The sequence below is a fragment of the Pinus tabuliformis genome, chromosome 5_1 (assembly GCF_031772625.1).
Source record: "Pinus tabuliformis cultivar Carrire ecotype Pingquan chromosome 5_1, CPIR1, whole genome shotgun sequence".
NCBI lineage: Eukaryota > Viridiplantae > Streptophyta > Pinopsida > Pinales > Pinaceae > Pinus > Pinus tabuliformis.
The window spans coordinates 719,012,618-719,084,706 of NC_142305.1; positions in this window are offsets into that span (position 1 = coordinate 719,012,618).

Below are 72,089 nucleotides of genomic sequence, written 5' to 3' on the forward strand. Positions count from 1 at the left end.
GTAACACAGTTTAGAGGAATGTAGCCGCCACATCTCTTCTCAGAGATAAGATACCATCTCCCGAGCTAGTATACTTCCATTCTGTATGTAGGCATCTTTCAATTCTTTGATATTAATGAAATGGAGATTTATTTCTTCTGCATCTCTGTGTTTACATTTATATATGTATTTTGTTTTGTTCTTGCATAAGTTCAAACCAATGGTATCAGAGAGATCTTCTCTTTCTTTCTTTTTCTTTGCATGTCCCCAACGAGGTTGGAGTATAAGGAGTTAGGGCTTGAACTAGTTGAATCTTTGCAAGGTTGGCCTCGCAAACACTAACGGTCTCCCATGGCGGAAGAAAATAAAGATGAGCAAGCAAGAGATCCTTTCAAAATATTGCGTGAAGAATCCCTTGAACGATAAAGGAACATGATGATGGAAAACTTTGCCCAGATCCTTCAACAAATGCCCACAGTCGATGCATCTTCATCTGACAACCACACTAGAGGTGCCACTCGTATCAAGGTACAAGTCAACATTGACATCCCCATATTTGAAGGCCAAATAGTTGCAAACGTCCTAGATATATGGTTAAATTTGTTCCAGTGATATTTTTCGTTTCATGATTTTTCCAGTAGGGAAAATATTACTTTTTCATTTCCCAAAGTTGCCTCCCATGTCAATGATTGGTGGGAAACCTATTGTGAACAGAGGGACGAAGGAGAACCCTCCATTAGAGGAAATTTCTTCCTAAAAGTGCCCGTGAAATTTTCATATAATTTCCATGTCATAATATGTAGACCAATCAAAATATTTTAAATTTAAAAGGAGGTACATGTAAATATTTTGGAGGGAAAAGAAGAAAAACTACTTTTTTTTAATTGTATTTTTGGCTTATCTCCTTATAGTTTCACTCAAACTTAAAGTGTAAACAATTGTTGGATGCATAATTAAATTTTGCATCTAACGAGTACCCATTATGCATACTTTTGAGAAGACCAAAATTGCCAAAAATTGAAGATACATTAAAAAAGCATGTTCAACACATTTTTTAATGTATCTTCAATTTTTAGCAACATGGATCTTCTCAAACATATACATAATGGGTACTCGTTGGATCTGGAATTTAATTCCGCATCCAACGAGTGTCTACACTTGAAATTTGAGTGAAACTATAAGAGATAGACCAAAAATACAATTAAAAAAAAATAGTTTTTTCTTTTCCCTCCAAAATTCATGACTATTATTTTATTATTTTAACTGTTATTTTATTTTTTTCCTTAGGAGGCCACTTTTAGACTGAAATTTCCTCTAATTACTATTTTCAACCACACCTGCTTGGAATTATTGTTGAGACACCATCAACGAACAGTACATACAATGGACTACGCTACGGTAGCAACAGGATCAAGATGTGCATGAGCTGACAAACATTTTCCATTCCTTGCACTCAAAGTTGGGTATCGAATATTCTGAGAAACATCTAGTGTTCAAGTATCGCATATGTTTTCATGAATACATTCAGAAGGAAATGGAGTTCCTAGACATCTCCTCGCTTGGTTCAGCATGCCGATATGCTACCAAGATTAAGCATAAATTCAAGCAGAAGAAGCGATACTTTGGATCTACGAACTCAAAGTAGAGCAAAGGACAGAGTTAGGTCATGACCCCTAGGAAAAATCCTCGAAGCCAAAAGCCAAGAATAATGGAAAGGCGAAGAAACACACCAGCAAGTGTTGTCAGTTCCATAAAACTCCCACTCACAACACAAACGAATGTCATGTGAAGAAGGCGTTGGTGGTCGAGCTAAAAGACTTAGAGATGGATGCATGCTCTAATTTTGAACTAGAACCAACTAGGGAAAGAAGATTATTGACGTTGAACCCACTGCGATGGTAGCCACCACCAAGCTCCAAAAGGAAGAACCTGAGGATCTAGTGGGCAAAGGGTTCACTGGTGTAGTTCATCGTTGATAGCGGGAGCTAGAAAAATCATATCTCGGTCGAGGTCATTAAGAGATTGAAGTTTCCAACAGTGCCGCAAGCACAATCATACACCACCGGGTAGTTCCACCAAGGGCAAGATCTATGTGTTAGCTATCAGTGTCACCTGCCTTATAGCATCAAGCCCTTTGTAGATGAGGTATTATGCGATGTTTCCCTATTGAAGTATGTGGTGTTTTATTATATCAGTCATGCCTATGGAAGCATCATGTTGTATATGAATCTACACCTCAGTCTCTTATTATTACTTTATATCAAAAATTGTACACAATACCAGAGGTAGCGTCACCTACCAACTTGTTATAGACATTTCTGGGCAGTGCAACCCCAATCAAACATGTCCATAAACCAAGGACTCCTAAGTCCCTAAAAGTGTTGTTCCAACCCCTAGAAGAACAAGGTCGGCGGATTACATCATCTCCCAAAAGTTCTCCATGAAAAACTACTCAGAACTGGTCAACACTGGACCATCTCACCTGCTCCATGGTCAAAGTGCGATGCATCCCACCTAAATGCACACGGGAGGTGCGATGCATACTGAAAAGCCCTTCTATGGGGTGTGATGTGTGAGAGTGGACAAATGGCAGAGTCAATTTGTGAGGTGGATGATCATGGAATCTTCTAGAAACTTCTCCTGTGACACTTGCCTCTCTGAATTCACCCAGGGATGAGTAAGAGATCATCAATCTCCAAGTGGAATCAAGAACTATCAGAGAGAGGACACTAATCAAATCTTAGAAGCTAACTCACCTCCCTGCAAACATCTATATATGGATCCCTCATCCCAGAGATCCAGAGGCTGGAATTTTGTATCTTGTAAGGAAGTGCTACTGGTTTCTTGGTGTAACATCATAGTGTTGGGTGATCTAAGCTTTTTATGAGGTGAAGAAGGGCTTTCTTGCTGACAGGATGACGCTGGGTCAGAACAGTTGGTTGTAATCCTCTTTTCTATTCTTGATATTAATAAAGCTATTTAATTTTTCCTCCACATTCTTGTATGATTGATGATATATGCATTTGTGTGGTCAATATATATCTGGTCCTATATTGTTTGTTATGGTAGATCTCTGTTCTTGGATAGTGTTATGCTGCTTTGATTCCACAGGTGCTATTTGAAGTTGGGTAAACTAGGAAGCGAGTGGAAAAGATCTACCAGAAGGGAGAGGAATCAAGCAAGGAACCAAGCGCAAGACAGAGGGCATCATTATGCTGGGGGCATGCGAACTTTTTGAGCATAGTTCCTTGTCTTGTGTCAAGCTCGTTAAAAAATGAAACAAGGGTAGGTTAAGTAGGTAGATTGTAGAGAGTAGTCATGAGCATAGTTCTTTGTCTTGTGTCAAGCTCGTTAAAAAATGAAACAAGGATTTTAGAGCATAGTTCCTTGTCTTGTGTCAAGCTCATTAAAAAATGAATCAAGGTTTTTAGAGCACAGTTCCTTGTCTTGTGTCAAGCTCGTTAAAAAATGAATCAAGGTTTTTTAGAGTATAGTTTTTTGTTACGTAGATTGTAGAAAGTAGTTATGAGCATAGTTCCTCGTCTTGTGTCAAGCTCACTAAAAAATGAAACAACTCCCACGAGTCTTTCCAAGATTTTGAAAGTAAAGCTTCATTCCATCCACCTCATTGAATGCAATTAAGCTTGGGGGGCATGTACCTTGATTTGCATCATTATGCCGGGGGCATGTGAACTTGTAACAAGCATAGTTTTTCGTTTCAAGCTTGTGTAAACATGAAACCGAATCCGAGCATAGTTCTTTTCCTATGTCAAGCTCGTTAAAAAATGAAACAAATCCTCCTCTACTTGAGTTGAGAGTTTGACTAGACCTCATAGATGTTAGGTTGTACGTTTAGGTTAGTTATTTCAGTTTTTGCATAATTTTCTTACAGTTTTAGGTCGAGTCTTTCAAATGATCTCGTTCATGAACCTTCATTTCATCCTTAGTTGAATGAAATGAAGTTGGGGGGAATGCACTCTAACAGTTATGCTTAGGGGGCATCAAGCACAGTTTTATCTCTGTTTCAAACTTGTGTAAAAATGAAACTAATTTGAAGCATAGTTTTTATCTGTTTCAAGCTTTTGTAAAAATGAAACCTATCTCGAGTCAATTTCAGTTATTTTCAAGACTCGTTAAACTCATGAAAATCCCGAGATTATTTTGCTATTTTTCATTCTCGTAAAACAAATGAAAATGCCGAGATCTTTCCGTCTTTTCCTACTCGTAAATTAAATTGAAAGTCGGCCATATGAGTACATTTTTATCATTTTTTCGAACTCGTTAAAACTTACGAAAAAGTGAAAACCATGAGTACATTTTTATCCCTTTTTCGAACTCGTTAAAACTTACGAAAAAGTGAAACCTTGGAGTTCTCTTTTAAGCCCTTTTCAGACTCCTAAAACATGAAAAGATTGCCGAGCGTTTCTTTTACACTCGTTAAAACGGAATTAAAAGACGGTCCCCTTTTAGCTCTTTTCTGACCGCAAAATCAGGAAAAGATTGCCGGGTTTTTGTCGTTTCAAACTCGATAAGGAAATAAAACGACGTGTCCTTGATCGCTTTTTACTTTTCAGGTCAACGACACTATTATGAAAGTACTCCTTGGTCGCAAGATCAAGCGGTTCCCCCAGGTATTATTTTATACTTTTTCGGGCTTGAGGGACACAAATATACGAAAAAGTTCAACGTGGAGTCTCCTTTAGTTTTTTCAGACTCTCTAAAATTGAAAAACGCCGAGTTTCTCCTATACTGGGCTTGTTAAACTTTTACAGTAGAGGACCTGTTCAATTACAAACAGGAACGAACCACTCCTTCCTAGGGTTCGAATTTAAACTAGGTTGGACTCGTCCGAAGGATGAGCTTATAATCAAGCATATGTTATCCTCCTCAAGCTTGTTAAAAATAAAGAGGTACTTGCCAGAAATGGTGGGGGAAAAGAGAGAAGAATGAACCTGTTTGTCACCTTTTGTCTCAAAAGAAACTTTATTACCGCTCTTGAACACGACACTTTTTATTCACCTGGGTTGGGAAATCTTTTACCTCACAGTTGACCAAACCACTTTGAAAGTCTTTAACCGGGTTCCGGGGATTAACTTTGAGTTATTCGTCACCAAGCCATCTGTTGTGTCGTTATGTGTTCAAGAGGTCTGCAAAAACTTTCATCTGCAAAATACTTGTCATCCATTTGACCATCCCTGAGTCAGTCCTTACAGCAACATTTCTTCAACTTGAACAATGATTTCGTGTTGCGGGCTTGCCTGCAACGGGTCGCTTTCTATCGACATCGACACATTATCTAGAAAGATGACTTAGGAATCGACAGCACCTTGAAGTCTGCATGCATCAATGGCAGGTTTCTCGCCTTTGACGTCAGTTTACATCATTGACTTTCGATCAAAGGATTCCGTGAAGTGTTCGACATCAAAACATCTATTCACATTTCACGGGTTGTGCTTGGTACTTTGAGAACCATTGACATTACTGGTGGTTTCTCTCACGCTTGTTAACAGTTTACATCATCGACTGGTAATCAAGTGGTTTCTAACATGTTCGACATCGAATCATTTAATCACATGGCTAGAATCGTACCAATTCGGGAAGTAGAAGTGAAGACCCTGGATCTAGTTTCTACCATCCAGACTGCGAGGAGTTTTGTATTCATTATCTATGTAGACTAATCATAAACAGATGGCTGCGTCCATACTGTGTCTACAAAAGTCTATAAAAATGATGTACTGCAAGATCATTCCTGTATCAGAATAGTTAGTCCATTAGTTAAAGTTTTGAATCTGAGTATGGGAATGCCTACCTCAGTGATGATATAATCTTATCCATGTATTTTGTGTTGAAAATTGCAGGTTCCAACCAGGCCATCCACAAGGCAATCCTTGAAATGATAAAGCACTTCACCCTTCCTAGAATTACAAAACCCTATTCTATTCCAGGCTTCGCACTTTAGGGGGCAATCTGTTACACTAAAAAATGTCACCTTGACTACTTACAGTTAGTATGGCTCAAATCAACAGTCATGCTACCCTCTTAGGCAAGTCTCATGCCTCTGTTATCCATCTCAAACTCAAAGAAGAGAGAAAGTCTTGTAAAAACTATGTTTATCTCTGGGGTCGCAGGTTCTCTCTAGCCTTACCTGCGGGGACGCTGCCCATGTTCACAAAATCTGCGTCCATGGACGCTCTGTATGTTAAGGGACAGGTGCGTCCCTCTGTAAAAGGCAAAATGCGCGAGTTTTATCTTGAAAAAGTTACTTGTGGTTACTTCTAGAACATTCTAGAGGTCGGTTTGATGAAATGGATGCGCCTCCAGTTGGTTCATGTATCTCTATTAAGGGGGAACTTATCCCATCAATAAGGGAGCTATCCCACCCATAGAGGGGGATGATCCCATTGATAGTGGACCTGAATAACCTCTTTACAGCACTATAAATAAAGGCATTGAGCCAGAAGGAGAGGAGGTTGGAGCTATACATTTTCTTTGGGTAAATGCTGCAGGATTTAGGTCTTCCATTAGAGCCTTTGTGAGGAGAGATTGTCTTCACTTGATTCTACTTGGGAGAGGGTGAGCTTTGTCAAAGTAGAGGAAAACCCTTGATGGACCCTGGGAGGAACTTGCACAACACCAAGGCCAGGTTGTAAGAGTTTCTTTGTTTCGTTATTAATACAAACTGGTTTATTTTTCTCAATAGCTTGTGTTAATGAGTTATTTCATGTGTTCCTTGGTCTGCATGTTGAATATATGTTTTATTATATGAAATGCAAGTGCTTGGTAATTGTTTGATTGTTTGTGGTTGCAGGAATTGACTTGAAGGAGGAGCTCATCTGGATCGTCAAGAACGGACTTCAACAACAGCGTTTTGGAATAAGGTAAGCCTAAACACTTGTAGTTTTCATGTTGTAAAAGGTGTATTTAGAGAAAGATCACTCCATTTTGTCTTGTTTGTCATTAGAATGTCTTAGACTTCTAGGAAGGTCAGTCGTGTCCGCACCCTTGACAGATTCCGTGTGACAAATTGGCGACTCCGCTGGGGATTCCATTAATGAGAAAGTCTTTTCCTTTGTGTGAACTTTGCTCTGAGAAAATCATTTTTATTTTCTGGTTTTTGACTGTGAGAATTAGTATTTGGGTGGCTTAGCTTTAGATTTAGTTAGATTTGGTTTTTCTTAACTTTTCCAGAAGGACGCACCCTCTGAGTACTGCACAGTGCGTCTTTGGACGCGCTGGTGCCGTTTGCACAGAGCGGGCCCGCGCCTGTTCTAACGGGTTGCCTGCGTCTTCCTGTAAAAATTTAGGAAAACTCCATTTTTGCTTTAATTGCTTTTAGATTTTGTTTTTTCTTAGTGTTTTCTGCCCAGATCCTTTAGTACCCTGTCAAAGATCTTCACCTAAGCTTGTTCCTGCTCTTAGCTTTCATCAATTGGGTGTTTTGAGTCTCTTTCTTGAGAATTTCTTGATTTGATTTCCTTTGGTCATTACTTGGAGGTTTCTCTCAGTTCTTTCACAATTTTGCATCTTTTTGCTTCTGTTTTTGCAAAAAAAATTCCCCCTCATTCGCCGGGGGGGGCTAAATTGTGTATGAGTGTTAATCGCCTTTGAGTGTTTTTATGTTTTGATCTTTGGAACTCTCACCCAATTTTCTCGACTTGCACTTGATTGGTTCTTAGATTACATTAGAATCATCTTGTGTTTGAGAATTCTCTTGCATAGATCACATTTGCATAATTAGAGTTCTCAGTTTCAGAATATGAATGAAAAATGTGCATAGATTACATTTGCATACTTTTCATGTGAATTGTGCATAGATTACAATTGCATAGTTTACATTCTGAAAAATTTATTGTAGATTTAGATCAGCTTTCTTTGATTTGAATTTACACAAAAAATAAAAATAAAAAAATTGGTTTGGAATTGATTTGCATTAGTTTTTCTTGATGAAATTAGTGCATTAGAGAATTTGTTAAATTTTCTCTTAATGATCAATTTTTTGCATTGTTGGAAGTGAATGGAAACTCTCTCCTTACTTTAGTTAGGATTCATCGAATTGAAAAGATTACATTATCATATTCGATTGCATTCAGTTGAGTCGGGTCATAACACCATTGGTTTCGTATCCATTTACCCATTTGAGTAATAACAGCCTTAATAACACAGCGCTTAATTAAAATTCATCTAGTAATTTTTACATTTCTAGGGCTCTGAAACACCAACATAGCTTAGGCTAGTGTCTTGGAGTAGGTGAGTACTTAACTCTCCAAGACTACAAAACCAAACAAGTAGCTGATCTTGTGATAGAATCAAATCCAATTGTTACATTTACACTCTGGGAAAGCTCCTCTTAAAGGAGAAGCACGAGCTCGTGTCCGAACCAGTGAGGGGATCCATCCTCCCTCATTGGGAACGATGCCACACAGTACGTATTACAAATGGTAAACCTCGGATTAACCATTGTCGAGGAGCCAGGGGTCACTTATCGGTAAACCTTGGATTACTGTCAAGGAGCCGGTAAGGGGATTGAGCTTGCTACTCTGCCCTTGCGTGCTGTCGGAGTTTAGACTGTTCCCCCAGGTGTACTTGTGGCCGTTGGTAACCTTAGTGACCATAATCTTTAGGATTCTACCCAAGGTGACGGTGGAGGGAAGATCCCACTGTACCTGGAGCAGACGTCGGTTATACTCACTTGGATTTTCAGGGGGGTTCACTTCACTCGAGACGGTTAAAGTGGAGGAACTTGGTCCGGTCTATTCATTAAGCAGGTTGCCGGGGTAACTGTTCCACCCACCACTTCTGTACTGAATTCGGCGATGTTGGGCTTCATCACCAACTAGTGTTTTCGGTCCGGAAGGCTACTGTTTGTGTATGGTTTGACTCCTAGATTTGATAGCGCGTGTTAATTTGTTTGTTTTTCTTTTAGAGACCATAGGTGTGAATTGTGAATTTTAATTGTTAGGTGTGAATTGTGAATTGTTAATTTTAGTTTTAAATTGTTAATAAAATTCACTGAAATTGAATATAATGGCAAATGTTCCGGAATTTATCAACCTAGGAACCCCTCCTAATGAGAATCCTAGTACTTTTCCTTACTTTGGAAATGTTGGTCCTCCTTATCTGGCTACTTTGTCATTACCTGGATTTACAATAGGTTTACCGATATGGTTATTTTCAACTTCGTTGGCCCAAAATACTCAAATTGTTCCATCTCAATCGGATGCTTCACCTCAACAGAGTTCACCATCTCAACATCACCAACCTTTTGTTGACCCTTTACCTTCTTCGCCTAATTTTTCTTCCTCCATTTCTTCCTCTTCGCCTGGTAAAAGCCTTGATGTTAGTAACCAGGAGGCTAAGAAGAAGAAGAAAGGGAAGAAGAAGAAGAAGAAGAAGAAGCAAGATAAGAAAGAAGTCAACCAACCAACCATGGCTGTAAGTGTTAGTTGTGTTGAGGAAAATTCCGACATGCACCGTAAACCCAAATACCCTTGCAGGCTTTGTAAGGGTGACCACTTCCTTGTCAATTGTCCTGGTATTCCAAAGGTCTTGGAAGTATGGTCAGAAAAATCTCATCAACTTTCCGTTGATCCATCAACCAGTGATAGTCAGGTTCCTGGGAAAAAGGGTAAAGTTAGGTTTCCTTGTAAGTTATGCAAAGGGAGTCATCAAACTCACATTTGCCCTCACATGGATGAAGCCTCAACATTGTTGGAAAACCTTACTGTTCCACAGCAAGAATTTCCAACTGGTTACCGTAAACTTTCTCCCAACCTACCGTCAACTGACGGAGTGATTGATCTAAATTCAAGTACAGTCGATCACACTCTCCCATTGGAGAGTGAAACTCATGTCACTCAGGTTGATGATCCATTAGTTGATCAAGTGGTCGATTCAATTTCACATTCAGTCGATCACACTCTCCCTTTCGAGAGTAGACTTCATACCGCTCAAGTTCTTCTTGTTACATCGGATTCTTCTATGCCGGGGGGCATTTCACCTGTTTCTACAGAACCCCCTCCAAGTACTGAGGTCTTTTCCTTTGATTGGAATAGACTGACAGAACCTCGTCTTCCTTCCTCCATCCCTTTCCAAATCATTGTCAAGGCTGGTGGTAGGGACATACATCGTACTCAGGTAGATGAAGGTGCTTCTGTTAGTATTTTATCCTCAGCTGTTTGGAAAGCTTTGGGTTCCCCTCAGCTTGCGCCTATTACGCAGAATCTGAAAGCTTTTAACAGAACCATTAGTGAACCTTTAGGGATCCTTCCTAAGTTCTCTATTACCTTGGAAGGTAAAACTGTCTGTATTGATCTTATGGTAGTTCGAGGTCCCTTGGATTTCAATTTACTCCTTGGGCGAGACTATGTTTATGCAATGAAAGCTGTCGTATCGACACTCTTTCGCGTGATGTCTTTCCCTCACAATGGAAGTATTGTGACTGTAGACCAGCTTTCGTTCCCTAGTCTTGTCTCAACTACCAATAATATGACAACCCTAAATGTTCTTGATTCTCAAGTGGTATCTACCCCGCCACGGGTTAATTATGTGGCAACTGGTCCCATGTTTTCAGCTACCGATGTAAGTGAGCCTCCCGTTGTTTGCTCATCTTCCTTTGATTTAGATCCGGTAATTGACATGGAAAACTCTATGGGATTATTTGAACACGATGTTCTTATCCCTTTTGAGTCCCTTGACGTGTCTTCCTTCCAAAAGACTATTCTTCCTTCTGATGAAGACCTCTTGGAAGCCATGATCAAGGTGTGTCCATTGACATGTCTTTCTTCCAGTTGGAAGCCATGATCAGTGAACACGAGGATAGTTTGTTCCTCTCTCAACCTCGTTAAAAAATGAAATTGGATGTTATGAGGAAAGTTCCTGTTACTGAGTCAACCTCATTAAAAAATGAATCAGGTAGATAGTAGGTTATATAGGAAAGTAGGATTAGCGAGGAAAGTTCCTTTTACTGTGTCAACCTCGTTAAAAAATGAATCAGTGTGTTCGAGGACAGTTCCTTTTCCTGTGCCAACCTCGTTAAAAAATGAAACAGGCTAGTATGAGGATAGTTCTTTTACTGAGTCAACCTCATTAAAAAATGAATCAGCTAGATTTTAGGCTATGTAGATTGTAGAAAGTAGGATTTTGAGGACAGTTCCTGTTACTGAGTCAACCTCATTAAAAAATGAATCAGGTATGAGGATAGTTCTTTTCTTGTGTCAACCTCCTTAAAAATGAAACAACTCCCTTTTCAAGTTAAATATTGAAAGTAAACCTTCATTTCATCCAGCCGGTTGAATGCAATTAAGCCTGGGGGGCATGTACCTCATTTCGCATCATTATGCTGGGGGCATGCGAACTTTTTGAGCATAGTTCCTTGTCTTGTGTCAAGCTCGTTAAAAAATGAAACAAGGGTAGGTTAAGTAGGTAGATTGTAGAGAGTAGTCATGAGCATAGTTCTTTGTCTTGTGTCAAGCTCGTTAAAAAATGAAACAAGGATTTTAGAGCATAGTTCCTTGTCTTGTGTCAAGCTCATTAAAAAATGAATCAAGGTTTTTAGAGCACAGTTCCTTGTCTTGTGTCAAGCTCGTTAAAAAATGAATCAAGGTTTTTTAGAGTATAGTTTTTTGTTACGTAGATTGTAGAAAGTAGTTATGAGCATAGTTCCTCGTCTTGTGTCAAGCTCACTAAAAAATGAAACAACTCCCACGAGTCTTTCCAAGATTTTGAAAGTAAAGCTTCATTCCATCCACCTCATTGAATGCAATTAAGCTTGGGGGGCATGTACCTTGATTTGCATCATTATGCCGGGGGCATGTGAACTTGTAACAAGCATAGTTTTTCGTTTCAAGCTTGTGTAAACATGAAACCGAATCCGAGCATAGTTCTTTTCCTATGTCAAGCTCGTTAAAAAATGAAACAAATCCTCCTCTACTTGAGTCGAGAGTTTGACTAGACCTCATAGATGTTAGGTTGTACGTTTAGGTTAGTTATTTCAGTTTTTGCATAATTTTCTTACAGTTTTAGGTCGAGTCTTTCAAATGATCTCGTTCATGAACCTTCATTTCATCCTTAGTTGAATGAAATGAAGCTGGGGGGCATGCGCTCTAACAGTTATGCTTAGGGGGCATCAAGCACAGTTTTATCTCTGTTTCAAACTTGTGTAAAAATGAAACTAATTTGAAGCATAGTTTTTATCTGTTTCAAGCTTTTGTAAAAATGAAACCTATCTCGAGTCAATTTCAGTTATTTTCAAGACTCGTTAAACTCATGAAAATCCCGAGATTATTTTGCTATTTTTCATTCTCGTAAAACAAATGAAAATGCCGAGATCTTTCCGTCTTTTCCTACTCGTAAATTAAATTGAAAGTCGGCCATATGAGTACATTTTTATCATTTTTTCGAACTCGTTAAAACTTACGAAAAAGTGAAAACCATGAGTACATTTTTATCCCTTTTTCGAACTCGTTAAAACTTACGAAAAAGTGAAACCTTGGAGTTCTCTTTTAAGCCCTTTTCAGACTCCTAAAACATGAAAAGATTGCCGAGCGTTTCTTTTACACTCGTTAAAACGGAATTAAAAGACGGTCCCCTTTTAGCTCTTTTCTGACCGCAAAATCAGGAAAAGATTGCCGGGTTTTTGTCGTTTCAAACTCGATAAGGAAATAAAACGACGTGTCCTTGATCGCTTTTTACTTTTCAGGTCAACGACACTATTATGAAAGTACTCCTTGGTCGCAAGATCAAGCGGTTCCCCCAGGTATTATTTTATACTTTTTCGGGCTTGAGGGACACAAATATACGAAAAAGTTCAACGTGGAGTCTCCTTTAGTTTTTTCAGACTCTCTAAAATTGAAAAACGCCGAGTTTCTCCTATACTGGGCTTGTTAAACTTTTACAGTAGAGGACCTGTTCAATTACAAACAGGAACGAACCACTCCTTCCTAGGGTTCGAATTTAAACTAGGTTGGACTCGTCCGAAGGATGAGCTTATAATCAAGCATATGTTATCCTCCTCAAGCTTGTTAAAAATAAAGAGGTACTTGCCAGAAATGGTGGGGGAAAAGAGAGAAGAATGAACCTGTTTGTCACCTTTTGTCTCAAAAGAAACTTTATTACCGCTCTTGAACACGACACTTTTTATTCACCTGGGTTGGGAAATCTTTTACCTCACAGTTGACCAAACCACTTTGAAAGTCTTTAACCGGGTTCCGGGGATTAACTTTGAGTTATTCGTCACCAAGCCATCTGTTGTGTCGTTATGTGTTCAAGAGGTCTGCAAAAACTTTCATCTGCAAAATACTTGTCATCCATTTGACCATCCCTGAGTCAGTCCTTACAGCAACATTTCTTCAACTTGAACAATGATTTCGTGTTGCGGGCTTGCCTGCAACGGGTCGCTTTCTATCGACATCGACACATTATCTAGAAAGATGACTTAGGAATCGACAGCACCTTGAAGTCTGCATGCATCAATGGCAGGTTTCTCGCCTTTGACGTCAGTTTACATCATTGACTTTCGATCAAAGGATTCCGTGAAGTGTTCGACATCAAAACATCTATTCACATTTCACGGGTTGTGCTTGGTACTTTGAGAACCATTGACATTACTGGTGGTTTCTCTCACGCTTGTTAACAGTTTACATCATCGACTGGTAATCAAGTGGTTTCTAACATGTTCGACATCGAATCATTTAATCACATGGCTAGAATCGTACCAATTCGGGAAGTAGAAGTGAAGACCCTGGATCTAGTTTCTACCATCCAGGCTGCGAGGAGTTTTGTATTCATTATCTATGTAGACTAATCATAAACAGATGGCTGCGTCCATACTGTGTCTACAAAAGTCTATAAAAATGATGTACTGCAAGATCATTCCTGTATCAGAATAGTTAGTCCATTAGTTAAAGTTTTGAATCTGAGTATGGGAATGCCTACCTCAGTGATGATATAATCTTATCCATGTATTTTGTGTTGAAAATTGCAGGTTCCAACCAGGCCATCCACAAGGCAATCCTTGAAATGATAAAGCGCTTCACCCTTCCTAGAATTACAAAACCCTATTCTATTCCAGGCTTCGCACTTTAGGGGGCAATCTGTTACACTAAAAAATGTCACCTTGACTACTTACAGTTAGTATGGCTCAAATCAACAGTCATGCTACCCTCTTAGGCAAGTCTCATGCCTCTGTTATCCATCTCAAACTCAAAGAAGAGAGAAAGTCTTGTAAAAACTATGTTTATCTCTGGGGTCGCAGGTTCTCTCTAGCCTTACCTGCGGGGACGCTGCCCATGTTCACAAAATCTGCGTCCATGGACGCTCTGTATGTTAAGGGACAGGTGCGTCCCTCTGTAAAAGGAAAAATGCGCGAGTTTTATCTTGAAAAAGTTACTTGTGGTTACTTCTAGAACATTCTAGAGGTCGGTTTGATGAAATGGATGCGCCTCAAGTTGGTTCATGTATCTCTATTAAGGGGGAACTTATCCCATCAATAAGGGAGCTATCCCACCCATAGAGGGGGATGATCCCATTGATAGTGGACCTGAATAACCTCTTTACAGCACTATAAATAAAGGCATTGAGCCAGAAGGAGAGGAGGTTGGAGCTATACATTTTCTTTGGGTAAATGCTGCAGGATTTAGGTCTTCCATTAGAGCCTTTGTGAGGAGAGATTGTCTTCACTTGATTCTACTTGGGAGAGGGTGAGCTTTGTCAAAGTAGAGGAAAACCCTTGATGGACCCTGGGAGGAACTTGCACAACACCAAGGCCAGGTTGTAAGAGTTTCTTTGTTTCGTTATTAATACAAACTGGTTTATTTTTCTCAATAGCTTGTGTTAATGAGTTATTTCATGTGTTCCTTGGTCTGCATGTTGAATATATGTTTTATTATATGAAATGCAAGTGCTTGGTAATTGTTTGATTGTTTGTGGTTGCAGGAATTGACTTGAAGGAGGAGCTCATCCGGATCGTCAAGAACGGACTTCAACAACAGCGTTTTGGAATAAGGTAAGCCTAAACACTTGTAGTTTTCATGTTGTAAAAGGTGTATTTAGAGAAAGATCACTCCATTTTGTCTTGTTTGTCATTAGAATGTCTTAGACTTCTAGGAAGGTCAGTCGTGTCCGCACCCTTGACCAATTCCGTGTGATGTACCTTGATTTGCATCATTATGCCAGGGGCATGTGAACTTGTAACAAGCATAGTTTTTCATTTCAAGCTTGTGTAAACATGAAACCGAATCCGAGCATAGTTCTTTTCCTGTGTCAAGCTCATTAAAAAATGAAACAAATCCTCCTCTACTTGAGTCGAGAGTTTGACTAGACCTCATAGATGTTAGGTTGTACGTTTAGGTTAGTTATTTCAGTTTTTGCATAATTTTCTTACAGTTTTAGGTCGAGTCTTTCAAATGATCTCGTTCATGAACCTTCATTTCATCCTTAGTTGAATGAAATGAAGCTGGGGGGCATGCGCTCTAACAGTTATGCTTAGGGGGCATCAAGCACAGTTTTATCTCTGTTTCAAACTTGTGTAAAAATGAAACTAATTTGAAGCATAGTTTTTATCTGTTTCAAGCTTTTGTAAAAATGAAACCTATCTCGAGTCAATTTCAGTTATTTTCAAGACTCGTTAAACTCATGAAAATCCCGAGATTATTTTGCTATTTTTCATTCTCGTAAAACAAATGAAAATGCCGAGATCTTTCCGTCTTTTCCTACTCGTAAATTAAATTGAAAGTCGGCCATATGAGTACATTTTTATCATTTTTTCGAACTCGTTAAAACTTACGAAAAAGTGAAAACCATGAGTACATTTTTATCCCTTTTTCGAACTCGTTAAAACTTACGAAAAAGTGAAACCTTGGAGTTCTCTTTTAAGCCCTTTTCAGACTCCTAAAACATGAAAAGATTGCCGAGCGTTTCTTTTACACTCGTTAAAACGGAATTAAAAGACGGTCCCCTTTTAGCTCTTTTCTGACCGCAGAATCAGGAAAAGATTGCCGGGTTTTTGTCGTTTCAAACTCGATAAGGAAATAAAACGATGTGTCCTTGATCGCTTTTTACTTTTCAGGTCAACGACACTATTATGAAAGTACTCCTTGGTCGCAAGATCAAGCGGTTCCCCCAGGTATTATTTTATACTTTTTCGGGCTTGAGGGACACAAATATACGAAAAAGTTCAACGTGGAGTCTCCTTTAGTTTTTTCAGACTCTCTAAAATTGAAAAACGCCGAGTTTCTCCTATACTGGGCTTGTTAAACTTTTACAGTAGAGGACCTGTTCAATTACAAACAGGAACGAACCACTCCTTCCTAGGGTTCGAATTTAAACTAGGTTGGACTCGTCCGAAGGATGAGCTTATAATCAAGCATATGTTATCCTCCTCAAGCTTGTTAAAAATAAAGAGGTACTTGCCAGAAATGGTGGGGGAAAAGAGAGAAGAATGAACCTGTTTGTCACCTTTTGTCTCAAAAGAAACTTTATTACCGCTCTTGAACACGACACTTTTTATTCACCTGGGTTGGGAAATCTTTTACCTCACAGTTGACCAAACCACTTTGAAAGTCTTTAACCGGGTTCCGGGGATTAACTTTGAGTTATTCGTCACCAAGCCATCTGTTGTGTCGTTATGTGTTCAAGAGGTCTGCAAAAACTTTCATCTGCAAAATACTTGTCATCCATTTGACCATCCCTGAGTCAGTCCTTACAGCAACATTTCTTCAACTTGAACAATGATTTCGTGTTGCGGGCTTGCCTGCAACGGGTCGCTTTCTATCGACATCGACACATTATCTAGAAAGATGACTTAGGAATCGACAGCACCTTGAAGTCTGCATGCATCAATGGCAGGTTTCTCGCCTTTGACGTCAGTTTACATCATTGACTTTCGATCAAAGGATTCCGTGAAGTGTTCGACATCAAAACATCTATTCACATTTCACGGGTTGTGCTTGGTACTTTGAGAACCATTGACATTACTGGTGGTTTCTCTCACGCTTGTTAACAGTTTACATCATCGACTGGTAATCAAGTGGTTTCTAACATGTTCGACATCGAATCATTTAATCACATGGCTAGAATCGTACCAATTCGGGAAGTAGAAGTGAAAACCCTGGATCTAGTTTCTACCATCCAGGCTGCGAGGAGTTTTGTATTCATTATCTATGTAGACTAATCATAAACAGATGGCTGCGTCCATACTGTGTCTACAAAAGTCTATAAAAATGATGTACTGCAAGATCATTCCTGTATCAGAATAGTTAGTCCATTAGTTAAAGTTTTGAATCTGAGTATGGGAATGCCTACCTCAGTGATGATATAATCTTATCCATGTATTTTGTGTTGAAAATTGCAGGTTCCAACCAGGCCATCCACAAGGCAATCCTTGAAATGATAAAGCGCTTCACCCTTCCTAGAATTACAAAACCCTATTCTATTCCAGGCTTCGCACTTTAGGGGCAATCTGTTACACTAAAAAATGTCACCTTGACTACTTACAGTTAGTATGGCTCAAATCAACAGTCATGCTACCCTCTTAGGCAAGTCTCATGCCTCTGTTATCCATCTCAAACTCAAAGAAGAGAGAAAGTCTTGTAAAAACTATGTTTATCTCTGGGGTCGCAGGTTCTCTCTAGCCTTACCTGCGGGGACGCTGCCCATGTTCACAAAATCTGCGTCCATGGACGCTCTGTATGTTAAGGGACAGGTGCGTCCCTCTGTAAAAGGCAAAATGCGCGAGTTTTATCTTGAAAAAGTTACTTGTGGTTACTTCTAGAACATTCTAGAGGTCGGTTTGATGAAATGGATGCGCCTCAAGTTGGTTCATGTATCTCTATTAAGGGGGAACTTATCCCATCAATAAGGGAGCTATCCCACCCATAGAGGGGGATGATCCCATTGATAGTGGACCTGAATAACCTCTTTACAGCACTATAAATAAAGGCATTGAGCCAGAAGGAGAGGAGGTTGGAGCTATACATTTTCTTTGGGTAAATGCTGCAGGATTTAGGTCTTCCATTAGAGCCTTTGTGAGGAGAGATTGTCTTCACTTGATTCTACTTGGGAGAGGGTGAGCTTTGTCAAAGTAGAGGAAAACCCTTGATGGACCCTGGGAGGAACTTGCACAACACCAAGGCCAGGTTGTAAGAGTTTCTTTGTTTCGTTATTAATACAAACTGGTTTATTTTTCTCAATAGCTTGTGTTAATGAGTTATTTCATGTGTTCCTTGGTCTGCATGTTGAATATATGTTTTATTATATGAAATGCAAGTGCTTGGTAATTGTTTGATTGTTTGTGGTTGCAGGAATTGACTTGAAGGAGGAGCTCATCCGGATCGTCAAGAACGGACTTCAACAACAGCGTTTTGGAATAAGGTAAGCCTAAACACTTGTAGTTTTCATGTTGTAAAAGGTGTATTTAGAGAAAGATCACTCCATTTTGTCTTGTTTGTCATTAGAATGTCTTAGACTTCTAGGAAGGTCAGTCGTGTCCGCACCCTTGACAGATTCCGTGTGACAAATTGATGTACCTTGATTTGCATCATTATGCCGGGGGCATGTGAACTTGTAACAAGCATAGTTTTTCGTTTCAAGCTTGTGTAAACATGAAACCGAATCCGAGCATAGTTCTTTTCCTATGTCAAGCTCGTTAAAAAATGAAACAAATCCTCCTCTACTTGAGTCGAGAGTTTGACTAGACCTCATAGATGTTAGGTTGTACGTTTAGGTTAGTTATTTCAGTTTTTGCATAATTTTCTTACAGTTTTAGGTCGAGTCTTTCAAATGATCTCGTTCATGAACCTTCATTTCATCCTTAGTTGAATGAAATGAAGCTGGGGGGCATGCGCTCTAACAGTTATGCTTAGGGGCATCAAGCACAGTTTTATCTCTGTTTCAAACTTGTGTAAAAATGAAACTAATTTGAAGCATAGTTTTTATCTGTTTCAAGCTTTTGTAAAAATGAAACCTATCTCGAGTCAATTTCAGTTATTTTCAAGACTCGTTAAACTCATGAAAATCCCGAGATTATTTTGCTATTTTTCATTCTCGTAAAACAAATGAAAATGCCGAGATCTTTCCGTCTTTTCCTACTCGTAAATTAAATTGAAAGTCGGCCATATGAGTACATTTTTATCATTTTTTCGAACTCGTTAAAACTTACGAAAAAGTGAAAACCATGAGTACATTTTTATCCCTTTTTCGAACTCGTTAAAACTTACGAAAAAGTGAAACCTTGGAGTTCTCTTTTAAGCCCTTTTCAGACTCCTAAAACATGAAAAGATTGCCGAGCGTTTCTTTTACACTCGTTAAAACGGAATTAAAAGACGGTCCCCTTTTAGCTCTTTTCTGACCGCAAAATCAGGAAAAGATTGCCGGGTTTTTGTCGTTTCAAACTCGATAAGGAAATAAAACGACGTGTCCTTGATCGCTTTTTACTTTTCAGGTCAACGACACTATTATGAAAGTACTCCTTGGTCGCAAGATCAAGCGGTTCCCCCAGGTATTATTTTATACTTTTTCGGGCTTGAGGGACACAAATATACGAAAAAGTTCAACGTGGAGTCTCCTTTAGTTTTTTCAGACTCTCTAAAATTGAAAAACGCCGAGTTTCTCCTATACTGGGCTTGTTAAACTTTTACAGTAGAGGACCTGTTCAATTACAAACAGGAACGAACCACTCCTTCCTAGGGTTCGAATTTAAACTAGGTTGGACTCGTCCGAAGGATGAGCTTATAATCAAGCATATGTTATCCTCCTCAAGCTTGTTAAAAATAAAGAGGTACTTGCCAGAAATGGTGGGGGAAAAGAGAGAAGAATGAACCTGTTTGTCACCTTTTGTCTCAAAAGAAACTTTATTACCGCTCTTGAACACGACACTTTTTATTCACCTGGGTTGGGAAATCTTTTACCTCACAGTTGACCAAACCACTTTGAAAGTCTTTAACCGGGTTCCGGGGATTAACTTTGAGTTATTCGTCACCAAGCCATCTGTTGTGTCGTTATGTGTTCAAGAGGTCTGCAAAAACTTTCATCTGCAAAATACTTGTCATCCATTTGACCATCCCTGAGTCAGTCCTTACAGCAACATTTCTTCAACTTGAACAATGATTTCGTGTTGCGGGCTTGCCTGCAACGGGTCGCTTTCTATCGACATCGACACATTATCTAGAAAGATGACTTAGGAATCGACAGCACCTTGAAGTCTGCATGCATCAATGGCAGGTTTCTCGCCTTTGACGTCAGTTTACATCATTGACTTTCGATCAAAGGATTCCGTGAAGTGTTCGACATCAAAACATCTATTCACATTTCACGGGTTGTGCTTGGTACTTTGAGAACCATTGACATTACTGGTGGTTTCTCTCACGCTTGTTAATAGTTTACATCATCGACTGGTAATCAAGTGGTTTCTAACATGTTCGACATCGAATCATTTAATCACATGGCTAGAATCGTACCAATTCGGGAAGTAGAAGTGAAGACCCTGGATCTAGTTTCTACCATCCAGGCTGCGAGGAGTTTTGTATTCATTATCTATGTAGACTAATCATAAACAGATGGCTGCGTCCATACTGTGTCTACAAAAGTCTATAAAAATGATGTACTGCAAGATCATTCCTGTATCAGAATAGTTAGTCCATTAGTTAAAGTTTTGAATCTGAGTATGGGAATGCCTACCTCAGTGATGATATAATCTTATCCATGTATTTTGTGTTGAAAATTGCAGGTTCCAACCAGGCCATCCACAAGGCAATCCTTGAAATGATAAAGCGCTTCACCCTTCCTAGAATTACAAAACCCTATTCTATTCCAGGCTTCGCACTTTAGGGGGCAATCTGTTACACTAAAAAATGTCACCTTGACTACTTACAGTTAGTATGGCTCAAATCAACAGTCATGCTACCCTCTTAGGCAAGTCTCATGCCTCTGTTATCCATCTCAAACTCAAAGAAGAGAGAAAGTCTTGTAAAAACTATGTTTATCTCTGGGGTCGCAGGTTCTCTCTAGCCTTACCTGCGGGGACGCTGCCCATGTTCACAAAATCTGCGTCCATGGACGCTCTGTATGTTAAGGGACAGGTGCGTCCCTCTGTAAAAGGCAAAATGCGCGAGTTTTATCTTGAAAAAGTTACTTGTGGTTACTTCTAGAACATTCTAGAGGTCGGTTTGATGAAATGGATGCGCCTCCAGTTGGTTCATGTATCTCTATTAAGGGGGAACTTATCCCATCAATAAGGGAGCTATCCCACCCATAGAGGGGGATGATCCCATTGATAGTGGACCTGAATAACCTCTTTACAGCACTATAAATAAAGGCATTGAGCCAGAAGGAGAGGAGGTTGGAGCTATACATTTTCTTTAGGTAAATGCTGCAGGATTTAGGTCTTCCATTAGAGCCTTTGTGAGGAGAGATTGTCTTCACTTGATTCTACTTGGGAGAGGGTGAGCTTTGTCAAAGTAGAGGAAAACCCTTGATGGACCCTGGGAGGAACTTGCACAACACCAAGGCCAGGTTGTAAGAGTTTCTTTGTTTCGTTATTAATACAAACTGGTTTATTTTTCTCAATAGCTTGTGTTAATGAGTTATTTCATGTGTTCCTTGGTCTGCATGTTGAATATATGTTTTATTATATGAAATGCAAGTGCTTGGTAATTGTTTGATTGTTTGTGGTTGCAGGAATTGACTTGAAGGAGGAGCTCATCCGGATCGTCAAGAACGGACTTCAACAACAGCGTTTTGGAATAAGGTAAGCCTAAACACTTGTAGTTTTCATGTTGTAAAAGGTGTATTTAGAGAAAGATCACTCCATTTTGTCTTGTTTGTCATTAGAATGTCTTAGACTTCTAGGAAGGTCAGTCGTGTCCGCACCCTTGACAGATTCCGTGTGACAAATTGATGTACCTTGATTTGCATCATTATGCCGGGGGCATGTGAACTTGTAACAAGCATAGTTTTTCGTTTCAAGCTTGTGTAAACATGAAACCGAATCCGAGCATAGTTCTTTTCCTATGTCAAGCTCGTTAAAAAATGAAACAAATCCTCCTCTACTTGAGTCGAGAGTTTGACTAGACCTCATAGATGTTAGGTTGTACGTTTAGGTTAGTTATTTCAGTTTTTGCATAATTTTCTTACAGTTTTAGGTCGAGTCTTTCAAATGATCTCGTTCATGAACCTTCATTTCATCCTTAGTTGAATGAAATGAAGCTGGGGGGCATGCGCTCTAACAGTTATGCTTAGGGGGCATCAAGCACAGTTTTATCTCTGTTTCAAACTTGTGTAAAAATGAAACTAATTTGAAGCATAGTTTTTATCTGTTTCAAGCTTTTGTAAAAATGAAACCTATCTCGAGTCAATTTCAGTTATTTTCAAGACTCGTTAAACTCATGAAAATCCCGAGATTATTTTGCTATTTTTCATTCTCGTAAAACAAATGAAAATGCCGAGATCTTTCCGTCTTTTCCTACTCGTAAATTAAATTGAAAGTCGGCCATATGAGTACATTTTTATCATTTTTTCGAACTCGTTAAAACTTACGAAAAAGTGAAAACCATGAGTACATTTTTATCCCTTTTTCGAACTCGTTAAAACTTACGAAAAAGTGAAACCTTGGAGTTCTCTTTTAAGCCCTTTTCAGACTCCTAAAACATGAAAAGATTGCCGAGCGTTTCTTTTACACTCGTTAAAACGGAATTAAAAGACGGTCCCCTTTTAGCTCTTTTCTGACCGCAAAATCAGGAAAAGATTGCCGGGTTTTTGTCGTTTCAAACTCGATAAGGAAATAAAACGACGTGTCCTTGATCGCTTTTTACTTTTCAGGTCAACGACACTATTATGAAAGTACTCCTTGGTCGCAAGATCAAGCGGTTCCCCCAGGTATTATTTTATACTTTTTCGGGCTTGAGGGACACAAATATACGAAAAAGTTCAACGTGGAGTCTCCTTTAGTTTTTTCAGACTCTCTAAAATTGAAAAACGCCGAGTTTCTCCTATACTGGGCTTGTTAAACTTTTACAGTAGAGGACCTGTTCAATTACAAACAGGAACGAACCACTCCTTCCTAGGGTTCGAATTTAAACTAGGTTGGACTCGTCCGAAGGATGAGCTTATAATCAAGCATATGTTATCCTCCTCAAGCTTGTTAAAAATAAAGAGGTACTTGCCAGAAATGGTGGGGGAAAAGAGAGAAGAATGAACCTGTTTGTCACCTTTTGTCTCAAAAGAAACTTTATTACCGCTCTTGAACACGACACTTTTTATTCACCTGGGTTGGGAAATCTTTTACCTCACAGTTGACCAAACCACTTTGAAAGTCTTTAACCGGGTTCCGGGGATTAACTTTGAGTTATTCGTCACCAAGCCATCTGTTGTGTCGTTATGTGTTCAAGAGGTCTGCAAAAACTTTCATCTGCAAAATACTTGTCATCCATTTGACCATCCCTGAGTCAGTCCTTACAGCAACATTTCTTCAACTTGAACAATGATTTCGTGTTGCGGGCTTGCCTGCAACGGGTCGCTTTCTATCGACATCGACACATTATCTAGAAAGATGACTTAGGAATCGACAGCACCTTGAAGTCTGCATGCATCAATGGCAGGTTTCTCGCCTTTGACGTCAGTTTACATCATTGACTTTCGATCAAAGGATTCCGTGAAGTGTTCGACATCAAAACATCTATTCACATTTCACGGGTTGTGCTTGGTACTTTGAGAACCATTGACATTACTGGTGGTTTCTCTCACGCTTGTTAACAGTTTACATCATCGACTGGTAATCAAGTGGTTTCTAACATGTTCGACATCGAATCATTTAATCACATGGCTAGAATCGTACCAATTCGGGAAGTAGAAGTGAAGACCCTGGATCTAGTTTCTACCATCCAGGCTGCGAGGAGTTTTGTATTCATTATCTATGTAGACTAATCATAAACAGATGGCTGCGTCCATACTGTGTCTACAAAAGTCTATAAAAATGATGTACTGCAAGATCATTCCTGTATCAGAATAGTTAGTCCATTAGTTAAAGTTTTGAATCTGAGTATGGGAATGCCTACCTCAGTGATGATATAATCTTATCCATGTATTTTGTGTTGAAAATTGCAGGTTCCAACCAGGCCATCCACAAGGCAATCCTTGAAATGATAAAGCGCTTCACCCTTCCTAGAATTACAAAACCCTATTCTATTCCAGGCTTCGCACTTTAGGGGGCAATCTGTTACACTAAAAAATGTCACCTTGACTACTTACAGTTAGTATGGCTCAAATCAACAGTCATGCTACCCTCTTAGGCAAGTCTCATGCCTCTGTTATCCATCTCAAACTCAAAGAAGAGAGAAAGTCTTGTAAAAACTATGTTTATCTCTGGGGTCGCAGGTTCTCTCTAGCCTTACCTGCGGGGACGCTGCCCATGTTCACAAAATCTGCGTCCATGGACGCTCTGTATGTTAAGGGACAGGTGCGTCCCTCTGTAAAAGGCAAAATGCGCGAGTTTTATCTTGAAAAAGTTACTTGTGGTTACTTCTAGAACATTCTAGAGGTCGGTTTGATGAAATGGATGCGCCTCCAGTTGGTTCATGTATCTCTATTAAGGGGGAACTTATCCCATCAATAAGGGAGCTATCCCACCCATAGAGGGGGATGATCCCATTGATAGTGGACCTGAATAACCTCTTTACAGCACTATAAATAAAGGCATTGAGCCAGAAGGAGAGGAGGTTGGAGCTATACATTTTCTTTGGGTAAATGCTGCAGGATTTAGGTCTTCCATTAGAGCCTTTGTGAGGAGAGATTGTCTTCACTTGATTCTACTTGGGAGAGGGTGAGCTTTGTCAAAGTAGAGGAAAACCCTTGATGGACCCTGGGAGGAACTTGCACAACACCAAGGCCAGGTTGTAAGAGTTTCTTTGTTTCGTTATTAATACAAACTGGTTTATTTTTCTCAATAGCTTGTGTTAATGAGTTATTTCATGTGTTCCTTGGTCTGCATGTTGAATATATGTTTTATTATATGAAATGCAAGTGCTTGGTAATTGTTTGATTGTTTGTGGTTGCAGGAATTGACTTGAAGGAGGAGCTCATCCGGATCGTCAAGAACGGACTTCAACAACAGCGTTTTGGAATAAGGTAAGCCTAAACACTTGTAGTTTTCATGTTGTAAAAGGTGTATTTAGAGAAAGATCACTCCATTTTGTCTTGTTTGTCATTAGAATGTCTTAGACTTCTAGGAAGGTCAGTCGTGTCCGCACCCTTGACAGATTCCGTGTGACAAATTGATGTACCTTGATTTGCATCATTATGCCGGGGGCATGTGAACTTGTAACAAGCATAGTTTTTCGTTTCAAGCTTGTGTAAACATGAAACCGAATCCGAGCATAGTTCTTTTCCTATGTCAAGCTCGTTAAAAAATGAAACAAATCCTCCTCTACTTGAGTCGAGAGTTTGACTAGACCTCATAGATGTTAGGTTGTACGTTTAGGTTAGTTATTTCAGTTTTTGCATAATTTTCTTACAGTTTTAGGTCGAGTCTTTCAAATGATCTCGTTCATGAACCTTCATTTCATCCTTAGTTGAATGAAATGAAGCTGGGGGGCATGCGCTCTAACAGTTATGCTTAGGGGGCATCAAGCACAGTTTTATCTCTGTTTCAAACTTGTGTAAAAATGAAACTAATTTGAAGCATAGTTTTTATCTGTTTCAAGCTTTTGTAAAAATGAAACCTATCTCGAGTCAATTTCAGTTATTTTCAAGACTCGTTAAACTCATGAAAATCCCGAGATTATTTTGCTATTTTTCATTCTCGTAAAACAAATGAAAATGCCGAGATCTTTCCGTCTTTTCCTACTCGTAAATTAAATTGAAAGTCGGCCATATGAGTACATTTTTATCATTTTTTCGAACTCGTTAAAACTTACGAAAAAGTGAAAACCATGAGTACATTTTTATCCCTTTTTCGAACTCGTTAAAACTTACGAAAAAGTGAAACCTTGGAGTTCTCTTTTAAGCCCTTTTCAGACTCCTAAAACATGAAAAGATTGCCGAGCGTTTCTTTTACACTCGTTAAAACGGAATTAAAAGACGGTCCCCTTTTAGCTCTTTTCTGACCGCAAAATCAGGAAAAGATTGCCGGGTTTTTGTCGTTTCAAACTCGATAAGGAAATAAAACGACGTGTCCTTGATCGCTTTTTACTTTTCAGGTCAACGACACTATTATGAAAGTACTCCTTGGTCGCAAGATCAAGCGGTTCCCCCAGGTATTATTTTATACTTTTTCGGGCTTGAGGGACACAAATATACGAAAAAGTTCAACGTGGAGTCTCCTTTAGTTTTTTCAGACTCTCTAAAATTGAAAAACGCCGAGTTTCTCCTATACTGGGCTTGTTAAACTTTTACAGTAGAGGACCTGTTCAATTACAAACAGGAACGAACCACTCCTTCCTAGGGTTCGAATTTAAACTAGGTTGGACTCGTCCGAAGGATGAGCTTATAATCAAGCATATGTTATCCTCCTCAAGCTTGTTAAAAATAAAGAGGTACTTGCCAGAAATGGTGGGGGAAAAGAGAGAAGAATGAACCTGTTTGTCACCTTTTGTCTCAAAAGAAACTTTATTACCGCTCTTGAACACGACACTTTTTATTCACCTGGGTTGGGAAATCTTTTACCTCACAGTTGACCAAACCACTTTGAAAGTCTTTAACCGGGTTCTGGGGATTAACTTTGAGTTATTCGTCACCAAGCCATCTGTTGTGTCGTTATGTGTTCAAGAGGTCTGCAAAAACTTTCATCTGCAAAATACTTGTCATCCATTTGACCATCCCTGAGTCAGTCCTTACAGCAACATTTCTTCAACTTGAACAATGATTTCGTGTTGCGGGCTTGCCTGCAACGGGTCGCTTTCTATCGACATCGACACATTATCTAGAAAGATGACTTAGGAATCGACAGCACCTTGAAGTCTGCATGCATCAATGGCAGGTTTCTCGCCTTTGACGTCAGTTTACATCATTGACTTTCGATCAAAGGATTCCGTGAAGTGTTCGACATCAAAACATCTATTCACATTTCACGGGTTGTGCTTGGTACTTTGAGAACCATTGACATTACTGGTGGTTTCTCTCACGCTTGTTAACAGTTTACATCATCGACTGGTAATCAAGTGGTTTCTAACATGTTCGACATCGAATCATTTAATCACATGGCTAGAATCGTACCAATTCGGGAAGTAGAAGTGAAGACCCTGGATCTAGTTTCTACCATCCAGGCTGCGAGGAGTTTTGTATTCATTATCTATGTAGACTAATCATAAACAGATGGCTGCGTCCATACTGTGTCTACAAAAGTCTATAAAAATGATGTACTGCAAGATCATTCCTGTATCAGAATAGTTAGTCCATTAGTTAAAGTTTTGAATCTGAGTATGGGAATGCCTACCTCAGTGATGATATAATCTTATCCATGTATTTTGTGTTGAAAATTGCAGGTTCCAACCAGGCCATCCACAAGGCAATCCTTGAAATGATAAAGCGCTTCACCCTTCCTAGAATTACAAAACCCTATTCTATTCCAGGCTTCGCACTTTAGGGGGCAATCTGTTACACTAAAAAATGTCACCTTGACTACTTACAGTTAGTATGGCTCAAATCAACAGTCATGCTACCCTCTTAGGCAAGTCTCATGCCTCTGTTATCCATCTCAAACTCAAAGAAGAGAGAAAGTCTTGTAAAAACTATGTTTATCTCTGGGGTCGCAGGTTCTCTCTAGCCTTACCTGCGGGGACGCTGCCCATGTTCACAAAATCTGCGTCCATGGACGCTCTGTATGTTAAGGGACAGGTGCGTCCCTCTGTAAAAGGCAAAATGCGCGAGTTTTATCTTGAAAAAGTTACTTGTGGTTACTTCTAGAACATTCTAGAGGTCGGTTTGATGAAATGGATGCGCCTCCAGTTGGTTCATGTATCTCTATTAAGGGGGAACTTATCCCATCAATAAGGGAGCTATCCCACCCATAGAGGGGGATGATCCCATTGATAGTGGACCTGAATAACCTCTTTACAGCACTATAAATAAAGGCATTGAGCCAGAAGGAGAGGAGGTTGGAGCTATACATTTTCTTTGGGTAAATGCTGCAGGATTTAGGTCTTCCATTAGAGCCTTTGTGAGGAGAGATTGTCTTCACTTGATTCTACTTGGGAGAGGGTGAGCTTTGTCAAAGTAGAGGAAAACCCTTGATGGACCCTGGGAGGAACTTGCACAACACCAAGGCCAGGTTGTAAGAGTTTCTTTGTTTCGTTATTAATACAAACTGGTTTATTTTTCTCAATAGCTTGTGTTAATGAGTTATTTCATGTGTTCCTTGGTCTGCATGTTGAATATATGTTTTATTATATGAAATGCAAGTGCTTGGTAATTGTTTGATTGTTTGTGGTTGCAGGAATTGACTTGAAGGAGGAGCTCATCCGGATCGTCAAGAACGGACTTCAACAACAGCGTTTTGGAATAAGGTAAGCCTAAACACTTGTAGTTTTCATGTTGTAAAAGGTGTATTTAGAGAAAGATCACTCCATTTTGTCTTGTTTGTCATTAGAATGTCTTAGACTTCTAGGAAGGTCAGTCGTGTCCGCACCCTTGACAGATTCCGTGTGACAAATTGATGTACCTTGATTTGCATCATTATGCCGGGGGCATGTGAACTTGTAACAAGCATAGTTTTTCGTTTCAAGCTTGTGTAAACATGAAACCGAATCCGAGCATAGTTCTTTTCCTATGTCAAGCTCGTTAAAAAATGAAACAAATCCTCCTCTACTTGAGTCGAGAGTTTGACTAGACCTCATAGATGTTAGGTTGTACGTTTAGGTTAGTTATTTCAGTTTTTGCATAATTTTCTTACAATTTTAGGTCGAGTCTTTCAAATGATCTCGTTCATGAACCTTCATTTCATCCTTAGTTGAATGAAATGAAGCTGGGGGGCATGCGCTCTAACAGTTATGCTTAGGGGGCATCAAGCACAGTTTTATCTCTGTTTCAAACTTGTGTAAAAATGAAACTAATTTGAAGCATAGTTTTTATCTGTTTCAAGCTTTTGTAAAAATGAAACCTATCTCGAGTCAATTTCAGTTATTTTCAAGACTCGTTAAACTCATGAAAATCCCGAGATTATTTTGCTATTTTTCATTCTCGTAAAACAAATGAAAATGCCGAGATCTTTCCGTCTTTTCCTACTCATAAATTAAATTGAAAGTCGGCCATATGAGTACATTTTTATCATTTTTTCGAACTCGTTAAAACTTACGAAAAAGTGAAAACCATGAGTACATTTTTATCCCTTTTTCGAACTCGTTAAAACTTACGAAAAAGTGAAACCTTGGAGTTCTCTTTTAAGCCCTTTTCAGACTCCTAAAACATGAAAAGATTGCCGAGCGTTTCTTTTACACTCGTTAAAACGGAATTAAAAGACGGTCCCCTTTTAGCTCTTTTCTGACCGCAAAATCAGGAAAAGATTGCCGGGTTTTTGTCGTTTCAAACTCGATAAGGAAATAAAACGACGTGTCCTTGATCGCTTTTTACTTTTCAGGTCAACGACACTATTATGAAAGTACTCCTTGGTCGCAAGATCAAGCGGTTCCCCCAGGTATTATTTTATACTTTTTCGGGCTTGAGGGACACAAATATACGAAAAAGTTCAACGTGGAGTCTCCTTTAGTTTTTTCAGACTCTCTAAAATTGAAAAACGCCGAGTTTCTCCTATACTGGGCTTGTTAAACTTTTACAGTAGAGGACCTGTTCAATTACAAACAGGAACGAACCACTCCTTCCTAGGGTTCGAATTTAAACTAGGTTGGACTCGTCCGAAGGATGAGCTTATAATCAAGCATATGTTATCCTCCTCAAGCTTGTTAAAAATAAAGAGGTACTTGCCAGAAATGGTGGGGGAAAAGAGAGAAGAATGAACCTGTTTGTCACCTTTTGTCTCAAAAGAAACTTTATTACCGCTCTTGAACACGACACTTTTTATTCACCTGGGTTGGGAAATCTTTTACCTCACAGTTGACCAAACCACTTTGAAAGTCTTTAACCGGGTTCCGGGGATTAACTTTGAGTTATTCGTCACCAAGCCATCTGTTGTGTCGTTATGTGTTCAAGAGGTCTGCAAAAACTTTCATCTGCAAAATACTTGTCATCCATTTGACCATCCCTGAGTCAGTCCTTACAGCAACATTTCTTCAACTTGAACAATGATTTCGTGTTGCGGGCTTGCCTGCAACGGGTCGCTTTCTATCGACATCGACACATTATCTAGAAAGATGACTTAGGAATCGACAGCACCTTGAAGTCTGCATGCATCAATGGCAGGTTTCTCGCCTTTGACGTCAGTTTACATCATTGACTTTCGATCAAAGGATTCCGTGAAGTGTTCGACATCAAAACATCTATTCACATTTCACGGGTTGTGCTTGGTACTTTGAGAACCATTGACATTACTGGTGGTTTCTCTCACGCTTGTTAACAGTTTACATCATCGACTGGTAATCAAGTGGTTTCTAACATGTTCGACATCGAATCATTTAATCACATGGCTAGAATCGTACCAATTCGGGAAGTAGAAGTGAAGACCCTGGATCTAGTTTCTACCATCCAGGCTGCGAGGAGTTTTGTATTCATTATCTATGTAGACTAATCATAAACAGATGGCTGCGTCCATACTGTGTCTACAAAAGTCTATAAAAATGATGTACTGCAAGATCATTCCTGTATCAGAATAGTTAGTCCATTAGTTAAAGTTTTGAATCTGAGTATGGGAATGCCTACCTCAGTGATGATATAATCTTATCCATGTATTTTGTGTTGAAAATTGCAGGTTCCAACCAGGCCATCCACAAGGCAATCCTTGAAATGATAAAGCGCTTCACCCTTCCTAGAATTACAAAACCCTATTCTATTCCAGGCTTCGCACTTTAGGGGGCAATCTGTTACACTAAAAAATGTCACCTTGACTACTTACAGTTAGTATGGCTCAAATCAACAGTCATGCTACCCTCTTAGGCAAGTCTCATGCCTCTGTTATCCATCTCAAACTCAAAGAAGAGAGAAAGTCTTGTAAAAACTATGTTTATCTCTGGGGTCGCAGGTTCTCTCTAGCCTTACCTGCGGGGACGCTGCCCATGTTCACAAAATCTGCGTCCATGGACGCTCTGTATGTTAAGGGACAGGTGCGTCCCTCTGTAAAAGGCAAAATGCGCGAGTTTTATCTTGAAAAAGTTACTTGTGGTTACTTCTAGAACATTCTAGAGGTCGGTTTGATGAAATGGATGCGCCTCCAGTTGGTTCATGTATCTCTATTAAGGGGGAACTTATCCCATCAATAAGGGAGCTATCCCACCCATAGAGGGGGATGATCCCATTGATAGTGGACCTGAATAACCTCTTTACAGCACTATAAATAAAGGCATTGAGCCAGAAGGAGAGGAGGTTGGAGCTATACATTTTCTTTGGGTAAATGCTGCAGGATTTAGGTCTTCCATTAGAGCCTTTGTGAGGAGAGATTGTCTTCACTTGATTCTACTTGGGAGAGGGTGAGCTTTGTCAAAGTAGAGGAAAACCCTTGATGGACCCTGGGAGGAACTTGCACAACACCAAGGCCAGGTTGTAAGAGTTTCTTTGTTTCGTTATTAATACAAACTGGTTTATTTTTCTCAATAGCTTGTGTTAATGAGTTATTTCATGTGTTCCTTGGTCTGCATGTTGAATATATGTTTTATTATATGAAATGCAAGTGCTTGGTAATTGTTTGATTGTTTGTGGTTGCAGGAATTGACTTGAAGGAGGAGCTCATCCGGATCGTCAAGAACGGACTTCAACAACAGCGTTTTGGAATAAGGTAAGCCTAAACACTTGTAGTTTTCATGTTGTAAAAGGTGTATTTAGAGAAAGATCACTCCATTTTGTCTTGTTTGTCATTAGAATGTCTTAGACTTCTAGGAAGGTCAGTCGTGTCCGCACCCTTGACAGATTCCGTGTGACAGCCCTGGCTGTATGGCTCTTCTCGACCTCTGTCATTCAGAACACCGTGATTCCTAAGCAATCAAGTAAGCAACTAGACGATACCAAAGCTACCCCTCAACCTTATACTTCGTCCGATTCTCCCTCTCCTCCTTCCTCTTCGCTTGATGAAGCTGGTAAAGCCAAAAATCAAGTAACTAAGAAGGAGAAGAAGGGGAAGGAGAAGAAAGAGGAGAAGAAGAAGGAGCCAAAGGCGAAAAGGGGCAACCGGCCATCATCTAGTGAAAATCCACACACTGCACTGTCAAAGCCTAAATCTCCATTTGTCATTTGCAAAGGAGATGACTATCATCGAGATTGTCCCTGCATCCCTCAGATCTTAAGGCACTGGTCTCTTCGTTTGCACAATCCGGTGTCAACAACCTCTGATGATCATGTTGAAAGTACATCGTCAACTAGTGAAAGCGAAACGTCGGGACAGAAAAGGAAAAGTAAATTCCCTTGTAAACTGTGTGAAGGCAATCACGCCGTCCACCATTGTCCCTTCCTAGACGAGGCTAAAAGAGTTTTGGACGAGCGTCTGGTTTCACCGTTACAGCTTCCTCCTGGATATAAGAAACTCTTGCCAAGTCCATCACTAGTTGAAAATCCAACTGACATGCCATTGTGGTCGGTCGAAGTGTCTATCATTGAAGATAAACCATCTGAATCCACACCAGATGAAAGTCAAAAGGTTGAGGCGGCAGTTGACCCGGTCTTGCCTTCAGAAGGTCCATCTTTAGATGATACAGTCACCTGAGAGAACAAGAACAACACTGTTCAAATTCTCTTCATAAACACAGACTCCGATGAACATGGGGGCAGTCTACCCGTTCCTTTACCGCAGGAAGGAAGTTCGTCAGAGTCATATCTGGCCGTCTATTTGGTCCCACCTCCAAGAAACCTAGTTGTTTCCTTCGATTGGAATCTACTAGGCAGACCCCGTTTACCGGATAGTGTATCATTTCAAATCATTGCACAAATATATTGAATGGTCACGGCCGGTACCATCATAGATGAAGGGGCTTCTGTGAGTATCCTTTCCTCAACTGCTTGGAAAGCACATGGTTCGCCATCGCTTTTGCCTGAGATGAGAAATCTAACAGGCTTTGACAAAGGAACCAGTCGACCGTTAGGGATCCTTCCCAATGTGCCGATAACATTGAGAAGGAAAATCGTTCACATGAACGTAATGGTAGTCCAAGGACCCCTAGATTATAATCTACTCTTTGGACGCGACTATATTTATTGCATGGGAGCCATTGTCTCCTCGCTCTTTAGAGTAATGTGTTTTCCGCATGAAGGAATAGTGGTCAAGCTCATAGACCAGCTTTCATTCCCTGGCTCACACATAGCAAATAGTCAAATACCATCCCTGAATGGTCTTTTCACGCAAGGAATGTCTCATCAATCCCCAGTCTATCCACCTGATGAGTGCGAGTGATTCGGGAGGACATGACTGAAACCTAGGGGGCATGCACCCTGGTCTGTTTCGGTAGGAAAACCTTGGGCATAGGGTAGGTTCCTGCGAAGGATATATGACTGGTTTGATATGGGATTAGACCGGAATAAGATACCTCTGTCAGAAGGTAGGCCTTTCCCGATAGAACAAATGTTTTGTCTGCAAATTGAGGGGTAACCTGGAAAAGGTAGGCCTTTCCCGATAAAACAAATGTTTTGTCTGCAAATTGAGGGGTAACCTGGGAAACTCTACTTCACTATACCTGAGGGCATGCAAACCTTTTGGCATGCAAGCGAAGAGCGACCATTTATTTTTTAAATTTGTAGGTCCTCTAACCCTTTAAACTCGTAGGATTGGTCGTTTCCTAACTTGCATAAAGAAAGGATGCGGGGCAAAGCTTTGTAAGGTGCAAGCTCCATAAAAAATGGCATCTTAGATGAGACATCCTTATTATACGACTGGATCGAGCAATTTTTATGTGGATTTCAAGCTCGTTAAAAATTAAACATAAGTAGTGAGAAAATCTTTCCCCCAGAGTTTAAGCTCATTCATTAAAAAACGAACCAATTTCCGGTAAATAACCATCGTGAATGCATTATCATCAAACTTTGAGCCTTGGTCGTGTTCTCATCATCACCTCCACCCTGTTTTGGCCGATCATTCACCTCCATTTGATTGTTTACCCTTTTTTAGGAACAGCTACGAAGAGTGATCTTGTTAGCCATCCTTGTGACACTGTCGTGATCAAAAAATTCCAAACCTTACCTGGAATCAGCTACTACCCGAATTTATCACTCGTTCCTCGAAAAACGAGTCTCCTTTAAGCTCTTTTCATCTGACTCGTAAAATATGAAAAGATTGCCGAGCGATTAGCCTCTCTAGCTCGTTAAAGTGACCGGAAGTGCTATCCCTCCTCTAGATTTTAATCTTTTTGGACCTGAGGGATTATTACACAAAAAGATCAAGCACTTTTTTTTTTCGGCTCGTTAAAATTACCGAAAATTCATCCCTTTCGTATTATTTTATACTTTTTTGGACCTAAGGGATTATATGACAAAAAATAATTATTGGAGTTTTCTTTACGTCCCTTTCAGACTCTCTAAAATTGAAAAATGACCGAGTTATCTTTGTCGTTAAACTCGTTAAAATCGAATAGCGACAAACTTGTCCATACAGACAAGAACGAGTTTCACTATCGCTAGGCTCGTTAAAACATAGCGATGGGTTTGCCAGAAGGGAAAATTATAGAACAAGCATATGTTATCCTCCTCAAGCTTGACAAAAATAAAGAGGTACTGGTCAGCAATGACTGGGGAAAAATTGGGAAGAAAACTTGAAGAAACTTTATTGGTAGCAAGTTGCTCTTGAACATGAAACTTTCACTCCGCATCCGAGTCGGGTTGGGTTGTTCCATTCACTGGTCATATCACCATTGGTCCATCACACCATCCACATTTGGGGTTAACGCTACCAATCCATCATGTCAGTGTCGCCGGTATGTTCAAGAGAAGTCGCTCAAAGAATTCACCTGTGTCTCATCCACTGCAATACATTTACGCTCCATTCTTTCATGACCGCCACACTAAACCTTATATAATAAAATCATTTTCACCTCCATTAAAATCATTTGCTCTGTTCCGTGTTGTAGATGTGGGATTCATTAAGGCCCTCCTATGATGGATCGCTTCTTGTCAACATCAGCTCATTATCCAGGAAGTCGATCTAGGAACAACCCTTTCAGTACTTTGAAGCTTGCTTCCCTCAATGGCAAGTTTCTCACTTCCGGCGACAGGTTTACATCAATGGCCTTCGACCGAAAGATTTTGCGTGGTGTTTGACGCCAATTCCCTGTTAATAGCTTACATCACTGGCTAGTAATCAGGCGATGTCTTTCCATGTTCCACTCCAGAACATCTCTCACATGGATCGACTTGTACTTTGAGTGAAGATCGAACAAGATTGAAGACCCCAGATCTAGTTTCATCCATCCAGGCTGCAATATATATTCAAGAAAATAAAGACATCAAATGTACATCATTGCTGCACAGATAATCATCCAATCTAAGGGATGATGGCTCTACCAGAATCATTAGTCTGCACACAGATGATTGTCTGTCCTATGTACATGAAAATGAATTTATAAAGCTGAGCATGGGAATGCCCGCCTCAGCTAGATCATGAAAGTATTATGAATATAATGTATTGTATTGTATCTTATTACAAGTCGCCTTCCAGCTCGAAAAAATTTTGGATCCTCATGATAAAGCATTTCACCCGACATCAAAAGATTAACGATCTCATGCTTTAGGGGGCAACTGTTATAGACATTTTTGGGCAGTGCAACCCCAATCAAACATGTCCATAAACCAAGGACTCCTAAGTCCCTAAAAGTGTTTTTCCAACCCCTAAAAGAACAAGTTCAGCTGATTACATCATCTCCCAGAATTTCTCCATGAAAAACTACTAAGAACTGGTCAAAACTGGACCATCTCACCTGCTCCATGGTCAAAGTGCGATGCATCCCACCTAAATGCACACGAGAGGTGCGATGCATACTGAAAAGCCCTTCTATGGGGTGCGATGGGCGAGAGTGGACAAATGGCAGAGTCAATTTGCGAGGTGGATGATCATGGAATCTTCCAGAAACTTCTCCTGTGACACTTGCCTCTCTGAATTCGCCCAGGGATGAGTAAGAGATCATAAATCTCCAAGTGGAATCAAGAACTATCAGAGAGAGGACACTAATCAAATCTCAGAAGCTGACTCACCTCCCTGCAAACATCTATATATGGATCCCTCATCCCAGAGATCCAGAGGCTGGAATTTTGTATCTTGTAAGGAAGTGCTGCTAGTTTCTTGGTGTAACATCATAGTGTTGGGTGATCTAAGCTTTTCATGAGGTGAAGAAGTGCTTTCTTGCTGAGAGGATGACGCTGGGTTAGAACAATTGGTTGTAATCCTCTTTGCTATTCTTGATATTAATAAATCTATTTAAGTTTTCCTCCACATTCTTGTAAGATTGATGATATATGCATTTGTGTGGTCAATATGTATCTGGTCCTATATTGTTTGTGATAGTAAATCTCTGTTCTTGGATAGTGTTATGTTTCCTTGATTCCACAGGTGCTCTTTGAAGCTGGGTAAATGAGGAAGCGAGTGGCAAAGAACTACCAAAAGGGAGAGGAATCAAGCAAGGAACCAAGCGCAAGACAGAGGTTGGTCTCCTTTGTTCCCCTCTTATCTACTTCTCATAAAGGAAAAAGAAAGTAGTTTTAGTTTGTTTGTTTCTAAGATAGCTACCAATCTTAGTGGGACTAGTAGCTCTGCATAGACACTAGATTTCCCGATAACACAACTTGTCTTTGATCTCTGCTAAACAATGCAGTAAGATCGTTCCCGAGACCGTGAAATTTTTCTTCCTTATGATTCTCCCTCATAGCAAGAGGAAGATTGTGGCCACATCCACAGCCTCTGTATAGGCCTCCTCCACATGGCAAAAGCAAATGAACAAAGTTGTGGAGGAGTACAGGGACATCTTCACCTCACCCACAGGGATACCTCTATACTGTCAGGTCAAGCACTCCATCCATCTAACCCCAGGCATGTCACTACCCAATGAACTAATCTACCAATGCTCTATTCTAGAGAATAATAAAATCAAGAGGCGATTTAGGAGTTGTTACAGAAAGGGCACATCAATCCAAGTTCATCACCTTGTGGGAGCTCGATCATGTTGGTACAGAAGAAGGACAGAACCTAGAAGCTCTGTATTGACTATCAAGTGTTCAATAAGATCATTGTCTAGAATAGGTATCTAATCCCAAAGATTGATGACCTTCTGGACTAACTCGAAGGGGGGGTGGGGGGATATTTCAGCAAGATTAACTTGAAGTCCGATTATCACTAGGTACCAATTGAACACTCTTATGTGTGGAAGATTGCCTTCAAATACAAGGAGGGCCTTTTCGAATGGCTAGTCATCCTTTTCAGTTGACGAATGCCTCCACAACCTTCATGTGGTTGATGGATGAAAAATTATGTCCTTTCACCAATTAATTCGTGGTATTGTAGTTGGGAAACATCCTTATCTTCAGCCAGAGTTGGGAAGAGCACATACACCATATTCGGCAGGTCCTCCAAACCCCGCGACAACACAAATTTTGTGCCAATTTGGAGAAATCACTTTTCGTATGAGCCAAGTTGAATATCTGGGATACATCATTGTTGAGCAGGGTATGCATGTGGACCCATCCATGATACAAGTTATTCAATATTGGCCAACCCAAACCACTCTAACAGAGCTCCACGGCTTTCTAGTTCTTGCCAATTTCAATCCCATGTTCGTGTTGGGATTCTCTCATATCACTTGGCCTTTGATTCAAGTCACCAAAGGTGGAGCGAAAGAAAAATTATTTTGCTCTGAATCCCAACAGAAGGTGTTTTTTGAGTTGAAGCATCACCTCTAATTTGCACCAATGCTCACATTACCAAACCTATAGCAACCATTTGAAATTGAGACATATGTCTTGAACTATGTTGTTGGTGCAGTTCTTACCCAACAGGGGAATCTGATGGAGTATTACAATGAGACACTTTCATATATAGTCTGAAAGTATCCCACCTATGACAAAGAGATGTATTCCATTGTGCAGGCCTGCCAAAAATGGAAGCATTACATTATGGGGAAGGAAATTATCATCCACATGGACCACCGACCCCTACAATTCATACAGACACAAGGAAAGTTGCAGAACAATCGCCATTAGAAATGGTCCACATATATGAAACTGTGATATTTGAACATTAAGTACAAGAAGGGCAACACCAATAATGTTGTAGACTACCTTAGCTGACCATCAGTTATGGCACTAACCACTGTGATCAACTCTTGTGGGCACGAGACTTTGGGATGGATGCATCTTTACAAGAGTGAACCAGAGTTTAGCACCACATACCAAATTCTATTGGAAGTTAAGCAAGTTCCAAACTTTCACATACAATATGCACTATTATGCCACCTAGGGAACCTTTGTGTTCCTTCAAGCGAGTGTGCCAAGATTATTTGGGTGGCGCACTGCAATATGGTCGCTAAAAATTTTGGCATAGAAAAGATAGTGGCAATGTCGCAGAATTATTTTTATTGGCCAACCCTTCAACAATATGTTGGGAAATACATAAGATCCTTCACTGCCTGTGCCACTTTCAAACCCACAATCAAGAATCAAGGCTTGTATACTCCTTTGACTACTCTTATTCAGCCCTGGGAATCCATCTATATGGATTACATGTTGGACCTTCCTTCTACCATGCATGGAAATGACTGTGTTTTCATGGTTGTCAACAGATTCTCTAAGGTGGCCATTCTAGCGACTCGCAAGAAGAGTATCACAGTAGAAGCCACTACCAAACTCTTCTTTGAACAAGTATGGGTACACTTTTGGATCCCACAGTCCATTATCTCAGATTGGGATAGAAGTTTCCTAAGTACATTTTGGTCAAGCCTTTGGTCCTTGTTGGATACCAAACTGACTAAGTCCACAGTCTTCCACCCCTAAATTGATGGCCAAATAGAGTTAGTCAATAGGAGAATCATGCACATTCTGCGCATGTACAACTCGAAGCATCCACGCACAAGGGATGATATCCTTCCCATCAATGTATCCATACCACTTGTAGCTACTGAGGCAAATTCGGCTCATGTCCAGTCTGAAGCTAATAAAGCTATTAGCTTCATTGAACGCATTCATCACACCATTCAGTAGGTCCATGACATAATGGACAAATAAAATGCTAAGTACAAACACTGTCATGATCAACATAGGGTTCCACACAAGTTCCAGATGGGCGACAAAGTTTGGTTACATTTGCAGAAGGAGTGCTTCTCTAGGGCCCACCACAAGCTTTTCCCACTCTGATATGGACCTCACACCATCACTAAGGTTTTCAGAGGAAATTATTTCGAGCTCAACATTCCCCCATTCCTTAGCCTACACCCAATGTTCAATGTGGACCGTCTTCGTCCATACTTTCCACCATTACAGGACACATCAGAATTGTAGAACAACTCACACCAACAGAGCTAAACCTAGACTGCATGGAATAGGCCACAACTGATCAGATCATGGACATGAGGATCAAGAACACTTGCCAACAGAATATACAATTGTATCAGGTTGTCAAATTTGGCCAAATCCTGCACCAAGGTATGTGGTTTATCAGGGACCAAGTTCAGCAGAAGTTTCCCCATCTCATGGAGGCACTAAATGCAATGGGGAGAATTTCTTCCTAATGGGGGAGGACTGGTCCACGTGGATATTGGTGGCCACCCATCTATTCCACTTGGACCCCCAACATTGTACCATTATTTATTTTCAGTTTCCATAATTGTAGCATTGTTTACTATTTTTGGCTTTTTGGGACTTGAACTTTTGGAACCGTTTTGAGGCCCTAAACGATGTTTTTTTCCTTTTTTTAAACGATAAAATGTGCGCTTTTGACTCACATTTTGTAATCGAAAGTTTTATTCCTTGACATATATTTCTATCTAGGTATCGTGCGCATCAAACGGAGATCGTATGCCAAAGTTACAACCCTGTGAAGTTGACGTACCAATTTACCCCAACGGGGCCCACAATTTTGGCGCTTCATCTCCTAGGGTTAGGTTTTTGGATGTTTAGAGTTTTCCATTGTTTCTCAATAATAAATAGATCTTTGAGCCTCATTGTAACATTGTTCAGAGGCATGTAGCCGCCACATATCTTCTAAGAGATAAGCTACCAACATCTGAGCTAGTTTAGTTCCATTTTGTATGCAAGCATCATTTAGTTCTTTGATATTAATGAAATGAAAATTTATTTCTATTGCATCCTTGTGCTTACATTTAGATCTGTATTTTATTTTGTTCTTGCATAAGTCTGGATCAACTCCATAAATGCACATTTTCTCAACATTGAATATGGAAAATCTAAAACTCTATGAGCCTTCTATGTTCAATCAAGAAACTAATAAGTGTTGTATAACATAAAGGAATTCGTAATAGAATCTCATATAGAACTCATAAAGATATGATCTTGCATAAGAAGTCCAAAACAACCAAATGGGTGCAACATGAACTCCAATAAGTTGGGTTGAAAGGGAAGAGTCAAATATTGGAGCTCTATGAAAGGGAGGGTTCTCCTCCTCATTGTATTGTTTATTGTTCCATGCTCAAGCAGAGCATCTAGGAGTGGGATATTGAAGTCGAACATAGGAAATGGAAAATTATAATATCCATACAGGCCACAATGTCCATGAAATCTCCATTGTGAATGTGCTTTCTTTGTATTTTTATTTCATAATTGACGAGAAAATATCAAGTCAAGGCCTCAATGTCTACTTGGTCTTTTATCATATTGGTTTTTCCGAGACTACATTGTATTCATTGCATGGATAACATGTTATTTGATTCACTTCTTTCATTGTAGTTACAATTTAATTTAGTATCATGTGCCAAGCTAATAATATTAAATTTGAAATATAAGTAAAATATTGCATAATACGAGATTGTGGGATATTGTAAGATTTATTGTGATGAACCATTCCAGTGAAATATCCATAATAATTTACATATCAAAGTAAATTTTTATTTATTTCTAATAGTTCAAACTTCTTTTCTACAATCATTTGTATACTATATTTTTATTTACAATGATAGTTATTTTGTTTTGTTTTTAAATATGCTACATCTTGCAACTTTGGGCTATTGAGAATGAAAATTACTCTTCTAGCAACACGTCCAAGCATAGAGCCTTATTCAATTCTCACATGGAGTTATATCTATGTTAAATATTCTTCTTTTTTAATGTTACTTTCAATATTCTTTGACATTAAATTTTATATTGACATCATTATCTTTCTCTCCTAAATTTATAGTATGTAATAAATTCACACCACTTGATGGAAGTATAAAAGTATAAAAGATGTAATATAGCACTACTAAATTAGGCCACACAAAATAATAAAGTAACATTAGCATAGTGTGCCCAAGTTTAAGAATCCAATCAAAGTCAACTAGGATTTGAACATTGTGTCCATACAAACTTGATGTGGTTAAACATGGAACTTTCAATATGCATCTAAGGCTTGAAATCAATTTATTGTTAAGCCATAAGCTTTTGTTCCTTGACGTTGTTTTTTATTACTTAATTTCCCTTTTTTCAGGGTTCACTAGCATCCTATTAATCATGCAAACAAATGAAGGTGTATGAAGACATTAATAATTTAATAGCTTATTCATGTCATGTTTGTAACAGCCCCGAGTTAAAATTTCATGTAATAAAAGTTAATAAAAGAAAAATTAGACCAAGGTAAAGGAACGCTGAACGTTGGGCAAGAAATCCAAGTGTGGGCGTTCATTTAGTTTATTATGGCTATGGAAATTGGCAAAGGAAATGGCAAAGTATTTGAAAAGGAAAAGAGGCATTAATTGGCATATTATTTATGAAAATAAAGGAAATTAGGAGAGAAGGGAGGTGAAAGGTAATAGGTTGCATGTGATGAGGAAAATGAAGGAAAATAAGGGGAAATGAAGAAATTAGAGGCATCAAGAATAAAAAGACAGCAGAGCATCAGTTGGTAGCTTTTGGTCAGTGGATTTTCATAATTGATTTCAAAGAGGAGAAGAGCACTAAGAGGAGAAGGAAAGAAAGCAAGCAAAGGAAGGACAAGGAAGGACAAGGAAAGAAAAGGAAAGCAAGGATCAAGCAACGAAATGTTGGATTAGGTAGACTCATCAGGAATAATTGCAGGTAACAGATTGCATGTATGGTTTCCTAGTTAGTTTTGGCATGCATGGAATATGCATGTGTGTATTTTGGTTTCTTTGTTGTCAATGGCATGGATATTGTTGAGTTTTGATAGTGGTTTTGTTCTTTCCTTACCATTTATGGATATCCATGGCATGATGGGATTCCTTCTCAGTTGAGCTATGTATTTCTGGAAGGTTTTAGATCCGGGTGAGGTAGTCTCAGGAAAATCCCAAGGGTTAGGGTGGAAATGGTTTTCTCTAGGAATCCCTCAACAGGTGGGTGGAGACAGGAAAATTCCTCAAGGGATGGTGAAGTAATTCTTAGGCATCCAAGCTCGTTTTGGTTTTGCGAGCTCGGGACCAGTTTAGGTGAGATCACGGTATGGTGAGGGTGTAGGTGGCTTAACCTATGGATCCCCTTGGTTGTTTATGGATTGGTTTATTCCATGAGATCCCACATTCATGCTTGGAATATTGCATGGGGGTGATTGGATAAAAGAAAATTTTGGTTCATCCCAATCTATGGTCGGGTGGTATGTGGAATTCCCTAACTTTGTTGGATTTTTTATATGGTTAATAAGAGTTAATTCCATCTTGTTTTTATGAGTAAATGCACTTGTTATTATGTGGCTTAAATGGTTTTTCTATAATTGTTATTTATCTGGTTATATGTTGCCTATAAGCATGGTTAATTGACAGATCTAAGTATGGAACTTATAACATTTCATTCAATGAATGTATGGTTAATGAATGTATGACCTAACTGGTGTTATGAATGTATGGTCGAGTGGTATGTGGAATTCCTTAACTTTGTTGGATTTTTTATATGGTTAATAAGAGTTAATTCCATCTTGTTTTTATGAGTAAATGCACTTGTTATTATGTGGCTTAAATGGTTGTTCTATAGTTGTTATTTATCTGGTTATATGTTGGTTATAAGCATGCTTAATTAACAGATCTAAGTAAGGAACTTATAACATTTCATTCAATGAATGTATGGTTAATGAATGTATGACCTAACTAGTGTTATGATAGCTATTGTGAGAAGGCATAAGCCCTTAATGTTAAATCTCAAATAATTTTTCAGATCCTTATGTTCATATATGCATTCATGACCTGAAGGTTTCATGTTTATCATGTGTTTGACAGAATGTCAGTCCCGGTTGGGAGGGGTCAGGTCAAGTCCTGATTCAAGTTTTGGTTTATAAGCTTTTTTTTTATGTCACTTATCATTACTAAAAAATTTCATTGAGTTCTCGGCAGAAGTCTGAGTCCTAGCCTTGAAAAAGTGGCTCAAATTTTGGGTTCACTAGCATAGAATGGACTAGAAAATTCCACAGTCACATGGAGGCATACTTATCAATGCGACTGGAGGGCTACAATCACTTGTATGCCTTGGAAAGGGAGAAACTAAGGGTCTAGGTCAATGAAAAAGAGATTTATCTCAGAGGCTAGACACCTGGAGGGGTTGGGTTGTCGTAGAGGTTCTGTAGCACCTAAGGGAAGTTAGTAAGGGCTTAAGTTGTCAACTCCATTTCCTTAAGTTCATATAGGAGGTTGAATCTTATCATAGTGACCCTCAACTCATGTTTACCCTGAGGAAACCGATGCAGGTGGGTAAATGTGGGAGGAGGTGAGTTACAGGGTGGTATCAGAGTGAGGTTATGCTCTCTTTAGGTACAGTCTAATGTTTTAATGATTATGGTTGTCCTGCATGAGGTCATGGTGTACAATTGGTATGGTCATGCATGATGTTTTCATATTGATATGATTATAATAATATATGTATCACACTAATATGGATTGATCTTGCAGATGAGATAAGCCTCCCCTAAACATCAATAAAGTATGGTTTTTATTTTGATATCTATTTGGTTTATTTTTATAGATTAATTTGGAAACAAGGAGGAGAGTATTCTCCTAGTATAGCAGATACATTGAGAAGTTTAAGGGCAGATATCAGAAGTTTCAAAACGGACAATGACAGGTTGGTTGAGAATTGTGAAAGACTTGCAAGGGCTCTGGAAAAGCGGGTATAGGTCAATGCAGTGATTCTTCAAAGCTTGTCAAATTTGCAGAGACACTGACAATTGAGGATTAGTCAAGAGTGGGAAGAGAAAACTAATGGAGCCTATGATAGCAAGTCTTGGTTCGAATATAGATTGGATAAAGGGGATACAGTCAGAGGTGGAAAATCACTAGATACATTTGACAGGAGGCCTAGTATGTATGGGAATAATTATAGTTCCTCATCAAGAAGACATCATCACAATCAGCATTTTCATCATCCTTATAGGAGGGGTGAGTACTTGCCTGAGGAGTTCAAAAAAGTTGAGCCGCATACATTCGATGGAGAGATGAAGAAGCCAGAAGATGTAGAGCCATGGTTTCTTAGTATGAATAAATTCTTCAGATTACATAGCTATTTAGAGAACATGAAAGACAAGATAGCCACCTTCAGCCTCAAATGGAAAGCATGTTTTAAGTGGGAAGGTGTGAAGAAAGTTAAAGGCATTCGGGAAGAAGAGTTTTTATTTGGGATGAGTTAGAGAGACTCTTCAAGAAGAAGTACTTGTCTGAGAGGTACTATGATGACAAAGCTAAGGCATTTTATGAGTTACAGATGAGTTCCATGACAGATGATGAGTATACTAGCAAGTTCTTGGAGTTTTTGAGGTATCTGCCTTATCTCAAGGATGAGAAGGCTAATATCCAGAGATTCATTAGTGGGATGCCAGTAGCATATAGATACTGGATTGAGTTTTATGAGCCCAGATCATTGGAGGAGGCCATGAGGAAGCTAAAGCATTGTTATGAGTAGTCAAAGCTCAAATATGAGCCTAAGTGTCACTTGAAAGGAAATGAGAAAATTAAATGGAAGTGCCCACCGAAGTGGGGAAGACCTCAAGATGCAGGTGAGAAAGAAAATGTGGTTCCTTACAAGAAGTTCAATGCATTTGAGAAGGGACATGGGGCCCAGACTGAAGAGAGGCAACCTTAAAGGTGATGGTAAGGGATCATTGTCGTGTTGGATATTTGGCAAAGAACATCACAAGAAGGATTGTCCATTGTATCAGGGTGGTAGGCCTCAAAACTACAATGCTCAGGAGGAGCAAACAGTTGGGGATGTTGGGCATAGCATTTTTCAAATTTATGTAGTTGTGGGAAACAAGTAGGAATATCATCAGGCATCCATTATTGAGATGAAAGGTAAGCTTTGTGGTTGAGTTGTTTCTATTTTGGTTGAACGTGGATCTAATTATAGTTATGTTAATTTTGACCTGGTGGATAAGTGTGGTGTTATCCCTAGCCTTAATATATTTCAAAAGTTGGTAATAAGGCTATGTAAATTGATTTCAAAGGAGGAACAACGCCCAAAGGAAAAGTTTCAAGACCAATCCATGCTTAAAATAATTTACAGCAAGGCAAGTTATGCTAACGGGGGTCCATGTCAAAATTGTAGCTAAACCGACCAAGTGACCATACAGGTAACATTAAGGGAATTTTGAGGTCTAAAAAGGACCTCCTAAGAAAAATGTACAACCAAAATAAACTTTATAAGAACCAATAGGATTCAAGATGATGATGACAACCATGGGGGATGATTCACCATTTTTGGAGTACAAAAGTAAAAATATTAAAAAAATAATAAAATAGTAAAACTATTTTTTCAACTCATATTTTCAACTTATCTCCTTAAGGTTTTACTCAAATTTCAAGCAGGAGTACTTGTTAGATGTAAAATTTGATTCCTCATCCAAGGAGTAGCCATGTTGCATACTTTCAAAGGACCCTGCTACACGAAAAATGAGAAATACATGAAAAAACGTGTTTGCAATCATGTTTTTCATGTATTTCTCATTTTTCATGTAGTAGGGTCCATCAAAAGTATGCAACATGGGTACTCCTTGGATGAGGAATCAAATTTAATATCCAATGAGTGTTTTTTCTTAAAATCCAAGTAAACCCATAGGGAGATAAGTTGAAAATACAAGTTGAAAAACTAGTGTTTTCTTTTTTCCCTCTAAAATTTGATGATGTAATCTAAGTATTATTTTATTATTTTCACTATTATTTTATAATTTCCTTAGGAGGCGCATTTTAGACCTCAAAATTACCCTAATGAGACAATTCTTCTTCCGCGGCGATCATGGTTCCTTGTAGACCAACGGCGCTTGGGAACCAGTTTCGTGAACGCAAATTGCATGGAGGTTAAATGCAGGGTTGCCCCAGGGTTGAAAAGTTAGTTGTCAATCTGACGGCTCAAATTAATTCCAAGGATGAGGAGATGATTTTGTCTGCCTATGGGCCTAACCACCAAGGTACAATGGGGCCCACCTGCTAGGTGGACTACGCCCATTGGCCCCTTATGACCAATGTTCACAGCACTAAAGGTAAAGGTGTTTTATAATCCCCCCACTTCCGCTCTTCGGTTCTCCTTTCCAGACCAATCCTCAGCCACCACATCCCCATCCTCTTACCATTGATGTCATCACTTCGTTGTGTGTTCCCTCCTTACTATAAAGTAGTTTTTCCCCAAATTCCCTTTTCCCGATAGCTACTCTACATTTTCCTAATAAGAATATCTCAGTTTGGTCACCTCTGCCATCCTCTTACCATTGACGTCATCACTTCGTTGTGTGTTCCCTCCTTACTATAAAGTAGTTTGTCCCCAAATTCCCTTTTCCCGATAGCTACTCTACATCTTCCTAATAAGAATATCTCAGTTTGGTCACCTGTGCAAGACCTCCCACTCAAAGTACTTGGACCACCTAAGGATCTACTCCCAACGTTGCTTTCAGTTGCTCCTACGGGCTCCAGGTAACCCGTCACCCAACTGCCTGTGTTTTCTATTTTGTTCACTCTATAAAGTGAAACAAACGATGCCTGAAACCCTTAAAACCTGTGAGGTTAAGTCTTCTTCTAACCTTGAACCCTAATAGATTGCGAGAGCCAAATTGCAGACCCTTCTTGCTCTTACTAGCTTGTCAAGCTTCGCTTTGACCTATTTGTCAGCCATGTGAGGGGAGAATATTCCTTTCAAGTTGTCAAATCCGACTTATATTTCAAAATCGAGCTCTCAATCCATCACTTCCCAAAATTTATATCATGGCTCATTATGGCATACCTAGATGAAAATAATTATTTTTTCTCCCCTTTAGGAACCAAAATACTAGAGGTAACCCCTGATTTGACTTAGAAGGCCCTAATTTTCCCTTCCTCTCCTACAATGTAGTAGTTTACTGATGCTACCCTAGCTCACCACTTCACTACTCTTCCTCTTCATGAGCAGCAGTCCTTCTTGGACCAAACCCTTGCCCAAGGAGTCAAATCCCTACCCCTGGATGAGTCTTTCCCAATTTCCCTCTTTAGAGAGTCTGTTCAACCTATTATGTCTGCAATAGCATGCTTATTTAGGGAAGACAATTCCCACAAGATCAATAAGTCCATCTTGGGATGTCTACATAAAATGAAGCAACCCAATTTTCTGCTCAACATTCCACTCTATCTAACTATGGCCATATGCTTTCAACTTCATTTCTTCCCTGCCTCTTCTTACTTTCGCTACTACTCCCTGATGTTATACATGTTTAGGTATACCCACATCAAAGAGTTCAAATGTATGGGTATTAATGTAATGTCTCCTAATAAACAATGGAATTTCGTCTTTGACAAGAATATATTTGTGAGAAGAAGACCCAGCCTTGGCAGGTACTCTCAATTCATTTCAACCTTCATGGTCATCGTGTACAATATTATCCATGCAGCCTCGCCACCAAGAATTTTCCCTGAGAAAAAATAGCTCCTCCAACTTAGAAAAGAGGTTATGGTATGAGATCGGTACCTCTATGAGGATTACACAGACATTAGAGTTTATGGGTACAAGATTTGCGTTGGCATTATGGCACAGGTTTGGAGCTATGGCATAGGTGTTGTCCTTGATGGCAACTCTCTTTGATAACAGATCTCAGTTCAGGCTTTCAGAATGAAGGAAAAGACATATACGCAGGTTCATCTAGACGAAGATGCATATACACGCGGGTTAGACGTTACAAAGGCGCGTATGTGTATACACGCACTTTCATGCAAAGAAAAGCGTGTATATGTTGGAAAACTTACCTTTGGTCCGTGGTAGTTAGTCCTTGGTACTTGAACCTATGGTTTTGGACCATGGTATCTCGTCAGAAGTGTTGATCCCAAGTATTGGGCCCATGGTATTGTGTTATTATGGTTTTGGACCGTGGTATTGAGAAAGGCCTAAGACTATAAAAGAGGAAGGAGATCATTTGGCAAAGCATCTTTGGAATCAATTGAATATCTAACATGTGCTAGATTTGAAACTTTTGTGATTGGGGTTATGGTGCAGATCTGGATCTGAATGAAGGAGGAACCTAAGCGCATAAAGAAGGATAAGATCTATTGATGGGTCATAATCTTTAAAGCTTGAATGATAGTATCTTTGTATGATTTTGATCTGTTCTGTGAGGCGCACACTTGATCTATAAATCTGATAATCTGGGTTATTTAGCATTTGACTGTTTGAAAGAGTAAATTCTCCTTTATAGATCTGTACGCAGGTTCAGTGAAGCGAAGGCGTGTATACACGCAGGTTCAGAAAAGGAAAACTGTGTATACACAGGAGCGTATGCACACAGGTTTCAGGTTGTTTAAGTAGCGTATACATATTTTATTGTGATCTAGCTGCCTCTGTTTGTCGCTGCAGTGTTCTAGGTTCAGAATTTGGTATATGGTTACTGTTGCTACGTTCTGGGTACAGCTGTCAAAAAAGTGTTTATTGTGAATCAGTTTTGTTCGGTGGAAAGGAGATTGGTTGAAGCAGAAATCTTGATGATTGATTGATGTTCATGGATCCAGTCTGAAAATTTATGAAACGTGGTCCCTAGAAGAAAGAGAAGGTTGTAGCCTTCAGTATGCCAGCACCTACGTACTAGTATCTTGGCTAGTACAAGAGCTAAGGGGGTTGTAGCTCCCTTCTAGGATAAGCTGGAAAGCGAGAGAGGTTTGTAGCTTTCTGCAGGTTGTAGCCTGCGTACTGGTAAAGGAATGCACCAGTACATTGTAAAAGGAAGTTTCTAATTAAATAAAGATAGATACGAATTGCAGCAGGTGGTTTTCACCCACATAGGGTTTCCACCTTATATCTTGTGTTCTTGTGTGTGACTGTCTTTTGTTCTGTTTTACTGGTCTGGTTACTGTTTATTTCACTCAGATACACATATTAATAATCAACATCTGAAAGATAAAGTAAATCATAAGTTTGCATTGTATACGCGGGTTTCCTTCTACATAGTTGCGTATATACGCGGGTTTTACTAACTGAAGTAGTGTATATCCTCTTATTTTTAAAAGGAAATATTTGGCTTGATAATACTGATTCACCCCCCCTCTCAGTATTATTGCCAACACTTTGTCCCTATCAGTTACCAGTGTTCATGCCTATGAGCATATTTTCCCCTGAATTCATTCGACATAACCTCAGTGTAGACCTACTTCCCCTAGTGTCTGCAAAGAAAGGTTAGATTTTTAAAATGGGACAGCATGTGGTTCCTTTCAATGTGAACACAAGACAAGCTTTTAGAATAGTTGATGCTTTACTTGAATCCATGGATTTTGAAAAAGGAGACACTTGGCACTATGATCCCCAAGGCATCATTGCCCGAAGAAAATAAAAGATAAAAGAATCAACTTACGTACATAAGCCCGGACCCAAAATTGAATGGAAAACTAATTTTGATTCACGGCCTTTTAATACAGAAATGGAGACCGAATCCCCAGAAATTACGGGCAGAGTGTCAAAGAGGATCGTTAACCACGTTGGGGATACCTATATGGAAGAAGCTCATATAAATAAAAAGGTTAGGAGTCAAGGCTCAAAAGAAGAAGAAGAGGTTGTGATACATCTAGTGGAAACATAACCAGATCAGCCCAATTTTCATATTATTTTAGAGGGTTCACCTCCAGTTACAACTCCATCCATTATGAAAGTGACCATCCCAGACCCTGAGGACAGTTTTGTTGCCACCAGATCTAGCTGGCCTATTGGAAAGGCCATTGAAGAGAAAAATAAAAATGTCAGGGAAGGAATGCAATGAATGATGGCTTCCAAATTAGCATCTCACCAAACACAGTTATTGGCTGCTATGGACCTGGAACGTGATCAAATGAGGATTTCATTACAAATCCATGAGCACAATCATTACCTTTAGGACCTCAGTTTAAAACCTTGGATGTCTCTTTGAACTTAGAAAGTGTCACTTTACTAGATAAAATAAACCTTCATAAGCAGGTGGGGGATATGTTTTACAACGATCTTGGAAAAAATGGCATGACCATTAGAAAATATAAGACGTTATTAGAAAAAGTCTCAAATAAGGTGAAAATGGAGAAGGGAAATTCCAAAGCTTTGTATCTTCAGAAGGAAAGCTACAAGGAGTTGATAGTCAAGTGGGGGGTGAACCCAAAAGACAAGACAGCAATAGAAACTGTTCTTCAACAATATCAGAAAGATATCCAAGGATTAAGACACAAGTTAAAGATGCCAAGCAGTGAACATGTTTAGTCTAAGTAGTTGGCTCAGGCCGAGATGGAAAAGGAAAAACTGATGAAAGAGTTGGTGGACAGAAGTGATGAGGTTTTGGCTCTTAAACAAATAGTGGCAAAACTGCAAGAAAAGATTAAATCTCATGTGTGTGGTGACAGTGACCGAGGATCCACAAAACCTGATTGAGCAGCTCACCAAAGCCTTGATTGAAGTGCAGCTCTTGGAAAGTGAGTTTAAGAATGTACAAAGGGATCTAGATTCTACAAATGCAAGGCTAGATTAGCAAGAAAAACAGTTTTAGATCGCGGTAACAATTTTTGAACTTGCCAAAAAAACCTACAATCCACAACACAAGAGATTACAGAGCTTAAGACAAATTTCAAGGGGAATATGTCTATCTTGGAAGCCAGACAAATGGTATGGAACAAGATCATCGAGGAAATGAATCTCAACTAGGAACATGTGACACTAATACATGAGAAAAAATTTGCAAGCAGGGATTACAAGCAGTCCATCATGAATGTTAAAGAGGAAGTCAAAAATAATTTCCAAGAGATTCGTTCACTTTGTGAACGAGAGGACAACTGAGGAGTTAAGACCCATCGATGTGGCAAATAGGTTCAGTGCTATAATGGAGATATCAAAAGTTATTTTGAAAGAGGAAGTTAGGGTTAGAGCTTAATAGTGCCTCGGGGTAGTGCAAAAGGAAGTGACCTCTTATAATGCTAAATTCGACAGAGTATTGCAAGTTGGGTTTCCTAACTATTAGGGACTTTGTGGGGAGTTTCTCTCTCATGAAAAATACAATCAGAGGCTAGTAGAAGCTAAAAGTAAGGAGGTTTGTCCCACTAGAAGACCGCCAATCTCAAAGGTTAAATAGTAGTGAACTTATTGAAGAAGGAATTCCAATTACTAGGGATGGTTAGAAGTCTCTTTCATCGCAGGTTGGATTATTCTGGTATAATTGATTTAAAGGTCAATTATCAACAGTTCAACTCCGCTCCTCAGCCACCTCTCTTCTTATGGCAACGATGTGAACAATTTGTTAATCCACTAATTATCTGAGTCATCAATCATCAGGCACAACGCACTCCACAACGTGCTACTTTGTCCCTCCGTCCTTGAAGAATCTCTCTTGTCATGTCAATCTTTACATTTTATTTACATACTTTATGTTATTCGCATTTTGTGTTTTATTTTGTTCTGTTAAATGGCTACGTTTTGATTAATTACAGCTGTGTAGTCAGACGTGCTGAAGTTTTGAGGTGCTTATTCATCATGAACTAAATCAAGAAAGAATATTATGTAACAACCTCTCTCTTTAACAAAAGGCCTATATGAACCATTTTGAAAGAAGAAAGCAGGGTTCAAAATTTTTGGAAAGAACTCTTGGAAAGGACTATTTTCTGGTTTCATGAAGATAATGTTATGTATCTCAACATATGTATGTTTCTTAGAAAATTAATGCGAGATTTTTGGTGATTCCAACATATTTGATTGTAATGCGTTCACCGCCCTTTGTGTTTCTGATATATGTTGAATATTCTTCTCAGATTTCATGTCACGTAGCTGCCAAATATATTTCTCATAAGATGAATATTCATTTAGATCAATTTTTTGATGGATAATGTCTGTATGAATATGGAAATCAAGTCTTTAAAAGCACTCCATGTATCTTAGCATTCCATGAACATTTCCTTTCTCTCATTTCTCTCTAAATCCATATATATGGAATTCTTAAGGTTTAAGCTTTGTATGATGGATTTCTCCTCTACTTTCTTCTACAATTATCTATGTCTTAACAATTCATTTGTTGCAAGCTCTCAATCTGGATTGGCCACCACTGAACGATGATTGTATTCCTGTGTATTCTTGTGTATGTGACGGTTCATACATTGTATCTTTATGAATGGTTATGAATCAATTTTATATGAATTACATGAAAAAAACTATGGTGCTACAAGTCCTTAAGGAAAATTTGATAACACTAATTCGGATGTCCTAGGCACTGGTCTCCTATCAACCCAGAGACTGTCTCTAGGAGTGAAAACATCTTCTGGCGTTGTTTTTGGGGAATAGATTAGAGAATTTTTCTCCTGGGTATGACATGTTATCACCTAGATTTGCCTCAAGCTGAAGAAGGCAAGCTTCCATGGTAACCACAAACCACTTAACCTCGTAGCTAGCCCTACAAGGTCGGGAGAGGGCTCTCTCCTTTAGGATCTCAGTCAAGGTGACTGGATCAGATAGGGATTTTAGGCTAGGTATAGTAGCTCGAAAGGTTTTGATTGAATTTGTTGGTGTTTGCTGGATCAGATGGAGTTGGGCAGTTTAGGTCTGGGAAATTAGGTCAAAATGCAGGGTGTTCTATGGGGCAAGGTAGGTATAGGATTTAGCACTTGAAATTAAGTGAGGTGAGGTTTCTAAGACTGGTGAGGAGCTGAGGAGGGCATGTGGAAATCATGGATCCTTCTCAAACAGTAGAAAACATAGAATACTGAATGATTTCCCAAGGTAGAGCACTACAAATAATGGATTCTACCTATCTATCTTGATATCATTCAATTACAAGCAGTGAAATAGATGATGGCATAAATAAAATATGTAAACAACTAATAAAAAAAGAAGAAACTATGCTAAAACACCATACCACAGGGATCCCATAAAAATAGCTACAATTCCTATTAATTTCCTTGCCAAACTGCTTACAATGGTGTACAATCAAGCTCATAGCATCCAAGTGAGTCCAACCTCTCTTAATGACAAAGAAAATACGTGATATAGACATAAAAACCACTTATCCTGACCATCAAGGTTCAAATCCATGAGAAGAGGGGTTGTTTCAACCATTTCCCAACTAAGAACTGGAATATAGGTAGTCAAACAAACTGCCTCTAAAACGGTGGAAACAGATTCATTTGCCTCAAAACCACCTCTAACTAATGAATCTACCCTCTAACACTATTTTACTATTACATTTACATGCCATGTCATCAATTACATAAGTGAAATCATCCATGAGAAGAGAGAAATCCAATTTACAATCAAAACAGGTAAATTTTGGTTTTCTGAGCAAAAAGTCCATAAGCGCAGCGCCACTGGTCCTAAGCGTGGCGCAAATTTCCACCTGCTTTTGGAGGCCTTCCCCTTAGCCAAATTGACTCCATGATAGCTCATTGGAAACGTCTTCAAGTCTAGTTTCTGGAACACCTAGAATTTTTGAATTTGGAGGTCATTTTACCCATAAAAACTTGAATCTCCCAAGACTGCTTTTGTCTGTCCAAAAAGAGGCAGAAAGGTCATTTTTTGGTAGTTTTTGGACCTTTTGGTGAACCAGATCTGCTCCAAAACTTCTAAAAATTTGTAGGGTGCATGTCCTCATCATTCTGAATCAAAAAATGTCAACCTTTCCTCCAATGGATTCCTCAGGGAAAAGCGCAGCGCCAGTGGCGCTGCGCTTCTAGGCAAATTTTATGTTTTAAAATTTTCAAAATTTCAAAAATGCAAAAACTCCTCAAAATTTGCCCAAATTTGGCATGGAGCACCACCATCAAGTACTTTGGTTGGACAAGGAGGCTTCAGCCAACATCTTCAACCTATCTTGCTCTCTCTTGCCCTCTAAAGCTCTCCTTAACTTATCTTTTAGCTTCCTGATCATTCCATGAGGACCTGTTTATGACTTGGTTGTTTGTTTTCTTGCTCCAAGGTAAGTGATGACAAATTTAGCTCTCTCTAAGTTGTCCGTCAAAGCTTGTATTTGGGCTTCTTTCTCTTGAATAATGACATCTTTGACATTTTCCCTCTCTTGAGCCTCTAGATAAATTATCTCAATGTCATGCTTCTCAGGCTCATCATCATGCTCAAAATCACTTCCTCTGTCCATGATTTAGCTGACTCTCCTAGTTTGCAGTTTTGACAATGTATGGGATGGGTGTTATGTGCAATGGCTATGGAGGAATGGATGTGAGTGAAGCTATGGGAAAAACATGAGAGGGAGAGGGTTTAGGGAGTAATGAATGGATGGTAGAAGGTGATAATAGTGATGAGGATTAAGGGTTTAGTTTATAAGGTGAGTGATAGGGAGAATCAAAGAACTAGGGTTTTATAGTGGGAACTAGGGTTTTGTAGTGGAGATTAGGGTTTCATATTTGAGAGTGAAAACCATGAAATTCTTCACAAATGCAAACTAAAAAACAAGGGAGGCAATGATACTTACTTGCCAAGTAGTGAAGAGGAGGAAATTTGGCACAAATCGGAAGCTAGGAGCATTTTTTGGCTTGGCTGGCCTAAGCGCAGCGCCACCACCCAAGAGCACAGCGTCGGTTTGTAATCGCAGCGCCAGTTATAATTTACACTATGAAATTTTTCCAGGAACGCAGCGCCACTTCAGGATGATGTTTGACTACCTTCCCGATGTCCAAATTGGGCATGTGATAGCTCGTTGGAAATATTTTCGAGTAAAATTTCTAGAAAATATTGAATTTTTCAATTTGGAGTTCATTTTCCCTGTCAAAAGCTCAATCTCCCAAGACTGGTCAAAATGTGCAGAATGAGGCTGCCAAAATGCATAGTGTTGTTGCAGTCAACTTTTGAAGGTCTTCCTCAACTCCAAATTAAGCTCATGACAGCTCATTGGAAAACTATTTGTTTCTACTTATCAATTGACTTATCAAGAAAGTCATATGGTCATTCCATCTAGGAGAAAAATTGAATTTTACCAAGGTCACTCTAGAGGTTCATTAACCCTCCTGAGGCAAATGATGTTTTTGAGATTTCCCCCAAACCATGAAACCTGTGTAAAAACTGAAAGATTTTTTTCTTCTTGGGTCAATGATGGACAAAAACCTCTCTCACTTTTGTTAAATTCATCTTTTCTTGCTCAGAAACACAGTTTGAAGAAAAACCATTCGTTATGTGTGGTGAATGGCTTGTTCCTTCGAATGACTTCTTGACAAATAATGGAGACCTGATGTTTGATGATATGAAATGGCCTCATACCTTCTAATATATCTCATGCCTCCTCTGCTCAGATATCTCTGCTCCCATAGCCAACCCTAGCTCAATGGGAGAGGAATTTAGGGTTTTAGTGCTTGTTTCTCTTTTGCTTTTGCAGGTGAATTGGTGCTCATGATGACTTGATTTTTGTAGTGGCAGGTGCTTGGCAACATCATTAGATGCTTAGGAGCAGCTGGGAACCAATATTACATATGGAAACATAAAATTACATAAGAAATGAAGATAAAAACAAAATACTTTGTTTTCACCTCAAAACAAGTTTTGAGGTGAGAACTACATTAGGCTTTCAAAATGACAAATTATGGCTTTGATAATCATTATTGGCCTCCTCATGTCCTTGTTGATCATTATTGGCATGTAATTATTGGATTTGACCATGGTGGGACCCTAAAACCTAATGAGATGAATTGCAAATTGAACATGAGCCATGACTAAAATATATGAAAGAGGATCAGCAAGTACAGATCATGAGGGAAAAATTTAAAGAAAACCCTACCATCAATGAATCCATGACCTAATGGAATGCAAACTCATCAGCATGGAACTCCTACTATGAAATGAAAAAGAGAAGATTTTGATCACTGATGTAGTGTGAAGACACTAACACTAACATTGGCTCCAATGGAGATGGTAGCTCCTTGGAGGTGCCAAGAAAACCGTAGACCTAGTAGCCTTATCCATTGGGCATGGAGTTAGAAAAACTCAATCTAAAATACATGACTAAATACTGATGACTCAAAGACACCAACTGACTTGAACTCAACTAAAAACTAACTTGATACTAAAACACAACTAACAAACTAGAAAAGATGCTCAAAATGGATCTTATTCAATAAAACCTACTTTAACTGTTTCCATTCATCACCTAGTCAAGTGAAATAAAAAAACCAATGCAACCAAGTAAGCATTATGGTTGTTGTTTGAATTCTCCACAAGTTCCTGTCTATGAGAAAGAAGAGACAACTACTGAAATGAAACTCTCATGAAAACTTGTAAACAGATCCAAATTTTCCCAGATTGAATAATATGAATTCTCTATCCGACTCCAAAAATACTGCATAAGGATCTTGAAATTCATGTGCACTGGGACCTAGCCCATCCAATGGATTACTTTACTTCTCCTCATACCATGAATGCAAACTTTCATCTAAGCTTTGTGACAAGACTCCTGCTAAAAATGACAAAGAAACCAGCTGTCGAATCAAATTTGTATCAATACTTTTTTCAAGCTCACAGTTAGCTAATGGAGAAGGACTTTGACTACATACATAATCCAACACATCAGCTATTGGATCGTGAAAAACTTGAAAATACTGTTGCAACCCATTTTATATTGGTTCCAATGAGATTGCATGATTTTCTACAGGCTACTCATTTGAAGATATACTATGCGAAATTCCCTTCAAAAACTGAAATGATTCAAAACATAATGGTACATATTCATCTTTCATCATTTGATCATATGTTCCAGCTTCCAAGTCTTCATATACAACCTGAAATTCAATGGCATTTGGAGGTTTCAAATCTGGATATGAAAAGTCTTGAACAAGGATTTCATTGCCCTCAAGATGGTACGGATCAAAACTTATCGGTGGTTGATTTCTGATTGCATCAAAGTTGTCTCTGATGAACTGAAATGAAGAAAAACAAAAAGGAAAAGATTCTTCACTTACTTCAAAATTTTCTACACTTTCCTCCTCACTTCCATAGCTAATATGCAACGGCTGATCATTGTATTCGAGCTGCTGAAAGTGAACTTCCTCCTTCCACAAACCAGCTGTTGATTTGTCTGCAAGACTAGCTTCTGTTTGGAGAACATAATCATCATCATACTGATCAAGATTAGGGAAACCATCAGTATAAAACACATCATCAAGAATACATGTCATTATCAGGTCTATGACAACTGGGAAAATAAAGAAAATGTTTTGGATCAACCACTTGTTCTTATTCAATCAGCGAGCCATGGTCTTGAACATCATACTCTTTCCTTGTGGTGATATTTTGCATCATATATTCCACTGCACTTACCAAAATGTCGAGCTTTACCTCTAAAGATGTTGATTCCTATGGATCTATGTTCTTCATCTTTTCTTCCTTCAACTTTGCCTTTCTGATCAGTAGATTAGCCTCTACATCTACTGCATTGTTTTGCATCTCTTCAAGTGTTGCAAGGTTCCTTTCCCTCAGCTGAAACTCCATTTCTAGATCAAAGGCATCAGGGTAGTGCAAGAGAGCGGGGCCAGGAGGAGGCCTTATATTAGCAGGCATCGAAAAATAGACTTGGTTAAACCTGGAAGAAAATTGTTGTACTGTCTCCCCTGGCTGTCTTTTCAGCTGGTTATACTCTTCTGGAACCAAGAAAGGGTTCTGTCTGACCACCCACTTGTCGAGGAAAACTTTGACGAACTTTTGGAAATCTGAGATGCTTGCATCAAGCAGGGTTTTGAACCAACTCTTGAGTTTGCCTTGCAAAGAAAGAGCAAAAATCCTAATACTAACATCCTCTTTATCAACTTCAAAAAGGTCAAGAAAAGACTCAAAATTAAGTACATGTCTCTCAGTAGTGATGTTGCCACATTCACCATCAAATCTTGGTAGATATAGGTCATGATTTTTAGGGAAAGAGTGGGATATGGGAGGTAAAATCAGAGGCTTGTATCTATCTGGAATTTGACAAGGTATAGGGATATGTACAGAAAGTGTAAAATCAGTTTTGGTCTCTTGAGGCTCATAAGTTTGAAGACAGTCATCATAATATTCAGAAGAAGGGTCTTGATCAAGATCAAAGGCATGCGAATATTTGGTATTCACAATTTTCAAAGGGAAAGAATCAAATGCAGGTCTAGGATATTTTATCAAATACAGTATACTCCGTAAAGCCTTCTTGACATTCTCGAGAAAAGAGAAGAAATAATTTATAACAAAGAACATAATACCTTGGATGAAATTCCAACTTGAATACCTGATCTTTCTATATTGTCCTTTCATGTTTTTGCTGGTCGGGTTCATCCTCCAGTGGAGTCCTTGGATCTGATCCCGAAACTGATTTAGAGTCGCCATGTGAATGATTTCAGCCTTCCGGTGTCTGATCATTGTCCACCATCAACAGTCAAATCTAAACTTGATACATTTTACTAAGGAACATAAAACTACGTTCCCCAGTATGGTTTCCACTATGTTATCACATAGATTTGCCTCAGTCTAAAGAAAGCAAGCTTCCAGGGTAACCACAAACCACTTAACCTCGTAGCTAGCCCTACAAGGTCGGGAGAGGGCTCTCTCCTTTAGGATCTCAGTCAAGGTGACTGGATCAGATAGGAATTTTAGGCTAGGTATAGTAGCTCGAAAGGTTTTGATTGAAGTTGTTGGTGTTTGCTAGATCAGATGGAGCTGGGTAGTTTAGGTCTGGAAATTAGTTCAGAATGTAGGGTGTTCTATGGGGCAAGGTAGGTATAGGCTTTATCACTTCAAACTAAGTGAGGTGAGGTGTCTAAGACCAATGAGGAGCTTAGGAGGGCATGTGGCAATCATGGATCCTTCTCAAACAGCAAAAAACATAGAATACTGAATTATTTCCCAAGGTAGAGCACTGCAAACAGTGGATTCTACCTATCTATCTTGATATCATTCAATTAGAAGTAATGAAATATATGATGGCATACATAAAATATGTAAACAACTTATAACAAAAGAAGAAACTATGCTAAAACACCATCCCATAAAAATAGCTGCAATTCCTATTAATTTCCTTGACAAACTGCTTACAATGGTGTACAATTAAGCTCAGAGCATCCAAGTGAGTCCAACCTCTCCTAATGACAAAAAAAATACATGATATAGACATCAAAACAACTTATACTAACCATCAAGGGTCGAATCCATGAGAAGAGGGGTTGTTTCAACCATTTCCCAACTAAGAACTGGAATATAGGCAATCAAACAACCTGCCTCTAAAAAGGTGGAAACCGATTCATTTGCCTCAAAACCACCTCTAACTAATGAATCTACCCTCTAACACTATTTTACCATTACATTTACAAGCCATTTCATCAATTACATGAGTGAAATCATCCATGAGAAGATAGAAATCCAATTTACAGTCAAAACAGGTAAATTTTGGTTTTCTAAGAAAAAGTCCATAAGCGTAGCGCCACTGGTCCTAACCGTAGTGCCACTTTCCACCTACGTTTGGAGGCCTTCCCCTTAGCCAAATTGACTCCATGATAGCTCATTGGAAAGGTATTCAAGTATAGTTTCTGGAAAACCTAGAATTTTTTAATTTCGAGGTCATTTTCCCCCTCAAAACTTGAATCTCCCAAGACTACTTATGTGTGTCCAAAAAGAGGCAGAAAGGTCATTTTTTGGTATTTTTGGACCTTTTTGTAAACCAGATCTGCTCCAAAACTTCTGAAAATTTGCAGGGTGCATGTCCTCATCATTCTAAATCCAAAAATTTCAACCTTTCCTCCAATGGATGCCTCATGGAAAAGCGCAGCACCGGTGGTGCTGCGCTTCTAGGCAAATTTTCTGTGTTAAAAATTTCAAAAATTTCAAAAATGCAAAAACTCCTCAAAATTTTCCCAAATTTGGCATAGAGCACCACCAAGGAGGCTTCAGCCAACATCTTCAACCTATCTTTCTCTTTCTTTCCCTCTAAAGCTCTCCTTAACCTAACTTTTAGCTTCCTGATCATTCCATGAGGACCTGTTTATGACTTAGTTTTTTGTTTTATTGCTCCAAGGTAAGTGATGAAAAATGTAGCTCTCTCTAAGTTGTCCATCAAAGTTTTCATTTGGGCTTCTTTCTCCTGAATAATGACATCTTTGACATTTTCCCTCTCTTGAGCGTCTATATCAATGATCTCAGTGTCATGCTGCTCGGGCTCATCATCATGCTCAAAATCACTTCCTCTGTCCATGATATAGCTAACTCTCCTAGTTTGCAGTTTTGAAAATGTATGGGATGGGCGTTATGTGTAATGGTTGTGGAGGAATGGATGTGAGTGAAGCTATGGGCAAAACATGAGAGGGAGAGGGTTTAGGGAGTAATGAATGGATGGTATAAGGTGATAATAGTGATGAGGATTAAGGGTTCAATTTATAAGGTGATTAATAAGGAGAATCAAAGAACTAGGGTTTTATAGTGGGAACTAGGGATTTGTAGTGGAGATTAGGGTTTCATATTTGAGATTGAAAACCATGAAATTCTTCACAAATGCAAACTAAAAAACAAGGGAGGCAATGATACTTACTTGACAAGTAGTGAAGAGGAGGAAATTTGGCACAAATCGGAAGCTAAGAGTGTTTTTTGGCTTGGCTAGCCTAAGCACAGCACCACCACCCAAAAGCGCAGCGGCGATCTGTAAGCGCAGCACCAGTTATAATTTACACTGAAATTTTCCAGGAGCGTAGCGCCACTTCCGAGGAGCGCAACGCCACTTCAGGACGACTTTTGACTACCTTCTTGATGTCCAAATTGGGAATGTGATAGCTTGTTGGAAATCTCGTCGAGTCTACTTTCCATAAAATCTTGAATTTTTCAATTTGGAGTTCATTTTCCCTGTCAAAAACTCAATCTCCCAAGACTGGTCAAAATGTGCAGAATGAGGCTTCCAAAATGCATAGTGATGTTGCAGTCAACTTGTGAAGGTCTTCCGCAACTCCAAATTAAGCTCATGATAGCTCATTGGAAATCTATTTGTGTCTACTTATCATTTGACTCATCAATCAAGTCATTTGGTCATTCCATATAGGAGAAACATTGATTTTACCAAGGTCACTCAAAAGGTGCATTAACCCTCCTGAGGCAAATGATGTTTTCACGATTTATCCAAAACGATGAAACCTGTGTAAAAAATGAAAGAGGGTTTTATTCTTGGGTCAATGATGGACAAAACCTCTCTCACTTTTTTCAAATTCATCTTTTCTTGCTCAGAAACACGGTTTGAAGAAAAATTGTTCCTTATGTGTGGTGAATGGCTTTTTCCTTTGAATGACTTCTTGAAAAATGATGGAGACCTGATGTTTGATGATATGGAATAGCCTCATACCTTCTGATATCTTTCATGCCTCCTCTGCTCAAATATCTTTGCTCCCATAGCCAACCCTAGCTCAGTGGGAGAGGAATTTAGGGTTTTAGTGCTTGTTTCTCTTTTGCTTTTGCAGGTGAATTGGTGCTCCTGATGACTTGATTTTTGCAGTGGCAGGTGCTTGGCAACATCATTAGATGATTAGGAGCAGCTGGGAACCAATATTACATATGGAAACATAAAATTACATAATAAATGAAGATAAAAACAAAATACTCTGTTTTCACCAAAACAAGTTTTGAGGTGAGAACTACATTAGGCTTTCAAAACGACAAATTATGGCTTTTCTAATCATTATTGGCCTCCTCATGTCCTTGTTGATCATTATTGGCATGTAATTATTGGATTTGACCATGGTGGGACCCTAAAACCTAATGAGATGAATTGCAAATTGAACATGATCCATGACTAAAACACATGAAATAGGATCAGCAAGTACAAATCATGAGGGAAAAAGTTGAAGAAAACCCTACCATCAGTGAATCCATGACCTAATGGAATGCAAACTCATCAGTATGGGACTCCTACTATGAAATGAAAAAGAGCATATTTTGATCACTGATGGTAGTGTGAAGACACTAACACTAACATGACATTCATACACTCTTTGATAAGGTGAGAAAATATGTGTGGGTTGTAGATTTATCACCTTGGCGACTCCATAGTCAAATCATAAGTTCATCACCCTGGATTTTAAGAGGCCCCAAACCCACCCAGATACCTCTCAACAAAAAACGCCATAGGTATATGATCCATAAAGACTAATATCAAGAAGGATTTGGAAGGAAATAACCCCCAATATTGATTCTATTGTGAAACATCCTCATCCATCTCACAGAATGCCATAATTCACTACTCCTATTTTTCTCCTAAAGTCTTGGTATATCCTTCTAAAAGTGGTCGGCTACTCAGTGTCACCTCCCTAGAAGTCAATGAAGAAGAAGTTTCAGTCAACACCCCTTCTTTTTTGTTTCCTCCCCTCACTGAAGTTGAGGAGGAAAAAGATATCCTCAAGAGAATTCCTACTCACAGTGTGAACAGTTTCTCATTTCATAGTCAGTCAACTGTCTAGCAATTGGTCATAGCTCAGAGACCACTAATAAACCTAGCACCACCACCTCTACTCCAGATGGTTGTTCCAGGTTTCCTATTAAACAAATATGCTCCCTTAGACCTACCTCAACTTTTAAGTGTCATGCCTCAAGATTATCTCAAACTCTTTCCTAGGTTTAATGGAGAAGACAATACATCAGCACAGAGACACATAGAAGCTTTATGTGCCTTTGCAGAAAATTTAAATGTCGAGCACTTGGATGTGGTGTTGAGGCTCTTCGTCCAATCTCTAGATGGAGAAGCCCGAAAATGGTTCAAATCCTTGCTGGATGCTTCCATTACTACTTGGGAAGAGATGGAAAACTCTTTTATGCAGAAGTGGGGAGAAAAGAGAGATCACGGATATATTCTTACTGAGTTCAATGCTATGAAAAATAAACATGATGAGGACATGTCTAGGTTTATAAAAATATTTAATAAATTGTATAACAGTGTACCTACCGATAAAACCTCCACAGGTCGCTGCCAGAGTAGTTTTTTTTGGAGCCTTTGAATCAGAGTTCGGTTTCACACTCCAAGAGAGGAAGTCCCAGACCCTGGACCAGATTCAAATTGATGCTCTTGAGGTAGAAGCAAATTTTACATCAACTGGGAAGTCAAGAAACATGACAAACCCTGGAGAGAGGAAAAAGGGGAAAGAGAAAGCAACTTCCTTAGGTCATAAAAGAGAATCCCAAGAACAAAAAATGGAGGAAATGCATAAGTTATAAAGAACTTATCAAATAAACTGATAAAACTGGATCTAGAAAATAAAAACTTTCCACGACAGAATTCTCAGGCTGCTAATCGAGGTTTCAATCCCCAATATAGAAGGCCCCCATTCAAATATTGCAAAGGGAGAGAAAAGAACAGCAAGACCACATTAATCCTCCATTATATATGGAATATGATCCAGAGGAGCAGATACAAGATGCCAATGAAGTTCAGGGGAACCTATATTCCTCTTTCTCTGATGAAGAACAAGAAGTTAGAACATATGAAGAAGAGGGGATGATATTGATGCAACACTAAACGATGGTGAGATTGATGATTACTTAAAGCAGTTTGCTAATTTTATGCAGGCTTAAATGCACAGGAAATATGATCTTCGGTCATCTAGAAAGAGATCGAGGGGAAAAGACCAAAACAAAGGTGCCTCCTCCCAAGAGTGTTAAATTGGAAACTAGGGCCAAACTTCATGTGGGTCATCTTATTCATGGCTAATAATATTTTTATTAGATTCCTCACGTCGAGAGGTGTAGGATTGATCTAAAGATCATTTGATTCCGATAAGTATTTATGGAGATATGAATTTATTTTGATTATGGAATTATTATCAAGCTGACCTACAACTCATGTAGGCTCAGAAGCCTAATAGTTGCATCTATTCAAACATCAAAGTTGTGTATAAATATAGGAGGAATATTCCTCATTTTCACTCACTCATCTCATCACATCTCTCTCTCTCTCTCTACTACACAAAAAAGAGTCTCTTCTCTACTGCGCAAAAAGGGGTCTCTCTTTCACACATGTGAAGCCGAAAGCTGTTGAAACTGACGTTGCAACTGCAGATCCAAATTTTGACTAGTGTGGACCATCAAACCTCCTCTTCTGAACTGCATTGTAGGTTCATTTGAACCTCCTCTGAAGGCTGCAACTTTTGGTGGTGGAATCAAGTTGATCCGACGGTCGGTTTGCGAGATATCGACTGCCCTAGTTTGAAGGAAGCTGCTGAAATTGAAGTTGCAACTACATATCCAAAGTTTGACTAGCATGGACCATCAAACCTCCTCTTCTGAACTACGTTGTAGGTTCATCTGAACCTCCTCTGAAGGCTGCAACTTTTGGTGGTAGAATCAAGCCGATCTGACAGTCGATTTGTGAGATATCGACTGCCCTTGTTTTGATGATGAAGCCGCTAATGCTGATGCTGCTGATCTAGGGTTTGATACTACTGATATAAATCAGATTTATTGTACTATTTCTCTCTGCTGAATTATTGAATATAAATGAATATTTGATCAAAGGGTTTCCCCACACATTGTGGGGTTTGTCCCTGGCTAGCCACCACATCTTTTGTCTCTTGTCTTGGCTTGTTTTCTGTCGATCGTTTAATGTTCTATCTACACTTTACTTTATGTACATGTGATTGCTAATCTGTGGAATATAATAAGAAAAAGAAGTAAACTGTTATAAGCATAGAACATACCATAAACTAACATGGAATCAGAGCTGAGGTGAAGACAAAGCCCGAGCAAGAGCAAGAGCAATCATCGAAGAGAAGATTGGCAAGGCTATCCTAAAAGAACTATGGGGTCCTCAACACTCTTTCCTACCGAAGACAAGCTCCGTGAGAAAGTTGACTATCACAGATGGAAGATGTCTATCGATATAAACCTAGAATATCAAGGAATGTTGGACCATGTAAGAGGCAATATTGTTGAGCCTCCATCAAATGCATCCACTGCTGCCTGGAACAAATGGAAAAACAAAGAATTCAAAACAAAGAAGATCATTCGGGACTCTATCGACAAGCACTTGGTGGCCTACATCTCTGAACTGGACACCTCCAAGGAAATCTACGATAGACTGGTGCGTATATTTAAAGTTAATGATGCAAATAAATTATTTTCATAGAAATAAACTGAGGGAAATCAAGAAGGGTAAAGATGAGAGTATGCAAGCATACTTCTTAAGAATCACCAAGATCAAGAATGATCTCCTATCTATTGAGGAGACTATTACTGATAGGGAAATGGTACTCATGACTCTTGGAGTATTATCATCTGAATGGTACGTGTTCAGGACTACTCTTCTGAACAATCATGTAATTCTTGGTTTCAAGGAATTAATGGCTAGATGCATTCTAGAAGAAACAAGGGTAGAAGAGCAAGAAATGCCCATGCCTAAAGGTCCACCTGCTACCTTTTCTTCTCATGCTAAGAAAACAAATAATTCGAGGACTAAATCAAAAGGAAAGGTTGGACCTAAGGGTGGAAGAAAAGGATGTTGTTACATCTGCGATAAATCAGGTCACTATGCAAGGGAGTGCCCTGATAGAAAGGACTCACACCGAGATGATGATCAAAATCCCTTTGATAGCAAAGGTAAGAGGAGAGTTGGGAATCAAGGAAGAGGACAACCATTCAAGAAGGCTATAATGTTAAAGATGCCTTTACTCTTGGGTTTCATGTTGATTCATTATATCAGGGCGATGGAAGTCCACTAGGTGTCATTTCTTATGACACATCTCTTCAGTCTGAACTTTGGCATCGAAGATTTTCCCACCTTCATTATAAAGCTCTACCCAATGTAAGACAAAAGGTGACAGGGATGTCTGAGTTCCGAGTAGAGAAAGGTGTATGTGTCGAAGAAAAGCTCAAAAGGGGACCATTCCCCTAAAGCCAAAGCAAGACCTCCGATATATTACAGTTGGTTCACTCAGGCATACCTAAGGATGGCATTAAGAGGGAGACTACTACTCCACATACTCCTGAGCAGAATGGTGTGGCGGAAAGGAAGAATCGTAAGATTGTGAAAGCTATCCAGAGACTTTTGAAGTTTCTATGGGTAGATGATGTAACAATGCCTGATGTGGAGGCACCCATATCCACCTGAGCCTTCCTCTTCTAGGAAGAGGCCTTCATGGCTTAGGGGGATACTTGATGATGCTGAAGGACATGTTGCACCCTAAGGAACCTTTCATGAAAGTAAGAAACCTAACAGGTATCAGGGATACCTAACCATCATGAGCACGATCATACAAATTGAGCCTTCATCATTCTCAGATGTCATCAAGCATTAAATATGGCAGGATGCTATGATCAAAGAACATGAGTTTATTATGAAGAATGATGTCTGGGAAGTAGTTCCCAGACCCTTGGACGAGAAAGTTGTCACTTCTAAATGGCTTTACAAGATAAAGAATGCAGCAGATGGAATTACGGAAAAGTATAAGGCTCATTTTTTTGCTCGTGGCTTCTCCTAGAAGGAAGGCATAGACTATGATGAGATATTTGCACCTATTGCTAGATATACAACCATCCACTCGATCATAGCCCTTGCTGCTTCACAAGGATGGAACCTACATTAGATGGATGTCAAGACCGCATTCTTGCACGGTTCGATCAAAGAAGAGGTCTATGTGGAGCTACCCAAAGGATATGAGATTTATGATTGAAAATATCATGTATGCAGGTTGAAGAAGGCTCTCTATGGGCTAAAGCAAGCAACCCGACCATGGTATGAGAGAATTGATAGCTACTTGATGAAGTTGGGATTCACTAGGAGTGAAGCCGGTCCTAACCTTTACCTTAAGGTTGAAGATGACAAACCTATCATATTGGTGTTGTACGTGGATGACCTCTTTCTAACAGGTGCATACCCTCTCATTCACAAATGTAAGAGGGAGTTGGCTTCTGAATTTGAAATGAAGAACCAGGGACTTGAAGTGTGGCAGAAGCCAGGGGAAATTTTCCTATCTCAAGGAAAATATGTGGTAAAGATATTGGAAAGATTCGATATGATGGAATGCAAGCCTGTGACTACCTCGAGGATCTTAACTTTTAGAATTTATATGGTAGTGATGTCGGACCAGATTTGGAAAATGCCTCTGAGTTTCATAAACTCATTCGCATTGATGTTCTTGGTGAACCTCTGTCCGAACATATGTTTTTCAGTTAGCATTGTGAGCTCATATTTGGTTGAGACTCACTGGATTGATGCCAAGAATCTTCTGAGATATCTTCGTGGCACAATTACTAATGGGTTAAGATACACTGCCGGAAATATGAAACTGCATGATTATTCGAATGTTGATTAGGCAGGTAGTATGGAGGATCACTGGAGCACTTCTCAGTGTTGTTTCTCTTTGGATTCTGCTTCGATATAATGGATGAGAAGGAAGCAGAAGTCGGTTGCCATAAGCACCGCCGAGACTAGATACATATCTACGAGTATGATATCGTATGAAGTTGTCTAGTTGTGAAAGCTCTTCAATGAGTTGTTTGGATTTACATTGGATACCACCGTGATCCTACGCGACAACCAGAGGTGGGATTCGATTATTGAGGAATCCCGTATTCGTCGATTGCTCCAGCAGATAGACATCATCTGGGATATGGTAAGTTGATGAGCAAGGAGATTTCATCACATTAAGTTGATATACAGGTCGATACACCTTGTCAAAGCCACGAGGAAAGATCTAATCTATAATTTTCCCAAACGACTTGGAGACGTCAAAAAACCTTGTACAAGGGTCCTGCATGTTGCATACATTGAGCTCTGGGAGCTCTGAGGGCTTTTGGTTATTACTGGAGCAACATAAGACCACAGGGTGACTCACCCTCCCCTGGTGGTGCACACTGGAACAAGATGATTCGCTCTCTTGTGGGACAAGATAATTCGCTCTCTTGTGGAACAGGATGATTCGATCTCCTGTGTAGCAGGATGATTAGTTCTCCTATGAGGCGTGGATTGATGTGTTCCCCATGGAGATTGTAGTAGGATTGATGTGTTCTCCTGTGAGGCCTGAATTGATGCTTTCTCCATCGCAATTGTAGCAGGATTGATGTGTTCTCCTGTGAGGCCTGGATTGATGTGTTCTCCATGGCGATTGTAGCAGGATTAATGTGTTCTCCTATGAGGCCTAGATTGATGTGTTCTCCATGGTGATTGTAGCAGGATTGATGTGTTCTCCTATGAGGCGTGGATTGATGTGTTCTCCATGGCGATTGTAGCAGGATTGATATGTTCTCCTGTGAGGACAGGATTAATTAGTTCTCCTATCGAGACATCCTACCCATGCAGTCTGGGACTCATGGGAAGTACCTCTCATCTGATCAATGAGAAGGGAAATGAAGTTAGGGACCATAGTAGTACCGATGGATGCATCGTTGTATCTACCATACTCCCTATGCTAGGATGACCTCCATTGATCTGGGATCAATGATACTGGTCTGGGACCAGTGGTAGGAGTGGTACATTCTATGACACTGACTTCGGGTCGGTTGAGACTAGTCTGGGACCAGTGGTACGCACTCTGAGACTGACTTTGAGTCAGTGGAGGATGTTACTGGTCTGTGTTATAGACATTTTTGTGCCTTACAGCTCTAAGCATGAAATGTCCATAATCCAAGGGATCCTAAGTCCCTAAAAGTGTTGTTCTTACCCCTAGAGGAACAAGGTCAACCAATTACGGCTTCTCCCAGAAGTTCTCTACCAGAAACTGCTCAGAATCAGTCAAATCAGGATCATTTCAGCTGCTCCACTAGCTAGCTGCGTTGCATAGCACCCCAGTACACTAGCTAGGTGCATTGCAACGCACCTAAATGCACTACCAGGGTGCGCTGAGCAGGAAATGACAAATGGCAGTGTCATTCCGCGAGGTGGACAGACAATGGAAGCTTCCAGAATCTTCCCCAATGACACTTGCCTCATTGAGTTCGACCAAGGATGAGTAAGAGGCTCTCAGTCTCCAAGTGGAAGCAAGAACTGACAGAGAGAGGCCACAAGTAAAATCATAAGCTGACTCATCCTCTTTGCATACATCTATATATGGATCCCTCATCCCAGAGATCCACAGGCTGGAATTTTGTACTTTGCAGAGAATTGCTGTTGGTTTTGAGATAGAGATCAGTGCATTGGGTGATTTATGCTTTGTTGGAGGTGAAGAGGGGATTCCTTTACTGGGGGGTTGATGCTGGATCAGGAATCATCGGTTGTAACTCCTCCTGGACCTTCTTGTTATATCAATAAAACCATTTGAGTTTCTCCTACATGCTTGTGTATCAATGATGTTTTGTTATATTTGCATGTTTAGCTTAAATCTGATCCTAAGCTATTTATGAATGTAAATCCATGTCTTTGTGTAGTTTTCCTCTTCTGTGATCTTGCAGGAACTTGGTGAAGCTGGGCAAGTAAGGGAGCAAATAGTTGGAAGCTGTCAAAGAGGAGAGAGATTGGATCAAAGGACTAGCACAAGACACAGGTTGGTTCATCCTATTCCTCTTCGTTTACAGTTCATAAAGAAGAATACGAAAGTAGTTTTCCTTGTTTGTTGCTAAGGTACTGTCACACCTTAGTGGGATAGGAGCGTTCTCAGTAGACACTTTTCCCGTCAACAAAAATGGCGACTCCGCTGGGGACCGTGTCTAGTTAGTTTGTTTGTGTTTCTCTTGTTGTTTGTTTCATAAACACAGAAGTAGCAATCGAACTGCATTTGCCATTATCAAATGCAAAGTAGACACCTGCTACTTCAATCCTTTCACTGGATTTGTTTATGATTTGAACAGCTGATTCACAAATGATCTGATTACCCTTTGTGATAGCTCTTAAACCTCCTTTAAATCCACCCTCTGATTGTGCATTACTGATTGCTTTTACTCGGCCAAAATCCATAGATTAAACTGCAAACCGTGACCCAGAACCCGGATAGAAGTCTCGTTTCTGCCCCAGCGCAGGCACTGTGAAGAGACTCTGCATTTCAACGCAGTTCCCGAGAGGGCTACCTGCGCTGTAATTCAGTTTCTCTGTGTAATAGGTGCGCTGATCAGCCTAGCCCTGTGCAGTTGAGGTTCTTTGCTTCATTTTTTCAGTTTTGTCTCTGATTTTGCAGCCCGTGATCAGTGTGTATCTGTTTAAAAACCCCTTTTCTTTGCCTTAATTCCGCCTCCTTTGTACAAAAAGACTGTAGATGTTCTTTGTGTGTTTGTTACATCATTTACAATTTTCCATTGAAAGAGTAGAATAGTCATACTGTCGTCCTTGGATTTAGATCTGTCGTAAGTGTCGATTTTGATCTTAGGAGAAAGTTTGTTTGTTTTTGACAGTTGATTATGCTTTTACTTTTGCCTTTGGTTTGAATTTGTCTCTTTCTAGTGTCGAAACGAGTGTTTATTTCAAAATCATAAAGTGTCGTAATCTTCTCTACCTTTTGATTTCGAAAAGAAGCTTGTTTGTGTTTTTCACTTGAAAGCAAATTCAGATTTGTACATCAACTTTCTTTTTAGGCATCAATATTAAGAAAGTGAAAACAAATACATGCATATGTGCATTTGCATATTGATAGTCTGTTTGGCTTGATTTAGGAAAAGTGCATCTACAGTGTGCTCTTTTCTCTTTGAGAAAAGATTGTGTCTTTCTTTTCCCCTTGTAGCTAGGATTTTCATTGCTGAAAAGAGATAAAATCTTGTTTATCATCTTTAGATTGCATTTTAGGAATTACGTCTACATCTCGTGGTGATCCCAAAAGGAAAACTTCTAAGAAAGATCAACTTAAAATAAATTGAATGAATCTAACAACGCTTTGGAACTTAACGCACAACATTTAGAGGTCTAGGCTAGAGACGTATTCCGGTGTCGTAAAGCCTGGTAATTGTTGTCCTCACTGATGGTTGGGTGATTCCTCCACTTTGAGACGATAAGTGCCAGTACACACTTGTGCTCCCACGTACCGTCGAGTATATATTGGGAGACCCCTATAGGCTTAAAACATTTTATCCATAGGAAGCCGTGTCGGCCGCCCTACTGATCGCAATGCACCGAACACAGCATTCGGGAAGATTGACTGCCGTACCGTAAAAAGTATTCTACAGTTTTGCGATTGGTTTGGTACTCCCTCTACCTAGATCTCCAGAGCAGTCCCTTTCGTTCCTTTTCAGACTCCTTAACGGAAAAGGTCCATCTGAGCACTTGTCACTTCAGGCTCATTAAAAATCGAAGGAGACTAGAGTCATCTTTTGTTTTTTCTCAACTCTTTAAAATTGAAAAAACAGGTTGTGTCAAAGCGTCTTAAAATTTATTTTAAACGGAATATTCATACCCTTTTACTACATTGATCTTAGGTTGAGAAAATGGAGTCTACCAACCAAGGAATTCCCCTTGGTGGAAATCCTAGTCCCTTCTCCTCTTGGGGAGATGTTGGTGCACCCCATATGGCCACATTGTCGCTTCCAGGACTGACAATTGGCTTGCCGGTCTGGCTCTTCTCAACCAATGTCGTTCAGAACACCGCTATTCCTGAACAATCGAATCAGCAACCAGACGAATCCAGAGTTGCCCACCAACCTTCTACTTCCTC